At 37.5% G+C, this 72,089-nt stretch overlaps 3 protein-coding genes and 1 long non-coding RNA gene across 6 annotated transcripts; 3 read left to right on the top strand and 1 right to left on the bottom strand.

Moving 5' to 3' along the window:
• Positions 1–2,501: 2,501 nt before the first annotated feature.
• On the top strand, positions 2,502–4,371 carry LOC137939508 (high affinity nitrate transporter 2.4-like). The gene is made up of 3 exons (XM_068784791.1): positions 2,502–3,311; positions 3,393–3,508; positions 3,705–4,371. The coding sequence occupies exons 1-3, from the start codon at positions 2,502–2,504 to the stop codon at positions 4,369–4,371; spliced, it is 1,593 nt and encodes a 530-aa protein (XP_068640892.1).
• Positions 4,372–27,448: 23,077 nt separating this feature from the next.
• Positions 27,449–34,982, top strand: LOC137938672 (rop guanine nucleotide exchange factor 1-like). Its single transcript, XM_068783659.1, has 5 exons — positions 27,449–28,166; positions 28,520–28,636; positions 28,724–29,262; positions 33,631–33,984; positions 34,449–34,982. Exons 1-5 carry the CDS (start codon positions 27,893–27,895, stop codon positions 34,878–34,880), a joined length of 1,716 nt encoding a protein of 571 aa, XP_068639760.1. The 5' UTR covers positions 27,449–27,892; the 3' UTR covers positions 34,881–34,982.
• An 11,739-nt stretch (positions 34,983–46,721) lies between these two features.
• On the top strand, positions 46,722–48,450 carry LOC137939525 (uncharacterized). Its single transcript, XR_011109951.1, has 3 exons — positions 46,722–47,105; positions 47,313–47,667; positions 47,825–48,450. It is a non-coding gene; the product is annotated as an uncharacterized lncRNA (long non-coding RNA).
• Positions 48,451–59,174: 10,724 nt separating this feature from the next.
• On the bottom strand, positions 59,175–62,852 carry LOC137938943 (protein STABILIZED1). Of its 3 annotated transcripts, none has more exons than XM_068784064.1 (2): positions 59,848–62,852; positions 59,175–59,642 (listed from the first exon to the last, which is right to left on the bottom strand). In XM_068784064.1, exon 1 carries the CDS (start codon positions 62,701–62,703, stop codon positions 59,854–59,856), a length of 2,850 nt encoding a protein of 949 aa, XP_068640165.1. In that variant the 5' UTR covers positions 62,704–62,852; the 3' UTR covers positions 59,175–59,642; positions 59,848–59,853. The 3 variants fall into 3 exon arrangements, with proteins under 3 accessions (XP_068640165.1, XP_068640166.1, XP_068640167.1); XM_068784065.1 differs by having other exon boundaries at positions 59,175–59,624; XM_068784066.1 differs by having other exon boundaries at positions 59,175–59,586.
• Between the last annotated feature and the right edge of the window lie 9,237 nt (positions 62,853–72,089).

Below are 72,089 nucleotides of genomic sequence, written 5' to 3'. Positions count from 1 at the left end.
GACAGGCGACGAAGTCCTTAGTAGGTAGACGAAGGCAAAACGTTTCATGTTATCCATTCGATTGGTCATCATTCAGCTGGAGTGTTTGACCATTCGCAAGGTGGGAAATGAACAGGATTGTGAATAGACAATTGTATTCTCGTAATGGAAGGTCAGAATAAAACCTTTTCTTTAAGTTCTTCACAACTTGTTTGAAATAAATTCAAAAAGTCAATGTAAACAACTCGTCGATTATTATATCTTAATCTGATTAGCCATTTTCCCTCTCAATTATGAGTGCCTTGTATGTAATGACAGCCCAGTTTTGAGCATTCCAAACGTCTTCTTCACTTCTGAACGATTCAAATCCTGTACACGAAGAAGAATCTCGTGTGTAAGTAAGCTGTGTGAGACTAAGCAATTCGACAGACGCAGTGACGCAGTCATACTCAGAAATAAAAAAAGAGGGACGTTCCTTTGAATCATGTAAAGGTTATTAACATTACCAAAGGTCGAGCAAAAGGTCGGAAAGTGACATGCTGTTGAAATGTTAATGCCGGTTAATCAATGGGGACGACGGGAGGGAGTGGGTTGCTTCTTGGACACGATACAGATCGGCTTATTCACTCGTAGAGTCACAGAAAGTGATTCTACGATCCAGATGTTCCAAAAGCGGCACACTCAACCGTGTTATTGAAAACTATGAAGGAGCATTATGGGTGCTGAGCATTCGATATAATTATCATGGAGAAGAAAACATTTTAGAGAGAAACACAGAGAGAAGGAGATGATTAGGTGAGAGGGTGTGGAGTGGCCCATTCCTTCTCCATATGCAGCAAGGGAGACAAGTAGTCTCTCTACATTAACACTTGAGCCGCATTGGAATGTGAAACAAACACCAACACAATAAAGAAGAAGATTAAATGAATAATTTCCCGATGCTTTTCATTGAATGTGCAATATTTATAAGATTACAACAGGTATCGTGATGCTTTTCATTGAATATGCAATATTTATAAGATTACAACAGGTATCGTTCAACAAAGCTTACAATGCTTCATAGTTACAATTTGAGACGATCTCAAATTCTATCAGCTCTTATCTTTATCTCTATTAAATACAATGGTTACAGCACATTGACCTGGGTGTAGCATTATAGGAACTCCGTGATCTATTGAGTTTCTAAAACCTGATCTTTGATACATATAATACATTAAGCATTGTGTAACGCTCGTAACACCTTGTAACAATGCTCATGATGCTCCCAAAATGAATTGTTTCCTGTACATGACTCCTTATGTGAGCATAACTAATTTCAGATGTATCTAATATTATACAATGTAACATAAAACATTTCTATGATAAATGTGTTAGACCAAAGGTTCAAATCAAATTACTCTATATGATTTTGATGATAACAAAATTGGTTACTTAAAAGTGTGTTACTAATGGAAATAATGTGTATTTAGACATATGCCTTCTATCACATATTTTAAGTGTAGAGGAGATGGCTAGAGGAGCAGGGAGCGAGTGACAAGAGAAACTACAATAAAGGGTATTTTTGTGACAAATACCTAATAACAAACTGAGCTAGGTAAAGCTCGAGCATGGCTCGTTATAAATGACAACCTTACTCCAAGTTTGACCCCAGCTTGAGCTCGAGGAAAAATTGAGCTAACCTGAGCTTATTCAAGGCGAGCTATAATTATTTGTGAATCGGTAATCATCCTCCTAATTATCCTACTATCCATCGCCTCTCTTTCTTTTACCTTCTCTCCCACAGTGTTTCCTTTCTATGTATCATTTCTAACATTTCATAAACCCTCAATGACGGTAACTCCAAGTTCTCTAGCCGATTGTAATGATAAGATACCAATGTCCACTATCCCCTAAACGTAATGTAAAAAATTTACAATGGGTCTTAATACACGGATGAACCAATACGAAAAGTCATTTAGTGTTAAACATGTGAAATGACCATCTCAACCATCTGATCATGATCAGACGGTTGAGATAGTCGTTGATCAGACGGTTGAGATAGTCGTTGATCGAACAGCTGAGATAGTCGTTGATCATGATCGGACGGCTGAGATAGTGTTTCACATATTTCGTACCAAATGATTTTTTTATTGGATCAATCGTCGATCATAATAAGTTCAGATAGATAGAGCATTCGTAAGAAGGTAAGTTATCCATGGTGATCCTTATTGGTGTTTGTGCCATTTTCATTCGGGAGGTATGATAATGAAACTGAAACGGTATAATAATATAGTTATATAGTCAACGTGATCGGAAGGGTAATGTTGTTACCACGCTCCCAAGAGGTAGAGATGCGGCGATGGGGGAATTATGATGCTATATTTTAATGTGCTGTACCTTATTTTTGTCCAAAAATCATTCAAATGTCAAAGGAATCCGCTTATAAATACGAGTACCAAGCTCAGTTTTCAGAATCAATTGACCACCTCATCTTCTCGTTTTCTTTTTGTCGATTGGAAGTGAAAAAGAAAAAGAGTTCAGAGATGGAGGAGACGATAGGTGCGCCAGGAAGCTCAATGCATGGAGTGACAGGGAAAGAGCAGAGTTACGCTTTCTCAGTGGCATCACCGATTGTGCCGACTGATAAAACGGCAAACTTCGCATTACCCGTGGATTCAGAACACAAGGCGAAGGTGTTCAGGCTATTTTCCATGGCCAGTCCACACATGAGGACTTTCCACCTCTCCTGGATTTCCTTCTTCACCTGCTTCATCTCCACTTTCGCAGCTGCGCCTCTGGTTCCCATCATCCGGGACAACCTCAATCTGAAGAAGGGGGACATCGGGAACGCCGGAATTGCGTCCGTGTCCGGAAGCATTTTCTCGAGGCTGGCCATGGGAGCAATCTGTGATATGCTTGGCCCCAGATACGGCTGTGCTTTCCTGATGATGCTGTCGGCCCCTACTGTGTTTTGTATGTCCCTCGTGTCGAACGCCGGAGGGTACATAGCCGTGCGTTTCATGATCGGCTTCTCTCTCGCAACATTCGTGTCTTGCCAGTACTGGATGAGTACCATGTTCAATAGCCAGATCATCGGACTGGTAAACGGAACAGCGGCCGGATGGGGAAATATGGGTGGCGGAGCAACGCAGCTTCTCATGCCTGTTCTATACGAAATTATAAGGAAGCTGGGATCCACCCCGTTCACCGCCTGGCGCATTGCCTTCTTTTTTCCTGGATTGTGTCACATCGTCATGGGAATTTTGGTCCTAACTCTTGGTCAGGATTTGCCCGACGGCAATCTCAACAGCCTCCGGAAGAAAGGGGATGTCGCCAAAGACAAATTCTCTAATGTAATCTTCTTCCTCTCACCTTCTTTCTTTCTTTCCTTCTTAATCCATTACCTAATTCGTTTTTATGTTCTTATAATGCAGGTTCTCTGGTATGCCATCTCAAACTATAGGACATGGATCTTTACCCTTCTCTATGGCTACTCCATGGGAGTGGAGTTATCAACAGATAATGTCATCGCCGAGTACTTCTATGACAGGTTAAAACCCCTATCTTTTGTAAGATTTGATTAAAATCTCTGTAATCACCACGAATTAAAAGTGAGAGTTTACATTGAATTTATACAGAAAATCGGGCTTTTCTGCTTCTCTGCAAACGGGTCTTCTGCCTCCTCTGATTCCAGTAATGGAAGCCTGAGTCTCATATTTAATTTGATAGTTGATAACTTGATGCAGGTTTCATCTTAAACTCCACACGGCTGGAATCATTGCTGCCTGCTTTGGAATGGCCAACTTAGTAGCTCGGCCAACGGGAGGCTACTTGTCGGACCTGGGTGCACGACGGTATGGGATGAGGGCCAGGCTCTGGAACCTCTGGATCCTACAGAGCTTGGGAGGTGCCTTCTGCATCTGGCTCGGCCGTGCAAATACTCTGCCAATCTCCATCCTCGCCATGATGTTGTTCTCCGTTTGTGCTCAGGCTGCTTGTGGCGCAACCTTCGGCATCACACCCTTCATCTCACGGAGATCACTAGGTGTTATCTCGGGACTCGCCGGTGCCGGCGGCAACTTCGGATCTGGACTCACACAGTTGCTGTTCTTCACCAGTTCCAGGTTCTCCACTGCAACTGGGTTTTCTCTCATGGGAGTGATGATAATTGCTTGCACCATGCCCGTCACTTTGGTGCACTTCCCTCAGTGGGGAAGCATGTTTCTACCGCCATCCACTGACGTTGTCAAATCACGCGAGGAGTACTACTACGGATCTGAATGGACGGAGGAAGAGAAGCAGAAGGGATTGCACCAGAACAGCATCAAGTTTGCCGAAAACAGCCGGTCGGAAAGAGGTCGGCGAATCGCCTCGGCACCGACCCCGCCTAATGCTACCCCCGTGCATGTCTAAACCCAGAAACTCCTCGTCGTTGCCGGTTAGGCAGAGACAAGTTAAGCTTTTACAGTGATGAACTGGTTGAGTTATATTCTACAGTTTGAACTGGAATCCTACAGGGGATTCCTGAAAATGATCAAATCTTCGGTATTCGACTCGCTCTTATATTAAATTGGTGAGTCGTATAAGAATCTCGGCCTCCATTTATGAGTGTAGCTATTATCTGTTGAGTGACGATTATATTCGATCTGACTTTAAAATATCAGTGCTGATGTTTATTTTACATCTTTGAATCTTCCACCACTGCTCCAGCCACAAACAATATCTGTGGGACAATTTACTGCACGACACTTCATTTTACACTTCATAAAATTCACATAATTTATTTTCCTGAAATTTCTTTATGAACCGATTTTTTTCTCCAGTAATTGTATTTTGGAATTTAATAGAAAAATGTTTGACAGCAGAATTTTCTGTTGATGATTAAATTTTTGAGTTTATTAGAAATATTTTACGATAAAAATTCCATTGTAAAAGATCTAGGTGAAATATATCGTCAAGAAAACTCGTTTTTACTGAGAAAATTTTCTTGAGTTTTGTCGATGAAATATTCCATCAGAAACCTAATTTTAATTGATATTCAAAAATTTTAAAAACATAAAATATTTTTAATTAATAAAAATAGTTGTATATACAAAAAAATAAAATCTATTTAAATACTAAATGTGAATGAAGTCTAGTGAAAAAATATAGTTGAACACAAAAAAAAATATTCAAAAAAGGTATAGTCCAACACAAAAATATACACATAAATAAATAACCTAATGAAAAAAATTTGTGTTCTTTGGGAGGTTCATGAAATAAGTTGGATGAATGTGAAGATAATGTATCACAATCAAACATAGGCAAGAGTGCACCACAAGAAATCATGTACTTCATCATCTAATACATATGAATCATCTGAGTCTGAAATTGACTATTATGGCCCCAGATCTGACACATGGATTAATAGGGAGGAAGAAGAGAAAGATGAAAATCAAGCTAAAGGGAAGCTTGAAAATCCTAGGTTCGTTAAGGAGAACACACACCCCTGATCTCATTGAGGAGAACTCAGAACCCTGTTTAACCTAAATCAATGTTGCCTTTTTCATTACTCTTACCCATTAAATAGGGTTCACCCTTACAAGGTTTACGATAAAATATTCCAAAAATAATCCTTTTAAAAATTACTCCAAAAATGCCCCTATGACCTAAAACTAAAATAAAATAAAGTAAATTAAAGATAAACAATTAAAATAATAATGTTATTGTGTGCATAACATTACACCCCCCCGGGAGAAAGACCTTTTTCTCAAGCTCGAAGGTAGGGTCTATATGCCGACATCTCCACTTGTTCCCAAGTAGCATCCGCGGTAGCTATGTCTGCCCTCTGGATGCTCAAAATTGGAGCATTCCACCCTAGTAGCATTTTTTTAAGGTCGAATGTAGGGATGTGTGCCGAACGTCACCACATCTCCCCAAGTAGTATCTCTGCCCTCCATTAGTCCTGGATTGGTGTGAAACTGCCCCTCACGGCGGCCTCTCAAATTTGATATCTTTGAGTATTACAGCAAGAAAAGATTGATTTTTTGGCAAATGGGGCCATAATACAAGGGAAAGTTCCCTTATTTTGGAAGTGGCTGATTTTATGATAGATCTTCTAGAGATCATGATTTGGTGGATAATTTGACTATCACTTTTAAGACATGTTTTTTACCAGCCAAGAGTTTCCTTCATTAAGTGCATGAATAATTGACTAAATTCAATAATTGAGTTCAAGTTGCAATTGGAAGTTTGGGCTCGAATTCTCCCTTGAGCCGAGTTGGTTCAAGTTGACTCTTAATTGGTTTTTTTCTTTTGGTTTGGTGAGGCTTGAAAATTACTTTCTTCCTTCATCCTTTACAAGTGTTACAATGTGGGACCCACCATGGTGCTCGAGCTGGTGGGACCAACCATGACGACGTGGGACACCAAGAAGAGTCCTCACCCAAGCAAGCACGTGGTAAGGAATTAAGAAGCACAAGTTGAATTAAGTTAGAAGACTTGAAGATCAAGTGGGACCCACAAATATCTCACGAGCAGGCAACCTTATTAAGATGAGCTGGAAGATCATGAGGGACCCACACGGATAAGGCCACGAGCTGGCCTCTCCCTTAATTCAGGTGAATGAACATAGAGTTCTAGTTCAACTCATATTAGTCTTCTAGTATATTAGTTTGAATAGACTTATCTTAGAGAGTTAGAGTTGGAATGTAATTAGGATTGAAAAGCAAATTGTATAAGGACTCTAACTCTTCCTCTACTATAAATAGAGGTGTTGTAATTCGGAATTCATCAAGTTACACATCTCAATCTCGAGTTACACACTCTCTCTCTCTCTCTCTCTTTGCTTGGTGCAACCTCTCCTTTCTCTTTTATTTTTCTTCTCTCTACCCGAAAGTTCTTCTTCCCTTTTCTTCTTTTTTCTTTCTTCTTTCTCTTGCTCAAAATTATGGAAAATGGATCCTAAATTCAACATGGTATCAGAGCATTATATTTAGGATCCCTCGTCAAATGAATGTTCTAAATAAGTGATGATCAACACCACTCAAAGAAGACTCTTTTATGAAGGAAGAACACACACCAAGAGAAAGTGTTCAAAAAAAAAAAAAAAATTCCAAGTTACTAGTTTCTGAATTTAGAAGATGATCATCAAACCAAAAGCACATGCCTCTATATCTAGAAGGAGATCAGAACAGTTTTGTTAGTTTGAAAATTCTGTTTACCGAGACCAATCCATGAAAATATTGTTGGAATTTTTTTCGTGGGATAAGAGTTCCCTGATATATAAGATTTTTATTGAGTCTCTTATGAGTGGTATTAGAAGGAAAAAATCAGAATAATAATTTAGCATTAATGCTAAAATTCTCCATACATTGAGTTGATTGAAGAAGTACTACTTGGTGTTATTATTAGAATTTTTTTTTTAAGAAAGGCCTATCATGGCTGAAGAGAATATGAATATCAAAGGTAATATACTAAGAATCATCACCATACCCTTACATGGGGTATCAAATTTTATGAGTTGGTCCACATCGGTTAGGAGGTTTTTTATAACAAAAGACCTACCTGGTCACCTCACAACTCGAGGACCACCTATTGATGAAGATGATATTTTTTATAACAAATGGTTGAAAAATGATACTTTGGTGATTAGTTGGCTAATCAATAGCATGGAAGAACATGTCTCCAACAATGTTATTCATCTTGACACTACTAAACAAATTTGGGAGACATTTGCTAAATTGTATTCTTGCTCGGATACTCTACATAGACCATATGATATTCTCCAAAGAATATTGAATACTAAACAAGGAGAGAATATTCATGAGTACTTGGCCCGCGTTAGAGGCTTTCTTCAAGAGTGGAAGTTAGCTCCGCCTTCAACCACAGATATTTCTATCCAAGACAAACAGAAGGAAGTGTTAATTACTGCTATTTGTCTTGCAAATATTAAACCCCATCTTGAGATTGCCAAAAGTCAACTTTTGAGTGCTTCTGTTGTCCCCAAGTTTGATAATGTAGGCGCAACACTACTTCGTATTCCAGACACTTCTTCCTCCACTACTGACGTATCATCCTCTATCTATTCAGATCATAGAGGATCATCATCTGACCGTGGCCAAGGCTGAGGTAGAGGTTATAGAGGAGGCAGAGGAAGAGGTGGAAGGACTGGTGCTGGCAGAACAGATGGGAAAGAATGTACTCATTGTATAAAATTTGGCCACACTATAGATAATTACTATTACAAGGCATGCACTTACTGTGGACAATATGGCCATTATAAAGAAATATGCTATCAAGCATTTATAAGTGATACAAAAGAAGAACAACCTACAAAATCAGCAACACAGAAAAGTTTTACTGCTGAAGAGTATGAGCTATTTCAGAAAATGAAGACAATGTTGGGTTCTAGTTCCTCTATAACTACTGCTGCCACTACCGCTTCAGGTATGCTATCTGCCTCATCTTCATCCTGGATAATTGACTCAGGAGCCTCCGAGCATCTTACAGGTAACAAAAAATTATTACATTCTCTATCTCCGAGTCTTTTACACAAATTTGTTACCATACTTGACAGTTCTCAAACTAAAGTCCAAAGGAAAGGTTCCACTTTTGTCACACCATCACTTCCGTTCACTAATATTCTTTTCGTTCCTACTTTCCCTGTGAATCTATTATCTGCTAGTCAACTGACAAAATATTTTAATTGCTCTGTTACCTTCTCACCCACTTCATGTGTCTTTCAGGGTCTTATAACGAAGCAGGTGATTGGTGGAGGCCATGAACAAGGGAGGCTTTACTACTTGGATGTGCCGCAAATAAATATGGTTTCTACTACTAAAAATGAGACAGGATTATGGGACAATCGGTTGGGACATCCATCTGCACAATCTCTTCATTATATGTTTCCTTCTCTTAAAGTAAGGTCAGAATTTCATTGTGAGGTTTGTCAATTGAGTAGACATCAAAGGAGTACATACTCTCCTCATCCAGAAGTCAAAAGTGTTACTCCATTTTTGTTAATTCATACTGATGTTTGGGGACCCTTGAGTGTCTCCAATATTTCTTAAGCAAAATATTTTATTACCTTTATTGATGATTTCACTCGCACAACTTGGTTGTTTATATTTAAGGAGCTTTCTGAGATACCATTCATTTTTAAGTCATTTCATGTTGTGGTACTCACACAATTTGGTCAGAAAATAAATATTCTCCGGTCTAATAATGCCAAAGAATATGTTTCTAAATATATTGACTCTTTTTATCAAGAAAATGGCATTATCCATCAAACATCATGCGCCTACACTCTTCAACAAAATGGTGTAGCCGAACGAAAAAATCATCATATTCTTGAGGTAGCTCGAGGTTTATTATATGCCATACAAGATCCATACTTTTATTGACCTCATGTTGTCATTACAATTTGTTTTCTTATAAATCGTCTACCATCTACCGTTCTTGGTAATAAATCTCCTTACTCTAGATTATTACCAAATGATGATCCATTTTTATTACCTTTGAAAGTCTTCGGATGTCAATGTTATCTTCATAATTCATTACCTCGACATAGTAAACTTGATCCTAAATCTATCAAGTGTATCTTTTTGGGATACTCTCACACACAAAAGGGTTATGTTTGTTATAGTCCTACTCTTCAACATTTATTTGTGTCCAGGGATGTAACATTTTTTGAAGACTCCTCATTTTATTCTGATAGTGCTCCTCTTGGTTTGTCCTCAGTACCAGGTTCTCCTCGATCGGTTGTGCTGCGTGATACAGAGATTATTCAACCCCTAGAGCAAGTGGCCGACACCACACCTACTGAGTTAACAAATCCAACAGAGGTAAGTCCTTCATCACCAGTTATTTTTGGCCCTCATTATGATACTTGTCCAATTGCTATAAGGAAAGAACATCAATCATGCACTAGACATTCTACTTCTCATCCCATTTCAAATTTTGTATCTCATCATCGCCTTTCACCTTTATGTTGTCAGTTTCTTTCTTCTATTTCCTTCATAATTGTTCCACAGTTCTATCAGGAGGTTCTACAACATCCAGGGTGGAAGGCAGTAATGGATGAAGAAATGAAGGCCCTTAATGACAATCATACATGGTCATTGGTTCCTCTTCCCACAAGTAAAAAACCTGTTGGTTGCAAGTTTTATATTGTCAAACATAATCTGGATGGGTCAATTGCATGACTAAAAGCTCAATTGGTTGCCAAAGGTTATACTCAGTGTTATGGAATTGATTATGAAGAAACCTTCTCTTCAGTGTAAAAAATGAACTCGATACGTATATTATTATCTCTGGCAGCCAATTTATCATGGCCGATATATCAACTTGATGTGAAAAATACATTTTTTAATGGTGATATTAAAGAAGAAATTTACATGCAACAACCACCTAGGTATGTGGTTGAGGGGGAGTCAGTATGCCGCCTAAAAAAATCTATATGTAGTTTAAAGCAATCCCCTCAAGCATGATTTGAGAAATTTAGTCAAGCAATCATACGGGCCGGTTTTCACAAATGCTCTGGAGGTCACTCAGTATTTATTGAAAATACACCGAGAGGTAAGGTGATTTTGGCTGTATATGTTGATGATATTATTTTAACTGGGAGTGATTCCGAAAGCATCTAGAAAACAAAGGAGAAAATATGTGCTGAATTCAAGACAAAAGATCTTGGACTACTCAAATATTTTTTGGGTATTGAAGTATTACAATCTAGACATGGGATTGTGCTATCCCAAAGGAAGTATGTGCTTGATCTACTAGAGGAGACAGGAATGATGGGATGCAAACCAGCAGACAGTCCTATGGACTCAAATACAAAACAATGTGGAGGCACTGAAGAAGATGTAGATATTTGGAAATATCAAAGACTAGTGGGGCGGCTTATTTACCTATGTGTAACAAGGCCGAATATTTCATAAGCAGTAAGTGTGGTAAGTCAATACATGCACAAGCCACAACTTAGTCATTGGCAAGCACTTGAAAGGATACTACGATATCTAAAAGGAGCTCCAGGAAGGGGGTTTCTCTATAAAAACCAAGGTCACTTCAAATTCGTAGGATTCTCATATGCAGACTGGGCCGGATCCCAGGATGATAGAAAATCTACTTTGGGATTTTGTACGAAGGTTGGAGGAAGTTGGTTACATGAAAAAGCAAGAAGAAAAATGTAGTAGCATGGTCTAGTGCAAAAGCATAATACAGGGCCATGGCACACACTAGTAGTGACTCATATGGATAAGATCTCTTCTCACTGAATTAGGATTATACAAAGAAGCTCCAATAGATCTATAATGTGACAATCAAGCAGCAATAAACATTACATCGAATCCGATCTTCCATGAAAGAACAAAGCATATTGAAGTGGATTGCCATTTTTTACGAGTCAAGTTCCTAGTTGGTTTCTTATCTCTGAAGCATATATCATCACAAAGTCAAGTTGCAGATATTTTGACCAAGCCTGTCACTCACAAAATTATGTCTACCATATGCAGCAAGTTGGACATTTATGATGTCTTCTCACCCCAGCTTGAGGGGGAGTGTTACAATGTGGGACCCACCATGGTGCTTGAGCTGGTGGGATGCACCATGAGGACGTAGGACACCAAGAAGAGTCCTCACCCAAGCAAGCACGAGGTAAGGAATTAAGAAGCACAAGCTGAATTGAGTTCGAAGACTCGAAGATCAAGGGGGACCCAAAAATATCTCACGAGCTGGCAACCTGTTGTGGTCTTGGGTTAAGTACTTGGCTTTCCGCTACCTACCAAACCGGTCTTTTGGGTAGTATTGGCTAGGTACTCAACATTTAGTATCAGAGTCGGCGCTTACGTTGAGAGTTCGAATCCCGGCGTGAGCAAACCTATGCGGAGGGGATGACCTAGAGGCTAGATTAAAATTACTAGTAGGGTCACAAAAGGTGGGGGTCGGGCCAGTGTCGCTAGAGTGGGCCGTCGCTAGAGTGGGCCGTCGCTAGGTGGGCCATCGGACCCGTCCTGGATGGTATGGGCGGTCCATGTACGGTCGGCTCACAGGAAGGGAGCTTGGGCTTGGGCTCGTAAGAGCTTGAGGACAAGCTCATTCCCCAAGGGGTTTGTGTTGTTGTGGTCCTGGGTTAAGTACTTGGCTTCCTGCTACCTACCAGTCCAGTCTTTTGGGTAGTATTGGCTAGGTACTCAACACAACCTTATCAAGATGAGCTAGAAGATCATGAGGGACCCACAAGGACAAGTCCATGAGCTGGCCTCCTCCCTTAATTCACGTGAATGAAGAAAGAGTTCTAGTTCAACTCATTTTAATCTTCTAGTAGATTAGTTTGAATAGACTTATCTTAGAGAGTTAGAGTTGGAATGTAATTAGGATTGAAAGGCAAATTGTATAAGGACTCTACCTCTTCCTCTACTATAAATAGAGGTGTTGTAATTCGGAATTCATCAAGTTACACATCTCAATCTCGAGTTACTCTCTCTCTCTCTCTCTCTCTCTCTCTCTCTCTCTCTCTCTTTCTCTCTTTGCTTGGCACAACCTCTCCTTTCTCTTTTATTTTTTCTGCTCTCTACCTGAGAGCTCTTCTTCCCTTTTCTTCTTTTTTCTTTCTTCTTTCTCCTGCTCAGAATTATGGCAAAGGGATCCTAAATTCAACAACAAGTATTACTCCCATGGCTGAAGAACATATTGGAAGTAAGACAGATATTCTCAAGATTACCACCATACCCTTGTGAGGGATATCCAATTACTTGAGCTGGTCCAAATCGGTTCAATAGTTTCTTATCACTAAGGACCTACTAGGTCACCTCACCAAACTTGGGCCACCCATTGATGACGAAAATATCGCCTACACCAAGTGGTTAAAGAATACCACTTTTGTAATTAGTTGTCTCATTGACATCATGAAAGAACTTGCCTCCAACAATATTGTCCATCTAGACACAGCTAAGCAAATTTGGAAAACATGTGTTAAGTTGTACTCTATTTCTAACAACTTACAAAGGCCATATGACATTCTCCTAAGTATGTTTAATACTAAACAAGGAGAAAATGTCCATGATTACTTAGCAAGATTCAGAGGCCTTCTTAAAAAATGGATGCTAGCTCAGCCTAACTCCACTGATGTCTCTGTCCAAGGCTAGCAGAAGGAAGCCTTAGCCACAATCATTTGTCTAGAAAATATTAAGCCATAATTCGAGGCTGTTAAAACTCAACTTCTTAGCGCCTCTGCTATTCCCACTTTTGATGATGTATGTGCCACATTACTCGGCATTCTAGACTCATATTCCCCTTCTTCCACCGAAATATCATCCGCTATGTACTCCGATAATAGTAGAACATCAACCGACCGTGGCCGAGGTCATGGAAGAAATTATAGAGGAGGACGAGAAAGAGGTGGAAGGAATGGTTCCTTCAAAATATAAGGAAAGGAATGCACCCACTTTTAGAAATATGGCCAAACTATCAATCAATGTTGGAAAATCCATGGCACGCCGAAATGGCTAATCAAACCTCAGTAACTTGTACAAAGGAGGACAAGTTTCCCCACTAATAGAAAAGAAGACCCTCACCGATGATGAGAATGACTTATTCCTAAAAATAAAAAATTTGATGGTCTCTCCTCCAAGTTCCTCCTCCACTGTTGCTGCCACCACCTCTTTAGGTATGCTCTCTACCACTTCCTACTCTTCATCCTGGATAATTGACTCAAGGGCCTCCGAGCATCTCATAGGTAAAAAAACTCTACTCCACTTTGTCTCTCCTTGTCTCTCGAATAAATTTGTTACCATAGCTAATGGATCCCAAACTAAGGTTTTCAGAAAGGATTCACTTTTGTTACACCATAACTTCCACTCATAGATATCCTTCTTGTTCCTACTTTTCCCTTTAACCTTTTATCTGTTAGTCAACTTACTCGCCATTTTAATTGCTCCATCACCTTCTCACCCACTTCTTGTGTGTTTCAAGATCTTACAATGAAGCGGGCAATTGGTGGAGATCGTTAACAAGGGGGGCTCTACTACCTGGACATGCCTCAAATCAATGTCGTCTCAACCATGCACACCAAGGCAAGTCTATGGCACAATTGATTTGGACATCTATTCACCCAATCACTTCATCTTTTGTTTCCTACTTTAAAAATATGTCGAGTTTAAATTGTGAACTGTGTCAAATGAGTAAACACCAGAGGACCACATACTCTCCTCTGCCTCAACTTAAAGATGATGTTCTCTTTTCGTTGATTCACACAGATGTATGGGGACCCTTGAGCGTCTCAAACATTTCTCGAGTTGAGTACTTTATTACCTTCATTGATGATTTTACTCATACCACATGGCTATTTCTTTTTAAAGAGCGGTCTGAAATATCATCAATATTTAAATCTTTTCATGCTATGGTAGTCACTCAATTCGGCTAGAAAATAAAAGTACTTCAATCTGATAATGCCAAAGAATATATCTCTAGTGATATTGACTCCTTTTGTCAAGCAAATGGCATCATCCATCAGACATATTGTGTCAACACCCCCCAATAGAATGATGTAGTAAAATGGAAGAACAATCATCTTCATTAAGTAGCTCGTGGCTTATTATATACCATAAAAGTACCATACTTTCACTGGCCACATACCATCCTTACTGCATGCTTTCTTATAAATAGGCTACCCTCTATAGTTCTCGGTCATCAATCCCCATATTCATTATTATTTCCACATGGTGATCTTTTTTCACTTCTCCTAAAAATCTTTGGGTGTACATGTTTTGTTCATGTTACCTCACCACATGGTAGTAAACTTGATATGAAATATGTCAAGTGCCCCTCTTAGGATACTCTCGCACGCATAAGGGTTATGTTTTCTACAATCCTACTCTCCATAGGTTACTTTTGTCTAGGGATGTAACCTTTTTTTAAGACTCTTCATACTACTCAGAAAGTGCCCCTCCAGGTCTCTCCTCTATACCAACCTCTCCTTGATCGGTTGTGCCCCATGCTGCGGAAACTATTTAACCCCCTGATGCATTGACCGACAACACACCTATAGAGTTTGCAGATCTTATCGAGGTAATTCCATCTTCTCTTGTTCCTTTTGAACCACATTATGATACTCGACTTATTGCCTTAAGGAAAGAACCCATAACTTGCACTAGGCCCTCTATGTCTCATCTCATATCTGATTTTGTGTGTCACCAACATTTATCTTCTTCATGTTGTCAATTTCTTGCGTCTATCTCCTCTATCTCAGTCCCACAATCTTATCTGGAGGCTCTGAGACATCCAAGGTCAAAGGCGGTAAAGGAAGAAGAAATGCAGGTACTCTATGAAAATCAAACATGGGCTCTAGTTCCACTTCCTTCAGGCAAGAAACTCATTGGTTGTAAGTGGGTCTATACAATTAAACATAATTCGGATGGGTCAGTTGCATGCCTTAAGGCCCACCTCATTGCCAAAAGCTATACTCAATGTTGTGGGACCAATTATGAGGAAACGTTTTCTTTAGTGGCCAAATTGAACTCGGTACATATCTTATTATCCCTTGCTGCTAATTCTTCTTGGCTGGTTTATCAACTTGATGTGAAAATTGCTTTCTTCAATGGGGATATAAAAGAAGAAATTTATATGTAACAACCACATGGATTTTTTGTTGATGGGGAGTCAGTTTGTTGACTGAAAAAATCCTTCTATGGTCTGAAACAGTCTCCCCATGCATGGTTTGATAAATTTAGTCAAGCACTAATACTTGCCAGATTTCACAAATGCTTCATAGATCACTCCGTGTTTCTTAAAAACACACTTAATGGAAAAGGAATTTTGGCTATCTATGTTGATGATATTGTCCTAACCAACACTGATCTAGAGGGCATCCAGAAAACCAACGAAAAGATATGCGAAGAGTTAATGACAAAAAATCTTGGACTACTTAAATACTTTATGGGTATTGAAGTACTACAGTCCAAACATGGGATTGTACTATCTCAAAGGAATTATGTCCTTGATTTACTGTAGGAAACAAGAATGATGGTGTGTAGACCTGCAGAAATTCCTATGGATTCAAATACAAAATTATTTACAAGTACTAGAAAAGATGTGGATATAAAAAACTATCATAAATTTGCAAGAAAACTTATTTATCTCTGTGTAAAAAGGCTAATATCATATACAGTAAGTGTGGCGAGCCAATACATGCACAAACCACAACTGACTCATTGGCAAGCACTAGAATTAATATTATAATACTTGAATGGAGTTTCAAGAAGAGGGCTTCTCTATAAGAACCATGGGCACTTCAACATAGAAGGGTTCTCAGATGCAAACTGGGCCGGATCCCCAGATGATAGAAGATCTACTTCAAGATATTGTACAATGGTTTGAAGGAACTTGGTTACATAGAGAAGCAAGAAGCATAACGTAGTTGCAACGTCCAATGCTGAGGCAGAATACAAGGCCATGGCACACACAATTAGTGAGCTTTTATGGATCAAGTCCCTTCTCACCAAACTGGGATTCTATAAAGAAGCTCCTATGGATCTACATTGCGATAATCAAGTGGTGATTCATATTACCTCAAATCCGGTCTTCCATGAAAGAACAAAACACATTGAGGTAGAGTGCCACTTTATATGAGCAAAATTCCAAGCCGACATATTATCTCTCAAACAAATCTTGCAAACATTCTCACCAAACCAGTCACTTGCAAAGTCTCGTCCACCGTTTGCAGCAAGTTGGGCATCTCCAATATTTTTTCACCCCCAACTTGAGGGGAAATGCTAGAAAGTGGGACCAAACCCACCATGCCTACACGAGGTGGCATGATGAATCATCAGACGAGGTGGCATGATGAGTCATCACACTAGGTGGAATCTTCATAAGGTGTCATCACATGAGATGGAAGATTTGGTAATCTTCCCTTGATTAATGTAACTGATCAGTGTAATTGATCTTCCTTGATTGATGTAATTAGGGATTCTAATTGATTGAGGAGTTTTCCTAAATATGTAAAAAAAAATTATAAATAATCTTCCTTGATTGATATAATTAGGGAACCTAATTGATTGAGGAGTTTCCCTGTAAATATAAAGGAAAAAATATAAATAGGGGTCTTGGTTGAAGGGTTTCAATCAAGTCTCTCTTCCCTTCTCCAAATTCGTCCAAGCTCACTTAGCCTAAAGGCTCTCTCCCTTTTCTCCTTTCTTTACTCTGGTTCCTTCTCTTCTCCTCTTCTTCTCTCCCTCTCTTACTTTGCTCAAAGGTTCTAATCATGGGGTCCTGAATTCAAAAAATTTCTCCATCACTTTCTCACCACTTCCTATGCGTTTTAAGATCTAACAACGAAGCAGGTGATATGTAGAGATTATGAACAAGGGGGGTTCTACTACCTGGACGTGCCTCAAATCAATATCGTCTGAACCAAGCACACGGAGGCGAGTCTATGGCACAATCGTTTGCGACATCCATCCACCTAATCTCTTCATCTTTTGTTTCCTACTTTTAAAAATATGTCAAGTTTAAATTGTGATGTGTATCAACTGAGCAAACACTAGAGGACCACATACTCTCCTTGGCCTAAACTTAAAGGTGTTGTACCCTTTCTTTTAATTCATGCAGATGTATGGGGACCCTTGAGTGTCTCAAATATTTTTTGAGTTAAATACTTTATTACCTTCATTGATGATTTTACTCAGACCACATGGTTATTTCTTTTTAAAGAGTGCTTTGGAATATCATCAATATTTAAATCTTTTCATGCTATGGTGGTCACTCAATTCGGCCAGAAAATAAAAGTACTTCGGTCTGATAATGCCAAAGAATATATCTATAGTGATATTGACACTTTCCATCAAGTAAATGGCATCATCCATCAGACATCTTATGTCTACACTCCTTAACAGAATGGTGTAGCAGAATGGAAGAATAGTCATCTTCTTTAAGTAGCCCGTGGTTTATTATATACAATGAAAGTATCATACTTTTACTGGCCACATACCATCCTTACTGCGTGCTTTCTTATAAATAGGCTACCCTCTGCCGTTCTCGGTCATCAATTGTTATGGTCCCTATCCATGGATCTAGTAACTCGGCGTTATGAGAATCCAGCACGTTATGAAGGTTTTGGATCAAAGTAATACAACAAAGACTCCCTTTTCTCCTCCTATTATCGTGATCCTTGAAAAGGAGTTTCATTTTTGTATTCTTCTACGTCAATAGAAGGTTAATTGTGCTAATCTGGATCACGATGGATGAAACACACTTTTAGACTCACATCAATGAGGTAGGGTTTCTCTTGGAGATTGCTACTGCCCACGTAAGAGAGGTTATATATTTTGTAACCCTCCTACACTTGAAAAAGAGGTAAAGTTTTCTCTTTCAATATGTTGCTCGAGTATCCAATCCAAACCCCTTCTCTCCCTGCTCGGATTGATGCACAAACCCTTCCTTCTCTCAGCTATATCGTGGAAGAGGCTAAAGCTCTTCCTTAACTCGGAAAAGAGAATTCAATTCCCTTACCTTGATTTCACATAGTCTCAATACAAACAGAATTCAAATATGAAATTAATGAAGGATCAAATCAAGAACATACCTTGGAGCTCGTCAAGGAGACCTCCCAACCCTAGAGCTCGTCAAGGAGAACTCCCAATCCTATTTAACCTAATTCTAGACTTGTCTTTCTTCTATTTACTTTCCCTTTAAATAGGGTATTTGACGTCATAAGTGTTTTAGGCTAACAATGCCAATTTTACCCCTACATCCTTGCTCATTACATAATTAATGAAAAATTAAATTAAAAGTAATATAAATAATGAAAGTTAAACTAGTGAACTCTGTGAGTCATTGTCTCCTCCTCTGGGTGACTCGGTGTGCTATTGAGACCATAACATCCATCCCCATATTCATTATTGTTTCCACATGGTGATCTTTTTTGGCTCCCCTTAAAAGTCTTCAGGTGTACATGTTTTGTTCATGTTACCTCACCACAGCAAAGTAAACTTGATATGAAATCTGTCAAGTGTATCTTCTTAGGATATTCTCGCATGCTGAAGGGTTATGTTTGCTACAATCCTACTCTCCACAAGTTACTTGTGTCTAGGGATGTAACATTTTTTGAAGACTCTTCATACTACTCAGAAAGTGCCCCTCCATGTTTCTCCTCTATACCAGCCTCTCCTTGATCTATTGTGCCCCGTGCTGCGGAAAATGTTCAACCCTCTGACGCATTGGCCAACAACACACCTACGGAGTTTACAGATCCTATCTGATAATGCCAAAGAATATATCTCTAGTGATATTTACTCCTTTTGTCAAGCAAATGGCATCATCCATTAGAAGTCTTGTGTCTACACCCCTCAACAGAATGGAGTAGCAAAATGGAAGAACAATCATCTTCTTTAAGTAGCTCGTGGCTTATTATATACCATGAAAGTACCATACTTTTACTGGCCACATGCCATCCTTACTGAGTGTTTTCATATAAATAGGCTACCCTCTTCCGTTCTTGGTCATAAATCCCCATATTCATTATTGCTTCCACATGGTGATCCTTTTTTTTTTCCATGAAAGTCTTCAAGTGTACATGTTTCGTTCATGTTACCTCACCACACTTAGTAAACTTAATCCAAAATTTGTCGAGTGTATCTTTTTAGGATACTTTCGCACGTAGAAGGGTTCCGTTTACTACAATCGTACTCTCTAAAGGATACTTGTGTCTAGGGATGTAACCGTTTTCAAAGACTTTTCAAATTACTCAAAAAAATACCCCTCCAGGTCTCTCCTTTGTACACGCATCTCCTCACCTGATTGTGCTCTTTGTTGTAGACACTATTCAACCCCCTAAAGTATTGGCCGACAGCTCACCTGCAGAGTTTGAGGATCCCATCGAGGTAAGTCCATCTTCTTCTGTTCATTTTAGACCACAATATGATACTTGGCCTATCGCCTTATGGAAAAAACCCATAACTTGCACTAAACCCTCTACTTCTCACCTTATATCCAATTTTGTGTCTCACCATCATTTATCTTCTTCATGTTGTTAATTTCTTACACCTATATCCTCCTTCTCTGTCCCATAGTCCTATCAAGAGGCTCTAAGACATCCAGGTGGAAGGCGGCAATGGAAGAAGAAATACAAGCACTATATGAGAATAAAACATGGGCTCTACTTCCTCTTCCTTTTGGCAAGAAACCCATCAACTATAAGTGGGTATATATGGTTAAACATAATTTGGGTGGGTAAGTTGCTCACCTTAAGGCATGCCTCATTGCCAAAGGATATACTCAATGCTATGGGATCGACTATGAATAAACTTTTTCTCTGGTGGAAAAATTGAACTTGTTACGTATCTTATTATTCCTTGTTGTTAATTCTTCCTAGTTGGTCTATTAGCTTGATGTGAAGAATGTTTCCTTAATGGGGGTATCAAAGAAGAAATTTATATGCAAAAAACACCTAGATTTGTGGTTGAGGGGGAGTCGGTATGTCGATGGAAGAAATTCCTCTATGGTTTAAAATAGTCTCCTTGTGCATCGTTTGAAAATTTTAGCCAAGCATTGATATGGGCCGGATTTCACCGATTTTCCATAGATCACTCTATGTTTCTTAAAGACACCTTTAAAGGGAAATACTTTTGGGCGTCTATGTTGATGATATTTTCTTAACTGGTAGTAACTCCGAGGGCATTTAGAAAACTAAAGAAAATATATGTAAAGAGTTCAAGACAAAAGATATTGGACTGCTTAAATACTTTTTGGGTATTGAGGTACTACAGTCCAAGCATGGGATTATACTATCTTAGAGGAAGTATGTTTTTGATCTACTGTAGGAGACATGAAAGATGAGGTGTAGACCAGAAGAAACTATTATGGATTCCAATGCAAAATTATTTGTAGGCACTGGTGGAGATGTGAATATAAAAAAATATCAAAGATTTGTGGGGAAACTCATTTATCTTTGTGTAACTAGGCCGAATATCGCATATGTAGTAAGTGTGGTAAGTTAATACCTGCACAAACCACAATTTACTCATTGGCAAGCACTGGAAAGAATATTGTGACACTGGAAAGGAGCTCCAGGAAGAGGGTTTCTCTATAGGAACCATGGTCACTTCAACATAGTAGGGTTCTCTGATGTATACTGTGCCAAATCTCCAGATGACAAAAAATCTACTTCGGGATACTATACAATGGTTGGAAAAAATTGGTTACATGGAGAAGCAAGAAGCATAATTTAGTTGCAAGGTCCAACATAGAAGCATAATACAGGGCCATGACACACACAGTCAGTTAGCTTCTATGGATTAGGTCCCTTCTCACTGAACTAGGATTCTATAAAGAAAGTTTTATGGATCTATACTACGATAATCAAGTGGTGATTCATATCACCTCAAATCCGATCTTCCATAAAATAACAAAACACATTGAGGTGGATTGCCACTTTATATGAGAGAAATTCTGAGCCGACATATTATCTCTCAAACATATATCTCCTCACAAGGACAATTTGTAGACATCATCACAAAACCAGTCACTCATAAAATCTTGTCTACCATTTCCAGCAACCTAAGCATACGATATTTTCTGACCCCCAGCTTGTGGGTGAGTGTTAGAAGGTGGGACCAAGGCCACCAAGCTCACACGTGTGTGGAGAAGGGCCACACGTCCTTGAGGTGTCATCCCATAAAGGATGCTTGATTCTCTTCTTTGATCTTGTAATCTTCCCTTGATTGATGTAATTAGGGAGCTAATTGATTGAGGGATTTTTCTAAACATGTAATGGAAAAAGTATAAATAGGGGTCTTTGTTGAAGAGATTTCAATCAAGCTCTCCTCTTCTCTGAATTCCTGGAAGAATCTCTCCTAGCATAAAGTCTTTCTTCTCCCTTTTCCTTTTTTTTCCTCTCTACTTGAGCTCTCTCGCTTTGCTCTTTTCTTCTCTTATCTTTCCCCTCTCTTCTCCCTCTCTCATCTTGCTCTAGGTTCCAAGCATGGGGTCTTAAATTCAACACTAAGAAACCTCAAAGAGGTGTCTATTTTTCCTTTCAGCCATACCATTTTATTGAGGTGTGTAGACATAGGAAGTTTGATATATTATTCCATTATCCTTGCAAAATTATTGGAATTCTCCCGACATATATTCCTTTGAATTATCTAACTGGAGAACCTTGAAGCTTGTGTGAAACTGAGTATAGATCATAGCACAAAAGGATTTGAAGGTAGGTAGAAGCTCTATTCGGTCTTTAAGTAAAAATAACCATGTAACCCATGAAAAATAATCAACAAATGTAATAAAATACTTAGAATGAAAAATATTAGAAGTATTCAAAGGTCCTTTCACATCTTTGTGAGCTAAAGAGAATGGAGTAACACCTTTAGTTTCACTTTGAGGACAATAAGAACTACATTGGTGTTTACTCAGTTGACAACTTTCACAATTTAAATTAGAAATGGACTATAATGATAGAATCATATGTTTAAGAGACTGTAAAGATGGGTGACCCAATCTATTATGTCATTGAAGGGCCTTGTGCCGAGAATTGGATGTGGTTGTGACTATTGATAGGTTGAGATAGTATAGCCCCCTTGTTCATAGTCTCCACCAATCACATATTTCGGCTACAAGTTCTGAAAGACACAAAAAGTAGAGAAAAAGTTAGGTACCTTCATCTAGGCTCACTTTTTTTACATTAATAGTTCTAGAGGGATATGACTATGGTGGAGTTGAGTCATTATCTATGGCTACACTAGAACTAGTGTTAACTATTGATGTCAATTGAGCAAGAAATGTTAACATTCTTACTTCTACAAAAAAAAAAAAAAATGTGAAGAAAAAAAAGCAATCAAAACAACAAAGATAAATCCAAAAAAAGAAAGATTAACAAATAAATGTAGACACATAGATGAGAGAGTAGATAGAAGCAATTTCTAATTTCTATTATGTAAATTATGTAGAGAGAGTGAGACATTGATTCATTAGTCCAATGTTTATTTTTCTTCATGCAAATTATTGATTTCCAAAACTCCATGAATTTAGCTCATGGAGAAAAAGGGAAAGAAACCTATTGGGAGAAAACTAGAGGAAAAAGGGTTATGGAATTGATTATTCCTTACCCTCCCCTGAAACTCTATTTATAGATTTATGAAACTATAATATTATAATAATACCCCTAAACTTAGAGTTTAGGGTTTTAACCCTGGAACTTTAGTTTAATTACATCAATATCATCTCTATGAGATGACCCTTTATTTACCATCCTACCATAATATTTATAGTTTAATATATGTGGGCCTATGGGCCTTATCCTTGATATGTGGGCCTTAAACCCGTCTTCAATCTCTCTTGGATGCATGGGTCTTCATTGGTCTTATGGGATTGAGTCCATCTTCTAATACACTTAGATATGTGAGCCTTCCTTGGTCGTGTAGGCATGGGCCCTGTCTTCCAATACTCCTTGTAAAATTACCCATGAAATAATCCAATGCACAAATTTAGACCAAATAATATACTAACCAAGGAATAATTTGTCAATTCTTCAAAAATAATAATCCAGCCAAAGAAAAAATTTTACCAAGTCGTTCCGAAATCTTGGACACATATACCGAGGCAGAAAATAAGTGGCCCAAGTCAGGATAACCCGGACCCGAGGTGACTTGGTCCGAATTGGTCTGGGTTGACTCAGTCTGGCTGGTGCACTCGGTCGGCTGGGATGACTCGGGTGCGCTGAATTGACTCGGGCGAGTCTAGGTCTCACAGAACAGAAGCGGGCCCGGATTTAATCAGCTCTTCCAAACGTAGGAAGAATTATATTTGGCAACAGTGCTTCTTCCTCTTCACGGCGCTGGCTGAAAAAAAAAAATTCGGATTCTGGAAACGAAAAACAGAAAGAAGTATCACCGAACACAGCTTCTTGGAAATTTTCCGAGAGCAGCAACGTTCGGGCCGAGGATCCTGGAGAAGCAGTCAGGAAGGGAAACTTTTCCCAGTTAATGAAGCAGCAGAAACGTCACCGTGGCCGCCGACTCAGGCAAATAAGATCCTTTCTCGGTTGGTTTCTTTCCGTAACAGCAATGCCAGCTTCCGAATCAGAGTAGGCCAATGTCTTCGTCCATAAAAGACAACAGGGGTGATCAATCAGCCAGCGTCTTCGGCAAGATTCCGCTGTCTTCGGTCTCCAAAAATGGAAACAACTCGCCTCGCCGCTGGAACGTGAATTCTGGCAATGGAACTGGCTGGCTGGCTGTTGTCTGCACAGAGTTTCCGTATGAATCAGCAGGGACTCTTCGGGAGACCGACACCACCTCAACGCCTATTCAGTTGCAGGCGATCCTCCATTAAGCCACCTCCAAGGTTGTCCCGCAGCAGAGTCTGGCCGAGTTTCGAGTTTCGTTCAATGTTCTCCAGCGCGTCGCACCTTGCAACTTCTTGGTGGTCGGGCTCGGCCATGACTCGCTCATGTAGACGCCTTTCAACCCCGGCGGGACGACCCTCTTCTTGGAGAAGGATCCCAAGTGGGTGCAATCGGTGATGAAGACGGCGCCGATGCTGAACGCGCTGACGGTGCCGTATCGGACTCAGTTGTCGGAGGCGGACGAGCTGCTCAAATCATACAAGCAAGAGGCTGCCTACCTACCACCTTGGATACGGCTGCAGGGGGACGACGCTTGCCGGCTGGCGCTGAACAATCTGCCGGAGAAGGTGTACGAGCGGGAGTGGGATCTGATCATGATCGGCACGCCGAGCTCATGCTGTTAAGCCGTATCAACTCGGCTCAACTCAGATACGAAAAAACAGTGTGCATAAAGAAAAAAAATAACAAAATCAATAGATTTAGCTAGGAAGAACGAGGCATCAAAAATTAAATCTGAATTTCAGCAAATATAAAAAAAAAAACCTTCGAAAAGAAAATAATGGATTTCTGAAATACCAAAAACTATAATAGAGTCCTGAAAATCAAAGCTCCTATACCATGTTGATTTTCAGGACTTTGTGAATTTAGAGAGAAAAAGGGAAAGAAACCCATTGAGAGAAAACTGGAGGAAGAAGGGTTATAGAATTGATTATTCCTTACCCTCCCCCTGAAGCTCTATTTATAGATTTATGAAACTATAATATTACAATAATACCCCTAAACTTACAGTTTAGGGTTTTGACCCTGGAATTTCAGATTAATTACATTAATGTCATCTCTATGAGATGACCCTTTATTTTCCATCCTGCCATCAATTTATGTGGGCCTATGGGCCTTATCCTTGATTTGTGGGCCTTGAGCCCGTCTTCACTCTCTCTTGGATGCATGGGTTTTCCTTGGTCTTATGGGTTTGGGCTCATCTTCTAATACACTTGGATATGTGAACTTCTTTGGTCGTGTGGGCATGGGCCCTGTTTTCCAATACAATTATAAAAAACTTATCCACTAATTGGTTGTTTATTTTTCTCGAAATTATTAAGAACTTATCCACCAATGATTTAGTGTCACATACTACGATGGTGGTTCCATGCAATCTGGGTTTAAGCCCCTATTGAATCAGATACAAACAAAAAAATTAATTTGTACTGAAAACTACTAGTTATTCTTCCTAGTGTAAATTCCTAAGTGCACTCTATCCTAAATCTTGATTCTTGATCACTAAAATAAAGATCTTTTTAAAAAGTTAGTCAGTACCTTCGAGAGAGTGGTAATTCAGGTAATTCAGATCAAAGCTTCAACCAACAAATTAAAGCAAACTAAAATTTCCACCTTCCGTCACCTTTGTCCCGATATCTCCAAGGCTAAAACACCACCACCAAAAAATCCATCACGTTTCCTGGATATTAAGAAGCAAGTCAATAAACAATTATACCACTGACAGAATTTTGCTATCATCAGCTTGGAGAAAAAAAAATCATATTTTCAAAAATGGGGTTGAAATTGAAAGAACGTGCTTTTCACTTCTCTCTAAAATTGCAGTCATGGTAAAATCTTGGTTTATTCAATTGCTTTTCACTTCTCTCTAAAATTGCAGTCATGGTAAAATCTTGGTTTATTCAATTATCAAGGACTCTGAAGCACACATATTACCTATAAATGGATATATAGATAATCTAATGGAGCCAGATAGAGATAGATATTCAACAGTATAACATGACTTCTATATTTGTGTCAATTGGCCAAATATGTAGCCAGATAGATATAGATATAGATCTATTTCTGAATATATGATATATCCACCAAAAAACTTTGTGAATTTTGTGAATGAAGTTAGAAAAAGAAGATAGCATACAAATACAGATTTACGAAATGACAATGGATCTACCCCCAATTTCTATGAAATACAAGATGCTCGTTGAATGACAACAAACTAGTCTTCACTTATACGACTCCAAATATTCAAGGAATTTCTTTATGTTCTGTTCTAGATGAAACAGAGTAACTGGCCTTTCATTCATACTATGGATGGGCTGCTAAAGAAGCTTCAAGTATTAGAGCTGAAAAAAGAAAAAACAACATAATGGTAAGAGATAAGCCATTACCTTCGAGAAATGAGTAGGAAGAAGCCCTTGACATAGCATGAGGCGTTTGTCCATAGCAGTTTTAATGCGAGATCGAAGAAAAAAAATGGAATACAACATATCCAGAACCCATTAAATAAAAATGTAAAACATCACTATTCCGTTGCGCGACGAAAACAAAATATAACATGAATACTAGAAGATAAAGAACTTACCTTTCTTCCATCACTTTCATTGGTGTCGCTCGGTTACAAAGATCAATTGAGGGGAGAAGATCGGAGAGGAAGAAGATGAAAGAGGAACATTGAAGAAAAAGAAGCTGAAATCAAATAAAAAATCAAAACTTACCTAAAGGAACAAATTGGAGTCCGATTTTTCTCGCCAGCAAACGATTGTCTTTCGATCTTCCCAAGCTCCAAATCTCCATTTCTGATTCCCCGAACATGTTGTTGCCAGTGCTGAATCCCAACTAATCCGAAGCCTCGGGCCCTTGTTAAATAACGAGCCGACTCGTGAGTTTCTAAACTGAACAATGGTTTGCTCGAGCTTGGTTTGTTAACTTAAATAAGCCCAATCTCTATCTCGAATTCAATTTAAGATCAAGATAAACAGAGCAAAACCGATCCTAACTCGAGCTACTTACGAACTGGCTCAGTTCGATGCCACTCCTAATGACCATAATACCCTAATGCATCAAAATGACAAAAAAAAATAGTCTTATACGTTTACTCTTATTCTATTAGACATATTTCTAAGATAACTGGATTGGAGGGGTGATTTGAAAATGTTGAAGGATGTCAAATTTAGGTTTTAGAAATAGTTAGGGTTTCAAGAGTATATCTTAGCATGGAACAACAATTAGAGATATCCATTCATATGGAGCCAACGAAAGCAGGTTTAGATGGACAATTAGACGGTGTAAAAAAAACACTAAAAAGCGAGGGCTGTACATATTACGAATTACGTGTCACAAGCGAGAACATGATCGACTGTAAAATCGTCAATTGGTTGTCCCAACCGCCGTTTTCGTCCTTCTCCGACGCTACCCGCGGCCCGATGACAACCGGAAGATTCACGCGACTCAGCGCCAATTTGCGGGTCCTGTTCTGCTCAACGTACAGAAATAGTTCCTCGTGGCAAATTACGTGGTAAAATAGCTCCTTGTCGGGGTCTCAGTCCGGTTGAAGAAAACCCTTGCAGACGGCTTCTCCTTTTCTTCCCTCTCGGTTTTTCTCGGGCCAGCAGCATGTTAGGGTGTTGGAATGAGAATGCTTGCTTTTCTTCCTGCATTTGCTTTATCTCCTGCGAAGTCTGAGGAAGGAGGCCATGAAACCGACGGGTTGGAGAATGGGAGTGGAAGGGGGAATGTGCGGGTGAGATTCGTGAGAAATCGCCGCTGTGTTTTATCTGTTGTCGTCTTCGTTCATCCGGAGGGACGGAACGGGATCAGGGTTTTTAATTTGTGTGGTCGTTGTCAATGGGAAGCGTTTCGTCGGAGAATGGGTACGATCAGAGCGACAGGTTCGAGAGCTACAGTTTGAGCGCCGACGTCAGCGAGTCGGAGACTTATAGCAGCTTCTCCGGCCGTCGTTACGATGCAGGGGATGATGGTTTCAGTTCCCCGGCGTCGTCGTCGTCTCTCTTGGTCGGGAGTTTGGGATTCGTGGCACAGCTGGACCTTCCGTTGGTCGGGGGAAAGGATGTCGTCGTCTGGGAGGAGAAGCCGGAAAAGCGGGAGACTGATTTATCAGGTTCTTCTTTATCTCTTTCATGTCTTAATTCAATGTATTTTCTCTCAATGGCAATTTCCAATTTGGGCTTTTGTCCCGAACGAATTCGTCTTAGAATTTGCAACCTCTTGTTACACGGTGGTGCTAATTTCTGCCGTATTTTCGGTGGATCTAACTCCGGCAAATGTGCTTATGCTTGTTTCTGCGTGCCGGGAGTTGTAGAGCTGAACCTTTAAATTTTAGATCTATTCTACAGAACGTTCCAAATGTGCTTATGCTTATTTCTGCGATCCGGGAGGCGAATTTTGACACAAATTATGTGTTGCTTCTCTTTTTCGTTCCCAAATAATATGTTTGGTTTTTCATTTCTACAGAATTGGAGATGATGAAGGAGCGTTTTGCTAAGCTCCTGCTGGGAGAAGACATGTCTGGCGGAGGGAAGGGGGTATGCACCGCCCTTGCTATCTCAAATGCCATTACCAATCTCTCTGGTAAAGAGCTTTACCAATTTTATGGACATTGTTGGGAAAAATAGCTGCTCTTCTGTTTCTTGTTTTGATTGGATGTTACTTCGGCAGCTACTGTGTTCGGCGAGTTATGGCGGCTGGAGCCATTGGCCTCACAGAAGAGATGTATGTGGCACCGTGAGATGGAATGGCTGCTCTGCGTGAGTGACTCCATTGTTGAGTTTATCCCTTCCCTACAAGATTTCCCTGGGGGTGGGACCTTCGAGGTGATGGTAAACCGGCCACGCTCTGATCTCTATATGAACCTTCCAGCCCTCAAAAAGCTTGATGCCATGCTTCTTGGAATGCTTGATGGATTCCGAGAAACAGAATTCTGGTATGTTGATAGGGGGATCCTGGTGGCTGATGCTGAAGAAATCGATGGCTATCCCTCTTCTTCCTCAGTAGGTAGGCCCTCACTCAGGCAGGAGGAGAAGTGGTGGCTTCCATGTCCAAGGGTACCTCCGAACGGGTTGTCTAATGAGGCAAGAAAGAGACTGCTGCAATGTAGGGTTTGTGCGAATCAGATTCTCAAAGCAGCCATGGCAATTAATAGCAGTATCCTTGGAGAAATGGAGATCCCTGATGTCTACTTTGAGAGCTTGCCAAAGGTGGTGATTATAAAAACTATGCTGCCAATTAGTTTAGCAGCTGACTTTGGTTGGATCATGATAGCTTAGTATAGGCATTGCTGAATATTTGTGATAAATTTCTTGGTTGATACTAATGTTTCCAACTCTTTATAAGGGGGAGACGATTCCAATCACTAGGTTGCAAGAGTTGAATCAGAGTACTTAGATGTTTTATTGGCACTTGTTTTGGATGAAATGCATTCTCAGGTGTCATATTACGTAACCAACATTTTAGAAAAAAAAGCATGAGTATTGCATGGAAAGATAGAATTTTCCATGATTATGAAAACTAGATTTGGCATGTCATTAAAGATTTTACTCACTTTATGGGAATGTAAAAGAAAGAACTGAGTAACAGGATAATATAAAACCTTTTTAAAAAAAAAGGATAATATAAAACCTGTAATTGAGTTCTTTCTTTTGCCAACTGAATAAAGATTGTGTATTTGTATCTAGCTTGTGGTTGTTGTGTGACTTTTTCTTTTCTTCTTCTTATTTTTTTTTTTTTTTTTTGGAGAAAGATTCTTGTGTTTAACTAGTGAAAAAATTATAATTTCCTCTATTGAGGCCATTAAGTGCAAGGAAAATGCATGTCTGTGCATCTGTCCAGATACAAGAGCCTCACAAGGTTCCTTGTTAGAGGAACGTTTGAGTTCAAACCTTTCATGTGACTTTAAATGTCTAGGTTGTGTTTTGATAACAGTTCTTTCTATATCTTCCACCTTGCAACATCTATACACTATCTGTTTGCTAGACATTCAAGTTTTTAAGAGTTTGAGGTCAGTTGTTAGCGATAAATGGAATCAGCTAATTAGGTTGTTGCTATGGTACCTAGACACTTTGTTCCTTGGGAGAGGAAGACTCCTTTAAGTTTAAGCCTTTCAAGCTACTTTACTCTTGGTTCTCAGTTGTGGTGTAATAAAAGTTGTTGCTATACCTACCACTTCTCAACATCTATACAGCTATTTGTTAGCTTGACATTCAAGTTTTTAACAGATGGAGGTCTTCTTTCTGTTAGCTAGACATTCAAATTTTTGACAGTTCGACGTCTTAAGAAGTTAGCTATATATGAAAGCCAGTCTCTATCCTTGCATTTCAGAGTGAGAGAAAATGATAGTTCAGTATAAGTGATTCATGGTTATGTGGATATTATATCCCTGTTATGGCATTTGAGTCCTCTTACTGTGTTGAGCATGCTTATGGTTCACTTTATTGAACAGAAGCACATCTTCTGTTAGGATGATTTCAGCGTATTCAGTGGTTCCTCTCTGAGAACCAATTGGAGGTGCATCTGGAAATCGTCGCCCTCCAGCTTGCATTCCCTGGTCTCCCCACCCCCCTGGGGTGTTTACAAACTAAATTTTGATGGCAGTGCCTGTGGTAACCTTGGTCCTGCTGGGTTTGGTGGGGTTATCAGGGATGCCTCTGGTAATATTCTATCCTCCTATGCTGGCCCAATGGGCAATTCTGATTCTATTGGTGCGCAGCTCTGGGCCTTATACCACAGTCTAGCCACCTTCAGAGATCATCTTCACGGCCCCCTCATTAATGAAGGACACTCTAGTGTGATCATACAATGGTACTTTGCTGTCACTAAACCTAGTCTCCATACAGTTAACTAACCAAGTCATGAGTTGTTTGTCCTCAACTTCCCAAACTTCAGTAATGGGTGTAGGAGGATCATCCCTTTTATATTTAGCCTTCTTTTTGGCCTTCAGGTACATTAGTACAAACCTAGACCAATTCGCATTATTGGATGCATTCAATTTAGTCGATGTGATATGATTAGAACTAGAGTCCTTAGAAATCTCTGAATGTCTAAATGCATCAACTTGAGTGCTTGATTCTGCCATTTGGGGTCTCAAATTTACCCCAACAAGTATACTAAATTAGTTAGAAGAAGTACTAAACTCAATTGAAGTCCACTTCAAGTTTCCAAAATTAGGGCACATGGGTCCTGCACTCCAATTAGGGACACCCTTCTCAGATCTTGCACAAATCTTCAATTAAACCAAATTTCCATCAATAATACTATCAACACAGCATAAAGTCAAATTTTAGCAGGATGACATCAGCAATAGAAAGATGATGTCAGTAAGGGTAAGGTGACGCAGGCAAGTATGAGGCTAAAAAAATTCAGTCACTGTCTTCTAGAGAAAATTGGGCATTATAATTGATCAAATAGTAGTAGTGGTCATCAACCAAAGAATATTATGGCTGTAGAAAAAAAATGGTTTTTTCCTACCAGAGAGATCCTACCAGAGAGAAGAACGATCTGATTTCTGCCTTTGGGATTGAGAAATCTGAGAGAGAGAGAAAGAGATGTTCTGCTGTAGAAACACCCAAGGACCACTATTACTGCTCTGATACCATGATAAGAAACAAGAAATTGAAGAAATTTGAGTTAGAAGAGGAGAAGTGAAGGGGGAAGAAGACCAGAGAGAAGCAGCGAAGGTGGCTGCTGGGATAAGTCTCTGGAAATTGAGACTTATCTCCTTTATAATGTCTTTAAGTGACAAAAGTTTGAAAGGACTAAAATACCCCTCATGTACAACCCTACATAACTCTTTCTATACAACTTAGATTTTCAAGCAAATTGAAACATAGGCACATGACATAAAAGACTACCTATCTGATAGATTATGCACTTATAAGATAAGAATGTTAAGGGAAAGCATCTAGCTTCTGTATTTCTGCATCAAAACTTGAATTGTTTAAATCTTAGGAAGAGGCATGTTGTACTTTCAGCGCCCTATTCTTTGAAGAACTATAGCTGCATTGTTGATGCACCAACTTTTGGAAACAAACCAATTAGCCTCATTGAATGTGTTCCCTTCACAACTGCCATGCATAAATGTGACAGGTTCCTTACATTGAAAAATTGGCATGCCGGCATTCTTTAAAAACACATTGAATTGGCTTGCAATTTCAAGGGCTAAGTATGATTCAAGACTGTAAGTCATAATTCCTGATTATATATGATATGCCCTAGTGTAATTGGTTCTTTTTGCACATTTTGAATGTTAGTTGAGAGACTGACAAGAATTAGAGGCTTATCATATCTAAGTATTGGTGAGGAAAGCTGTGAAGGAGGCCAAATTAGTGATGAACTACCAATTGATAGAAAAATACATGTATCTTAAAATGGAAGAACATCAGTTTGTTTTCTAAAATAAAAAAAGAAGAAGAAATAGTAAGGAGTAAAGCTTATTATTGAAAGAAAAGCTTCTTTTCAATTGCTAAAGGATGAACTTGGTTTGATCTTCTTGATGATGGACAGATATTTCATATCACTTTCCTTTCTAGTTAACTGCTAAGGCTCTCTATGTGTAGACAAAATGATATAAGAAGTTCATTAAATTGGAAGTCTTTCTTCTAGATGATTCACTAGATCATTTTTACGTAATTTAAGCTACTGTCTTAACCAAACCCTGTGTTAGTGATAATTGTTTTTTCTGTAATAGAGCGATGAATATCTTTGTCAAGAGGAATCTGATGGATGGATAGTCTCTTTCTCTTGGTCCTTAGATTATGGAATGAAGGCTAAGTCTGTTGTTCATGCATGCAGATCCGGTGTCCTCTGTCTTTTGTAGTGTCTTAGATGTACCACAGATGGATTAGATTGAGAAAGCTTCATATATTCCTAAAAACTCCGAGTATAGACAATCAGTTTTGCAAGTTGTATGCTATATTTTATTTATTGCCTTTGTATGAAGAACTTTGAGATATTTGGTCTGCAATATTCAGATATTTTGTGAGTGATCCTAGTGCAAAAAAGTCATCAATGCTCTGCTGGGACCACTAATTGAGATGAGGAAGTAAGTGCTTCATGCCAAGATTGCCAATTTGTGTCAGCAAAATTCACATTAAGAGGTTGTGTGAAATTTATTTTTTAAAGAAGTTGTGGCATCTTGTCTTGAGGTTTAAAGGTTGTGTGAGATGTTTGTAACTGGAAGTTCTTCCAACTGTAACATTTGTGTCCGTAGCTCCTTACTGTTCTGTCTTGAGGTTTGTTGGTTAAAATTCTTGTTCTTGAGAGTTCATAGTGTTAAGGAATAGTCCCACATGGACTAATCCATGTGGGACTATTCCTTAACACATAGTTTAAGCACTGTGTTGGTTATTATGGTTTTATTCTAACTTAAGATTTTTCTTCCAAGATGCATAAGTATCTTGTTTGATAAGAGTCTGATTGGAGTACATGGATAGAATTGATGCTTTGAGTTACTTTAATTACTTAATTTTATGTTTAATGTGTATTGCACTTGTTACAGACTTGTCATTGAATTAAATGGCATGTTACTCTTTAAGTCTTCATCTTTGGGCTTATTATCGTTACTCTTGCAGACTGGAAAAACCTGTTTGGGAGATATTATCAACCGCTACATAACAGCTAACCAGTTCTCTCCAGAATGTCTCCTAGATTGCCTAGATCTCTCATCTGAGCACCAAACATTGGAAATAGCAAACAGGGTTGAGGCTGCCATACATGTTTGGAACCAGAAACATCTGAAAAGGCGATTTCACCACCATTATAAGATGCGGAAGCCATCATGGGGCAAGGTCAGGGGTCTTGTTTGTGATGCAGAGAAGAGCCAGCTTCTGGCCCATCGAGCCGAGAGCCTCTTGCAGAGTCTAAAGCTTCGATTCCCAGGCCTTCCACAAACCATTTTAGACATGAACAAGATCCAGTACAATAAGGTCTAATTCTTGTCCTTCCCTAATGTTAATACTGGTCTGGCTTCAATATTCAAAGAGAAAGGATGCTAGCTTGGCTTCTAGCAGAAATTTTTCTTCTGGGTAAACAACTGTTTTTCTTTGTTATCATAGTTAACTTTATTTATGTCCATCACAGTTATGCTTGAACAGTTATACGCCTGGCTGTGTAGTTCATCCATCAGAAAAGAGGTTTTGCTGGTTATATCCGTGAAGAAGTCACAGTCCTTATATACCCTTTATTGAGAACGGTGGAACTTGGTTACATCTTAGAAAATGATGTCTACCATCATTGCTCATAGTGTCACATGATGAATTTTATGGCTTGATGAATTCTATGCATAAATAACTGATCCCTTCGATTGAGATGACTATTTTTATCTGTACATGTTTTAGTTCACATTAATGACAAAAGAAATTGGGAATATCCTGATATTATTCTTTTGCAGGACATGGGTCAGTCAATCCTTGAGAGCTACTCCAGAGTCATGGAGAGTTTGGCATTTAACATAATAGCAAGGATAGATGATTTAATTTATGTGGATGATGCTACAAAGCAGTGTGCTGCAGCAGAGTCGGTTTCTCTTTTTGGTAGGGGTGGATTTGGTGGCTTACCTGTTCAAAAGAAGATTTCACCGAGCCCTTTCTCGATTCATAACAGCTCTTATACATCCCCATTCGCAACACCTACTTTTTGTTCTTCTCCTCAAGTAATTCGGAGTCCTGGAAGGCTACCGCCATCTCTAAACAAAGCCAATCTTCAGGGCAAGAGGAATGGCAAGATGGAGAAGGTGGTTTCATCTGATGCTGAGAAGGTGTGGTCATATGCCGGTAACCTAGGTGCCAGAAAAAACTCTGGAGATGCCCCTGAGCGTGACTAATCTAGGTTTACATAAATTTGTTCCAATTACAGTTTCAGCAGCAGCAACCATGAATTTGATCTTGTATAGAAATGAAATTACAGCAGTTTTAAGTTTTGTTCACATCAGGTAGCAATTTTTTACTCTTAGCCTAGTTCTATGTCCATAACATTCCCCTCCAAGAGTTGTATGTACCTCATTTTGGAAAGAGAAGGCTTCATCAGAAACAAGGATTAGTCTGTAGGCTTGTACAATTATTCAGTGGGTGTTCCTGAATTCTCTTGAGACTTGATGCTGACCAGCAATTTATTACATTCTACTTGTCTGTGATCTCCTTGGGAACAACTTAGTTGGTCAAGTTAGGTCTAAACAGTCTAGATTAAGATTGATAAAATGAATCGAGTTTTCTTGTTGATATTTCTAGGTGAGGCCTTAATTGTTATATATTAAATATATCAAATAATTATTGATATATTTCATGTAAGCGTATAGACTATGTGCCTTTAATGAATAATGTTATATAAGGTTATCTTGTGTTATAGATCATGTTCTATGTAATATGTATTCCTTGTATATAAAATTTTAACAATTTTTTACTTTAGATTATTTATAAATCTAATTATGTTGACTATCTTAAAGAAAATAAAATAAGGCCGTTAGTGTTCTTGGTTGGAAAATTTCAAGAAACTTTCAGATAAAATCCTATTGGTGCCTTATTAGAAAATTACATGAAAATTTTCAAAAAATTCAAAGAAAAATTAAATGGACCTATTAGTGTATTTTTTTCAAGGGAAATAAATAAAAAATAATAATAAATCTCGTACATTACCGTACTTATTTGATAAATTTCTAGTAAAATTAAATATCAAATATAAAATTGCCACAAAAATTTGCCTTGCAATGAAAGTATCACAAAATCAATTATTAAATACTTATTCAAAAATATTTCATATAGTTTTCCAACTCATCTTGGCTGAAAAATCTTACTTGGAAAATTATATGATTTTCCTAGTAAGAATTTCTAGCTAGAAAGTTGTTTCCAAAAAACATAAGGCATTAATGATCCCTAGAAATGTGTATCTACTTGAATTACCTTTCCAGTGTTTCCTCGAAAAGGCACTAACATGACCTAAGAGTTCAGACTCTCAAAATGTTTGTAAACCGAATTTGTTAAAGAAGTTTATATTTAATCTTCACGAACAACAATTACATTTGTATTATTATGAAGGTTTTAGTTAATTGATGACATGAGTACCAACTTTGGATTTACACTCTAAGGGGGGGTAGTCAACATGACTCAGGACATGATCTTCATGCGCATTACTCAGTTCATGTCCTGATGTCGTTAGGGAGTGCCAAACTTCATGTCATGTACATAATCATCCATGACTCAGGAGTTCATGTCCTAAGAGTAAACGACGAAAAGTGTTTTCTGCCCGATTTTGAGAATCATGTACATGACTCACGTGCAGGGCTCTCTCTGGCACACCCCTCTCTCGTTCCTGCAGCTCTGTCGTCTCCCTAAACCCCGAGTTCTCTGCTCCCTCTCTTGTCTCCACCGTCCCTCTACGGTCTCCCTCTCTACGGCCTCTCCCTCTCGATCTCCATTTTAGAGTACGGGAAACCGAGAGGCTTTGCGACAAAGGTCGAGAGGGAGGGAGGCCTTCCTCCCTCGGCGACGGCTTCTCTTCTCTCTCGGCGTTCCTCTCTTCTCCTCCCCCCTCGGCCATCCTCCCTCTCGACCTCCGTGGCAGAGCACGGGAGGTTGAGCTTCTCGGCCTCCCTCTCTTCTCCCTCTCGGCGTACCGTTGGAGCGACGCCTCTATTGGCGTTGCCCATTGGCCTGTCGCCATCACCGTGGCCCGCTAGCTCGCCGCTGAGGAAGAGGACGATGGTTTAATTTTTCCTAAGTTAGGAAAAATTAAACTATCGTCATAAAACTCATTAATTTATAAATTTTATTTATAAAAAATAATTATTTTATAATTACTATATTAAAATAGTGATTTAATAGTCATAATTAAAATATTGTTAAAATAAATATTTGATAAATTATTTTGGCATAATTACCCAATTGCTATAGTTAATTAAATCAATGGTTTTAAATTTTGTGATAATAAATTATTAATTAATAATACATAAAATATATTATGTACAAATATATAGTGTGTTAAAGTTATGATTAGATCAATTTTTTCTCTTAAATTATTTATTTTTAGGTTAAAGTATATCATATGTTATTAATAAATTAATAACTCAACGTATTACTTTCGTTTTTGTTATTTATAAAGTTATTTATTTATTATTTTTAATTAATCATGTGCATATTTCATTGGCTCATGTAATTACCATATTAATGCACAATAAAATATCTAATTCAATTAATACGTATATTAATATATTTAATTATACATTAAATAACTTATTCATGTAGTAATAATGGTTGTTTTACCTAATTTGGGGTTTAAGGATTATGTTGTAATTAAGTGTACTGTAAGGGTTTAGGGATTCTCTTATTTTTTATGTTTTTCTCATGTTGGGGCACTAACACTGGAAATTGTTTTCCAGTGCACATGAGGTCGTCAATACTAACACCAAGTGCGAAGATGATCTTCATGTACATGACTGACATGATCTTCATGTTGGACATGAACTTGATCTTCAAATATTCATTTGGGGGACTAATCCCCCCTAATTATGAGTTTCAAACAACCATTTATCAAGCATTTCCTTGGAAACTAAAAATAATAATCATTAAGAAAAAAATAATAAAATTTCTTTGTAATTCCCTACCATGACACTAATTGAACTTTAAGTTAAAGATCTATTCCATTTCTTGGGAAACATCATCCTAGAAGGGATATTATGGGGGAACCACTTCCTTTACTTGAGGGCATAAGGGTGTGTTTGGCAGCATAAAAACAAAAAAATAAAAGAAAAGAAAATTGGAGAGAGAAAACTCATTTATTGGGGTTGTCCAATGGCAATCCCAAAGGCCTCAAACATGGATTTGAAGGCTTGATTGGCTACCTCACTTATGAAAGATAGAATCTCTAAATTCCTTGAAGTTAGAGTAGAGCTGAGAGAGAACTTTCAAAGTTCCACTCTGAGTTTTCTTCTCTTTCGTCACTATCTTCTTTTAGCTTCTGAGTTGCCTGAGAACTTGAAGATGAGCGGTGTGCCATGATTCCTCTTTATGTCATCTTACTCAGAAACTCCCTCTATTCCTCATTGGATAGCCTTGAATAAAATTGGATTTCTTTAAAAGAGTAGTGAGAATCCATCCATGGACTAAATTAATATATTTTCTTTGTTTCTACCCATAAATGGTATCTAAAACATATGATCACTTTTACCACTCATATTCACATAATCTTTACCCATCACTGGTAAATATTCAAGACACTTGTTTTATCAACTTGAACCAAACCATCCACTCAAACAATTGACCCAACCGAGAAGAGAAAGAGGAAGCAAGCCAAACGGAGCCAATCACTTAATCAAACAAGCCTTGATTATGAACATAATATCTAAGATCATGCTAATCCAAATCATGTAAAATTGATTCTAATATTTCTCAATTAAGAAAGAATTATACCAGTAAGTGAAATCTCAAGAGATATTGGACAACTTAGATGATCTTCTTAAAGGAGGAAACTTTCTTTTTATGTCACTTATGCCAACTTGTAAAATATCACAATCTTTGACTTGATTTTTTCATAAATGATTTTGGAACGAAATTTTAGAGAATAATCCAATATAAGAAGTCTTAAAATAGACCAATCATAACAATATATGATTACAATCTTCAAAGGTTCTCCTTGATTTTTTTAGGTAAGGTAATCCAAAGAATAACACGTCCAATAAGATAAAAAAAATTGTGCAAAAGACCACCACCTTTTCAAAAAAAAAAATCCTCTTGGTAATAAAAAAAATGGCCTCCACTGAGCTCTCAAAATCATACAAACATCAACATAAAATAGTTTTGAAAAAATTTAATCATGCTTTGATCATGATAATCCTACTATATAGCAAGAGGACAAGAAAGCTTCAACCACCATATGTTTTTCTAGGAGAAAAAAATTGAAACATATGATTAAATCCAACATATACTTAAACCGAGCACTTTAACATTCTCTTGAAAGTAAATCGAGCATAAAAGATCTTGGATGAGATTGACTGCTTATCTTTTATCCATAGAAGGATCAACCAGAAAGGCTCTTCCCAAGATCAAAACACTATCAAAATCATCTCATGAAAGGTAAAGAAAAAAAGCTTTTCTTTCTTGCTTGTCGAGCCTTTGCTTCGCCAACAAGAACACACGAAGCTTGATAAAACTCACTTAATTACCACCTTAATGTTAGAATCCTAAACTCATTGCTCTGATACTATGTTGGATTTAGGATCCCATGATAAGGTCCTTGACCAAAGTAGTAGAGAGGAGAGGAAGAAAAAGAAGGAAGAAGAAAGGAGAGGAAGAAAGAAGAGAAAGGGAAAAAGAGAGAAGGCTAGAGACAGATGGAGCTCGTGAGAGCTTGGGAGAAGGGAGAAAGGTTAGGGATGAATTTGAGAGAAGAGGGGAAGGCTTGAATGATCTACCCCTCACTTTCAGTCTATATTTATAGTTTATGAGAGAGTGTTACATTGACAACAATGCCCATAGGGCTACAAGTTTTTGAAAGAAAAAGACATACGTAGACGTACATCATCTTACATAATTATACCCTTGTGCCATCATTATGAGATGAACACTTATTTACCCTTTGTACCACCTCCTTGATGTGGACATGCATATTACCTTAATGTCACTTGAGGTGTCTTCTTTCAATAATTAAGCGAGTGAGTGGCATGAAATATAATTATGTTAGATTTTATGTTCCTTTTCTTTTTAGTCATGTACTAGGGTTTCTACCCTAAAACTACAAGTGTCATGGGCACTCTATTCATGCTCTAATTCTTCTCTTTCTCCATCTCCTTTCTTTCTTCACGTGTCTAATCTTCTCTTCTTTCCTCCTTTCTTCGTCCTCTTTCCTTAAACCCTAGTTGTTCTAAGCATGAAACCCTAGAATCTAACAATTTTTTTTTTTTTTGACAAATAATGCTATTTCATCATTCAAGTCAGTTTCACAATCGGGTTCATTAACAATAAAAATAATTGAAATTTTATTTCCCTTTTCTTCTTCCTTTTCAAATTCTTTTAGGCCCATTTCACAGGTGAGGAGTTTACCAATGAGCTCATTTAGAGTAATTTACTTTATGACTTCACCACAACCATGCTCCAATACCATATTATGATTTGTGTGTGAAAATAAATAGAATAGACTGTTATGGAATCAATAACACTGAGTCATTTACTTTACTTTTATTATTTATGTTGCTTTTAATTTTGTATTTTATTGATTTGTAATTAGACTTAAAGGTAGGGGTAGAATTGGGTTTTATAACCCTAGCCTATGTTGATGTTAATTACCCTACTTAAGGGGTAAGGATGGAGAAATAAAGCAAGTTCAGAATTAGCATAAACTAGGGTAATTTAGGTTCTTTCTAGGCTCCCTGTTCTAGGGTTCTTGGCTTGAACTCTCTTGGGGGTTTGCTGCATCCATTGGGGAGTCTTTGAGGAGATCTTGGAAGGAAAAGGAAGAGGAATTACCTTTCTCTTCTGAGCTGTAAGAGAAGATCCTCTCTTTCACAAAAATTCCAGAAAAGGAGAGGTCTTGACGTGAGTCTACCCAGGAAGGAGGACGGGTTCTTGTTGCTGGTTGGGTGTTGACATCCAGAGATCCATGGCTAGGGACCGTAACAACTTGGTATCAGAGCAGGGTAACCCGGCAGAGAGAAGCACCAATGAATACTTTGAATTGCTTGAAAGAAAATTTGATACTGTCTTAGAGAGGTTCTCAAAAATTGATATCGATATGGAGACCTTGAAGGGAAGGATGGATAACATGGAGAATGGTCTAATTACTGGCAAGAAATTTGCTGCATTGGAGGAGAAGTTCACTCTTAGTTTGGAAACTTTGAAAGGAAGGATGGATAACATGGAGACTGGTTTGAGCACTGTCAAGAACCCAATTCCGGGAGACCATTCGCAGATCAAAGGGGGAGAAGAGTTTACTAGACACACGAGTTTCTCGGGTTAGCAAGGACCCTTCATCCCAGGGGGACACCTCAACCAGGGGGGAGGCACTGTACCTCTCATTCCAGATCAGAGAGGAGGGGACCATTCGTATAACAGAGGGGGAGATGAATTTTTGAGGCGCACAAGTTTCTCGGGACAACAAGGACCCCTCATTCCGGGGGGACACTTCTACCAGGGGGGAGGCACTGTTCCGAGGTATACTAAAATAGAATTCCCTACTTATAATGGGTCAGAAGACCCTTTGATATGGTTGTATCGATGCAAAAAAATATTTTAGCCATCAGCGAGTCCTAACCTATGACCGAGTCAACGTAGCTGTTTTCCACTTACTAGGGGAAGCACAACTTTGGTACCAGCTAGTTGAGGTTGATAGCGAGGTGGTAGATTGGGATGAATTTAAGCGAATGTGCTCTCTCCGTTTTGGTCCTCCGGCTTACAGTAACCCTTTGGGAGATTTGGTTTTACTACGCCCAACTGGGGCCGTGGAGCAATATAAAAAATTGTTCCAAGAAAAATTAGCACGAGCCAGCAGTATGGTACAAGTGGATCAACAAGTTGCGTTGTTTACAGTAGGACTGACTGATGCGTTAAAGCTTGAGGTGGAGCTCTATGCACCTGTTGACTTATCCAGCGCTATGAATATAACTCGTGCTTTAGAATTGCGACAACAGGCACAACACAGACGACCTCCATGGTCAGGGGAGCGCATTCCTCTGAGAAACAACCCAGGTATTACTTTGACTGGGGATCCGAGATCTAGTCATCCTACACCTCCTTATATAAAAAAATTGACAAGTGCTGAGATGGTAGAACGGCGGGCTAAGAATCTGTGTTACAACTGTGATGAACCATATCGGGTTGGGCATCAATGCAAAAGATTGTTTTTGATCGATAAGGTTGAAGATGAGGATATCGAGGTGACAAAGAATATGATTGAGGAAGAACCACCGGACATCTCCCTGCATGCCATTACTAGGCAGCAATCGGCCACAACTACCCAGAATGGGAGTGGCTTGACAACTTCCACCAGGTCTACCCAGCTTCCGAGCTTGAGGTCAAGCTCGATCTCCAAGGGGGGGCAGATGTTATGGAATCAATAACACTAAGTCATCTACTTTACTTTTATTATTTATGTTGCTTTTAATTTCGAATTTTATTGATTTGTAATTAGACTTAAAGGTAGGGGTAGAATTGGGTTTTATAACCCTAACCTATGTTGATGTTAATTACCCTACTTAAGGGGTAAGGATGGAGAAATAAAGCAAGTTCGGAATTAGCATAAACTAGGGTAATTTAGGTTCTTTCTAGGCTCCCTCTTCTAGGGTTCTTGGCTTGAACTCTCTTGGGGGTTTGCTGCATCCATTGGGGAGTCTTTGAGGAGATCTTGGAAGGAAAAGGAAGAGGAATTACCTTTCTCTTCTGAGCTGCAAGAGAAGATCATCTCTTTCACAAAAATTCCAGAAAAGGAGAGGTCTTGACGTGAGTCTACCTAGGAAGGAGGACGGGTTCTTGTTGCTGGTTGGGTGTTGACATCCAGAGATCCATGGCTAGGGACCGTAACATAGACATAGAGGTTATGTGGTTTAGATGTTGTAATCCTACTTAATGAGAATGAATTTCCTTTAGAATTAGTGTTTTTTGTGTTCTAGTTACTATTTGTATAATAGAGATATTACAAACTCATGGTAAGTTTACACTAAAACCACTTCATTAGTGGTTGATAAAATTAATTTAAGGGTAGAACCATCATTATCTCTAACCAAGGGTGGATACATAAAGTTTTTTGTGACAGGGCCATATGAAACATAAATAAAGTAATCGGTAATTGTTTAAACATGAAAATGTAAACAAAAAATATCAAGGAAATTTTATCCCAAAGGTTCTTTATGTTCTTTGGTATAAACAAAATAAAGAAGAAATTAGTTCATACTTGTGTTTTTTATATTCTTAATATGAAGGGAGAAACACAGAGAGTTTTTTGGAAAAAAAAAATTAGAAGAAATGATAAAGCTACTCAAATCAAAGAACTCCTATCTTCTTCTCTCAACGTTTAAAGCAAACCTCTGGAACGTGGTGATGTGCATCATGGGATGTTAAAGTTTCGTGAGGACGACTTGTCCCTTTTGAAAATGTAACCGTTACACTCTTCTATGGTAAGGAAAATGTGACCATGTGCAAATCAAATATCATATTGGAAGGTAAATTAATTTTGACATACTTTCATTAATTAGGTATGCATTATTTATAGAGTTACAATACAATCCTTAGATTTTACAACTCCTTACAATTTATAATTTGAGTCTGTCTCAATCACTCACAATTTGAGTTTGACTCTGTTTCAATCTTGGTTTTCAAGAAGAAGTGGTTTGTGAAAGCATCTGTTAACTGATCAGTAGAGGAGACATGAGTAACCCAAAGAGCACTACTCTGAATTTGTTCTCGAATGTAGTGGTAAGAAAAAACAACATGTTTCATGCGCGAGTGAAAGAATAAATTGGAGCATAGATGAGATATTGTCATAATAAAGCACCGATGAAGAACCCCAAGTTCAATAAGAAAATAGCAGATCCAACGGATCTCAGATCTCAGCTGCCCACAATTTATTGTTTCTTATCATCAAATGCCAAATGTAACATAAAAGTCCGCTTTTTCTCGATGCCGAGTTTTGCACTTTCTTTTAGATCTTTTATCCGAAACGTCAGGTGAAGAACGGTAAATAGTGAAGTCAGAACCAGGGGTCAGCGTATCGAAGTTACATAATCTACTTGAATGCAAAGACGAACATTACGTTACTCTTCAAAGTTCAATCGAATGACCACCAACCCAACAGATTACGTTACAGGAAAGTGGAAGACACAGAAGTTTAATTTTAAAAACTGTCATGTCTTACTTTGAAACTTGAAAAATTATTATTTTATTCTCTCTCTGAACTCCCTGTCTTTGGTTGAGAATTTTGACAAGTCTCTACACAGAAGAGTCGATCAAGCCGCCATTCCCAATACTCGGACATGCTCCATGATCACTTAAATTTCCAAGAAAGAAAAAAGAGAAACCAGATGATATTAGTGCAGACAGCAGAGGCAGAGGCAGAAACAGAACGAAAGAGGTGGGGCAAGTAAACTGGGCTCACAACCAGGCCCTGCCATCATCGTTTTCACCATCTTTATCATCATTATATACCTTGAAACTGCAAAGATCCTTCCAAAATGAGTTCCCCAGTTGGTATAGCCTCTAGGTTTAAATAAAGCCAGAATCGAATAGACCCTCCTCTCCGTTCATCATATCTCAACTGATCCCACCTGCAGCACTCCATCATGCATTGTCCACCACGACTTCTCCTTCCGTTCTTGGCTTCTTACATGTTCTTTCTGCATTAGAATGGCTCCAAAAGTGGCCACCCTTTTTCTTTTTTCAGAAAAGCAGGTTCCCCAGCTTTCATCTCAGAGCTGACAATCAAGGAATTCAAGGCCTTTTACTGCATGGGTTTTTGTCCAATGTTTGTAAAGTCTAAAAGCAATCAGAATAAGAAACAGATTTAATAAAAGTTTCAAAATATTTTTCTGTCTTTTCTCAATCAAACCAGGAAAAGTTTCTTTCTTTTCTGTCTTTCTCAAGGAATTGTGGAGCCCCTGATTTGTGTAAATTTCAAACATCAAATAATAGCATGTTAGTGAGCATATTCTAATGTCTTCCAAGGAAGTCCAACTACTAATTGAGGTAGAAACTCTAACTGGGTCAATCCTGAAAAACCATGGACGCTGTTCGGATCTGAATGATTCCCATGAAGACCAAATGAGCTGCATGCTTTGATTAATGTTTTCTAGAAGGGAATGAGCAGAAGAGCCTCCCTTCTTGAATTTTTTGTCTAAAGCATCAAGGAGCTTGGAACTGAACTTCTCCTGCAATCTACTCTGCACTGCAAACTGGATTCTTCTTGGAGGGGATGGTGGTTAAAATCAATCTTAAGAATCAAAGCGAAACGTTCAGGAGAAACAAAAGTTTGGGCTGTTCGGCAATGATTACAGATGGGGTAATGGTGTTGGGTTTTTGTCAACGCCAGCGAGCACCCGCGTGCCGTCGTTTATCTGCTCCCATCCTCCTTCCTCCGTCCTTTTCTCTCTTCACTCTGATAGAAATCCTAAAATAATCCACTCGAGGTTTAAATACTATTACTTTCTCTACGTTTCCGAGATTGGAATCTGTATCCAAACACGAAGACCCACAATCATGAAAGTTTTTTCTTCCATGCATCGATCAATGGTAAAAAGCAGCGCTCAGGTCCACCTGATAATTTTAGACAGTTATTCTCTGTGCTCCAGTCCAGCCAACTCAGAGAGAGCAGGAAGAAGAACCAAAGAAGAAAAGTAAAAGCGTGTAAATAACAAAAGGAGGTAAAACTTAAAAAGGCTGGAGACTTTTACAGGTGTTTGTGATTGGCTTATGGGAGAGAAGAGATTGACTGATTGGATGTAGAATGCCAATAATCATGGGAACGGATGGCAAATTATTGGATTTTCTGAAAGGATGGCTCATATAGGTCCAGGGCACTTTACCTTTTTATTTTTTCTTTCACACCCAGGGCAGCTTTTCTTTTTATCTTCTTTGTTTATGTGGCCAGATAGATTGAATCTGCTTAATGATCCGAGCCATTTTAACAACTTTCAGATGTATTACCAAAATCTTTCCGTGCAGCAGTGAAACTTGACTCGTTTACCATTTCTGTAGGAACAAAAAGATGATAAAAAAGGAGTTTTTAGGTGGGTTTCTTCAGTTTGCTCGTCTGGCATAAGAACCAGGTTGATCATCATCATCATTCCTCTCCAAGGTACTGGTCTGGTTGCAAGAACCATTCATAAATAAATATTCAACCAGAAAGACCCAGAGTGAGGACAGCGTGGGAGAAGAGAAGGTGAATTGATTATAAACTGTTGGTGGTAGGTTTGAAAGACATAAATAAGGAGAGTATGGAATGGAGAGTAGAGGGTGTTAAATGCAGAACAGATTGGCACTGGTGACGATTTATTATAAGCTTCTTTTATATTTTTCTTTTCAATCAAAGCCACTTCTTTGTTCTTTCTTGTTCAAACTAATCAATATAAGGATGAAGAAAGGCTGACTTTTCTTAAATTAATCAGAGAATATGTTCTTGTCGCGTTTAGCATGCAAACCAGGTAATGAAGAAGCTTTTATCAGCTTTCCTTGAGTTAATTTTCACTCTCTTTTCACCAAAAGCCCTTGTTAGAGTCTCCACAGCTTTGGACGTTCAAAAGAGGAGCCACTTGTCATTGCTGCAGCGATTAGTTTCCTCGAAAGCCTGGAAATGGGGAATTGAATGTAGACTTCAAAGCTTATACACTGAAGATTTGGTGTAGGATTTTTATCCACAAACAGACAGGAATGGGGACCTGGGACCCGCTCAAGAATTTCTTGTTTCCGGTGCACATATCTGCCATTTACAGAAATAAATTCTAGTCTGAGACAACCCCTGCTTGAAAAATTATCTGTAATTGTTACAAGCAAGGAGAAACAGAGTTAGGTTTTGTAGGGGGTACCATGAATTTTTTATTGTCTACCTATTCTTCCAGCTTTCAGCAGAGAGAGAGAGAGAGAGGAGGGAAAGCTGTCTCGTATTACAGAGTTTGCAACAGTAACGAGGAATTTTTGGGTTGTGGAAAGCAAGATGGATTGATTTGCATCATTAACGAGGTTTTGAGGATGATTCTTCCGTTTGTTAAATGCCAGAACGAAACAGTCTCTCTCTCCTCCCCTTGCCCTTACTATAGTTTCTTCTCCCTCCCTTACCTATCTCTCACTCCCCGTCTTGCGTCTTGCGTCTTGCGTCTTGCTCTTGTTCTATAAATAAACAACTCTTTCGAAGAAGACAAGCAAATAGGTTTAATTTTCATGTGTGTTTATCAAAGGGCTTCTTACAGAACTTATTGGCATTCTGTCCACCTCCTGTAAAGAGGGCTGTCTTGTTGTTTTCATCAATGGAGGTGGGCATACTGCCAACTGAGATCTGTTGGCTTCTCTTTGTAAAACCCATGTGATCTTTCTGATGAAGCCTTCCTCTAATCCTATTTACCAACTTTCTCTTTCATCTGCAGGTAAACTCAAGCCGACCCATCTGAGCTTTTCATCTTCTCTGCCTGCTTCTGTCTTTGTTTCTTCCATTTCCGCCCCCCGTTTCTTCTGTCTTGCTCTTCTCATCATCTCCCATTTGTTTTCTGAATTATTCTCTTGCCGATATTACGCATTTTAACCTTTTTTTCTATTTATAAATCTATTCTCTGAAGTTTGACCGAATATTTCAGGAATTTCAGTGGCTCTCCAGTCCCACCAACTGATACGGGTCTTCTGGAGATTGTTCTTGGCGAACCTGTACTTCGAGTGGGTACCAGACAACCACGGTCCTTCCAAAACCGAAAAATTTCCCTTCTCTTTTGTTCATGTTGTCAAGAGAAACATAGTTTCTTTAAAATTTCATCATCCTTTAATACTCTTGAGCAACAAGAGACGACGAAGTTTTCTAAATTTTTTCTTTTTTCCTTTCGATTGAAAGAGACGACTGAGAAAGGCAAAACACTTGTCCTCCTTGTATCGTAATGCGGAAGGGGAAAAACCTTGGTAAGACCATTGAAGAGAGCCTGGGAACGCGCGTCTGAAGAGGTGATACATTCATCAAGATTTTTAGTTATTACAGATGTGTCTCTGGTTTAATCGTCTACAGGCTTTAGAATCTGAGGGGTCGTGCATGGCATCTACTTCGAAGTGCTATTTTATTGAGTTCGTATATGCTTAGTTGTTTTGGCCTTCGTATCTGCAGCGTCTGGATGTATGAAACGCCATGATCAGACGGAGTCAAGAGGATGCGTTGCAGGTTCGTGCAACCCACTGAGTCTCTGTCCAAGAGACAGACTGAGTTGCGCTGGATGATAGCAATCCCATGTACGTGAGGCACATTAATGGGAATTCAAACTTCGAAACATTTGCAGATCGGTGTAGGTGGCATCACCACCTTGGCCGTAGGACTTCACAGACGGAGCAATGTGGATCGTAACTTTCGAAGATTTCAAGCAATTAATACTCTCTCTCTCTCTCTTTCTCTCGCTCCGGTGACAGCAAAAGTAATTTGGCACTGTCCAAATGCCAAGTTAATTCATGCTGTGTAAAAATCTGAATTCAGTATAAGCACGTTGAAAGCAATTAAGACCTTGATGTGAAGACGGCAGCAGACAAGAAAGGAACTCAATTTATAGAATGAAAAACGTATAAACTATATAAATGTCACGATCAGTCCTTGATTGGTGGGAGTTAGATCCTAGTTTTGCAGGTTTCTCTTCTAGCTTTTGTGTTTCCGAAGATTTTCAATCTTCCAAATGATCTATACCCAAGCATGATTTAAATCTATCAAGGAAAAGATTGATTTGCTTTCACTAAGTTCGCTTTATAGCATTCATTGTCATCTGATATAACCGCTGGAAAGAATATTCAAACGTGGTTTTTGAAGCCTCATTACCTTCCAGGTTTTGCTAAAGCCTCGTCTTATCTTTCCCATCCCTGATCTTGAGCTCTTCCTCGCTAAGCATTTTGTGTATTTGCCGCCAATGTATCTTGAGCCTTCTGGTCTGAACAGTTGTAACAGAATGTGCAACTATATCTATAATCACTAATACTTTTATGCTTAAACCAAAAAACTAATTGCATGAATCGTGACGGTACATCTTTTAATTAAGCAAGTATTATTATCTATGCATTACCATGCAATAGTCCTTTGTAAAAGCTTTTAATGTGGTTTAATTAACTTTATAAATAAATTTTATTTGACATTCTCAAAATGCACACACACACATACATATATATATATATATATGAATTTATTTTAAAGTATTATGAAGTAAGACTCTTAGATCATACATAATTTGGCTAATATGAAAAAAAATCTCATCTTCTTTACATGATCTTGAAACAAATATATGAATATGCCTTTCATCAATGGATCTCTAACCATTTGTTCATCTTCTCCTTGATGGTAAATATTTAAGGTTGAGGTTGTTAAACTAATAGTACAATTATGTTGGTCTCTTTTATTTTGATGATAAAAAATAGGTAACTTAAAAATGTGCTACTAATGGTGTTAGCAGTGTCTTTTAGACACAAGCTTTTAAACACAATATTATGAGGTCTATGGCAAAAGCTTATGCAATGAATGTTCAATCAAGTTGTCACGTCAATACCTAAAGCAAAAACACATTGAAGATTATTACCGAGAAGAAATTGCACAAAGTAAATGACTGGAGAGGTCTCAAATAAAAATCTTATGAATTCTAGTCATGTAAATAAATAGCCAACCAAACTTTGATTTTTTAAACACATTTATGTTATAGAGTCTTAAGGCATAAAATATTTTAAAATCATATTTAATCAAATACATACAAATGTTTTACAATGGTAAATCCTTTATAATAACCTTTATCATGCTTAAATATCAAATATAATATATTGGTATATGGCATGATCAACCATACCTGTAACTTGAACAATCAACCAAAATGTAGTTTCACATAATTTATAATACACGCCTGATCAGTAGCTCAAGGATGATAGGTTATACAGAATGTTGCCAGAAAGTTGCTTTGAAACATGAGCAATCATCTCATGTTACATCATTGATCATACAAACATCTCTTGTTGCATGATTGATCATACAAACTTTTGCATGGTCAGTTCTATAAAGGATGATCAATCAATTGAATTCGGTTGATCAATCAACAAATTTTCTAAAAGGTTAAAACTCATTGATTCATAATATGGAACCTAAAATTACAGCAACTATACACAGTTGATTGATCAATATTTTTTGTATTTTTTACTAACAGACAAAAAAGGCTAGTTTGGTTGGGAAACTTAACCAAAGTTCGGGTTGTTTGAAGTGGATTCACCCACACTCCTCCCCCTCCCCCTACAATATGATTTCCCACTTTTTCCTCTTCATCTTTCATAGTTGTTACTCCCCCTTCCTTGGAAGAAATTGCTGAATTTTTTACTTGTTCTTGTTGAGTTGAGGACTCAATTGGATGCCTAAGCATGGTAGCACGTACGTCATGAAAAGAAAGTTTGGTTGAAGAGCTAAGTACATATGACTTTGCAATATTCAAATATTTGCAAGGCATATGGTAGAGACCAAATCATCTTTTTTTTTCTTGAGTTGCTATATCAATTGAATATGGTTGGGCAACCGTCCGTTCCTAGAGCAAACCTCTAAATATTGCAAAATATTCATGAAGGTTGTCTCCATGCTTTGTCATGCACATCTCTTGAATTATGTCATAAATATTTTGAAGATCGTCACGAGTAGAATATAATTTTAGACACGTGTCCCAAATTTCTTTAACTATTTCCAGGTGAACAACATTGTTTGCAATTGGTTCTTCCATGCGATTTAGAAGCCAATTCATAATAAGATATCTTCCTTTAATCACTTGTGATTGGAAAAATCACCAACCTGCATAGGTGGTTGGTTTATATGTCCGACAAGGTTCTTAGTAATCATAAAACGTTTAACAGACCGATACCAAGACAAGTAGTTACTCAAACCCTTGAGAGGAAGTCTCATGATTCTCAAGGGATCATATCTGCTGAAATCACCATATGATGAGAGGAATTAATTGAAATTTCTATCGTGCTAGATAAATTACAAAAAACTTTATGGTAATTAACTCAAGAGATTAGCAAGGTAAGCACATGATTTCAGAACTAGAATCAACACCAATTTACAAAGTATGGCTGAATAGATGATGAACAACTACATGAAAACTGAATTTATGTATGAGGCAAAACACACATAATTTGAATTTGAACTTAGATGAATCAAAACCATCAATTAAACATTAATTTGATATTGGAAAAAATGATAATTAGCCCATGAAAAATGCAGCTTTAAAGTGGGATTAAAAGGGTTATTTTAACAAACAAATTTCTTCAACAATTAACTTCAAACCCTACTTTAGGGTTTCATTGATTTGCAAAACAAACTTCACATTCATCAAGAGGAGATTGAAGCCTGAAACAAAGAGTCTTAAAAATTGGAATGAATTTTTTGCATCAGTTTAATGGTTAAACAATAGAACAGTTATAGTCTACAAAAAAAAAAATAGAATTCAGCCATATGTGTAGAGAAGAGCACGATTTTCAAAAGATCATGCAATCTGAAATTAAAATACACTTTGGATGTTTAAGACTTGGCTTGGCTGAATTAAAACGAAATTGAAAGACTAGAAGACACTTATTTGATTTAGAACCTTGCTGGAATTTAAAAATTCCAGCACTTTGCTTCCTTTAATGGTTGGAAAAAACCCCTCATTTGCACACTTTTAACACTTTTGGAGCAGCTTTGCTTGAAATCATAGAATCCTTGCTCTTATACCATGTTAGATTCTATGGTTTCATGCTTAGAAGAACTAGGATTTAGAAGACGAAGAAGAAGAGAAGAAGAGACTAGATGAGAGAGACTAGGAGCACGTGAGGCAAGAAGAATGGAAAAAGGGCTTGGAGAGCTCGAGCCTCCCCTTGAACATCTTATTTATCAATTTAGGGTAGAAATCCTAGTCATGAGAAAAGGAAAATAACTTTTAAAACTCTTATAATTATAAGATATGTCACTCATAGTACTTAACCACCCCAAATCTTTTGTTTGAAAATTTTGTTTTAGAGACGATTTTGTCTCCTCAATTCAGCAACATCACTTCCATAGGTGATAATGCCATCCACATAAACTATCAAATTGGTGATGCTTCAATTCGTTCTTTGCACAAAGGTTGAATAATCCAAATGGATCTATTAAAGTCCAACCCATCACATTTTGATTGAACTTCTCAAAACATGCTATTGGGCTTTGCTTTAGTCCATATATCAGTTTTCTCATTTTACACACTTTATGCTCGTCCCCCCCTAGGAAAGAAACGTTAGGGATTACTCCATATACACTTCCTCATTGAAATATCCATACAAAAGTTATTTCTAATGTCTAGTTGATGCAAAATTCAACTTGTACAACAATGGAGAGTACGATTCGCACTAAGCTAAGCTTGACCATTGGAGAAAACATATCAAAATAATCCATGCTCAAGAATATGTTACCCCCAAAGTGGGCCCAAAAATTGGATCTACTCTAGAGTTAAGGAGGTTTAGCCTCAATAGGAGATTGAGTCCGAGAACATAGGGAAATTGGAGACTTGCACGTGAAGGGAAAGGGTTGAGAAAGGGGCAGGTGAAAGGTCAAGTAATCCCAATTGAAGTGGCAGTCAACATCCAATAGGTGAAGTATAGCACTAATCCCACTTAGGTTAGAAAATAGATACAAATCAAGAAAGAAGTCTTTAAAGTGTGGGTTCTCCATATTCCTTGGAGATCAAGTGGCTATAAGCCATTTTTAATGGTTCAAATGATAGATTCTTGGTGACTTGCCATATCTCCAATCCATGGGTTGAAGTAAGAATTTTATTTTTACATTCACTAGGCATAGTTTACCCCATTGAACATTGGGGGATGATTTGATGACTATCCTTTAGGAAGGAGCATTTTATCTTGAAATACCATAAAATCTTTTAAGGAAATCAAATGAGATTTTGATTTCAAAGTTTTGGTTTTCTCTAATACCAAATGTTGATTTAGATTACTTCTCGAGAGGGGGTTGAATTAAGATTCTAATCTAAAATTTAATGCTTTATATGCACAAAATAAACTGAAACAAGAAATAAAAAAAACACACCATAAAGGAGACATGTTTTTTACTTTCAATGTTCCTCTATTTGTAGTCACCATCCAAGAACCCTTGTGTGGAAATTTTCACTAATAAGCTCAATTAGATGAAATTTTACACTTAAAAGAGATTTTGCCTCTCTTTAAGCCTACTGTGATGCCCAATCACACAAGATGAATTTCTCCCAAAGATTGTACCACTAGTTTATAGCTCTAGTAAGTCTTTCCCTTCTAGATTCGAGGTTCTAGAACAGCTCTCAAAATATAATTCAAAAATACAAAAATTAAAAGGAAAATTTACACCCTTTTGAATTGGAGAGACAACCTTCTTCTAGAGAGTTCGAAGTCTCCAATCCTTTGAGCACAAGAGTTGATGTAAAGGAGTTTGAGAATGCTAGGAATGCTAGTAATTTGAGAGAATGGTCTGATTTTTTGAAGTGTACAACTCTTTTTCTCTCAAAATAGGTTTGCATGAAGATTTCAAATGAATAAGCTTTCGGAGTGCTTTAAATTATCAATATATGCTCACTTAATGCTCCTCAACGCGTTTGGGGGCCTACTATAACGTTTCTAGCCAAACTAGTCATTTTTTGCTCATTTACAAACACATTGCAAAACATGTTGATCGATTACTGGAAAGGTATGATCGATCAACCATGTATAATAGCTATTTTTTTGTGTCCCTTCAACTTGTTAATATATCAAAGCATCAATCAATGAGTTTTTAACCTTTTAGAACATGATTAATTATCAGGTTTGGCATGATCCATCATCCAGAATATTGCCACATAAAGTTATAAAGCACGATCTTCTTACATGATTGATCATCGAGAACATGGCACAACCAGTTCTATAAAGCATAGTCAATCAATCAAAATTGGTTGATCAATCAATGAGTTTTTAACCTTTTAGAAAACTCATTGATTGATCAACCAATTTTGATTGATTGACTATGCTTTATAGAACTGGTTGTGCCATGTTCTCGATGATCAATCATGTAAGAAGATCGTGCTTTATAACTTTATGTGGCAATATTCTGGATGATGGATCATGCCAAACCTGATAATTAATCATGCTTTATAAGTTTTGTCATACTGCATTCGGATGATCGATCAAGCCCATGTAGGTTGATCAATATGCTTTATGCAAGAGTATAATTTTTGAGTTTTAAGTATGATGAAAACAAGACTAAAGGTTTTAGCAAATGTAAATTGATTTTATGCATCATTTAAACTTGGTTTTTTCAAAACTTTATGCCCCAAAGCTCCAATGCTTTTGTGTATCTTAGAATTGAAGATTGGTGATTGACCTTATACATGGCTAGAGTTCTTGAGATATTTGTAAATGACTTGGCTCGAGTCTTCAAGTCTTTCTCATAGGCGCTTCTTCAATAAGACTTGACACATCATACAACTCGATGTCTTGTATTAAATTTGCAGATTCTTTTAAAAAAACCTTGATCTTGAATGCCTTGAAGGAAATAAATCTAAAATACTTGAATTGCAAATCTTAGCAAAAATATGCCCAAGTTTTGTTATAATCAAAATAGGGATGAGGGTCAATCTAGGTCAACAAGATCCACGACTTTATTGCATGTTCTTCTTAATAGAGGGAAAGAGTTTAAAAGATTTTGTATATGAGGTTATGAATCATTATTTCAATTGTGGTAATTTTATTACCTAGCCATCCTGCCCTTGGTGATAGGACCTTGTCAAATCACTAAATATCACTATGGGTAATATTGTTAGGATATTGCCAATTCATTGTCTAGGTGTAGGGGCCTAGGAGGTATTTAGTATAATGTCATTCATGCGCTAGGGAAGAACAACAACTTTTACTGTTAAATATATCTTGGGTTTTCTATTTGTAAATTCTAAAGCTAGTCTTCGTGTCAATGGTAACTTCACTATGATTGTGGGTAAGGCAGCTCATGGTGTTGGATATTAGAAAGGGGGGATTCAACACGATATTGGAAAAGTTGTGGTGGGTAAGGTAGCTTGTGGTGTTGGATATTGGGAAGGGGGGATTCAACACAATATTGGAAAAGTTGTGGTGTTTAATGTTAGTAATAACATGTTACCAACTTAGTTAATTACATTATGATTGTAAACCAGAATTGGTTAGCATTTAAACCAGAATTTGCAGTCATAAGTACTATTTGTTGAAACAAAAAATGTATAATGCAACAATTAGGAATAATTGTATCGTAGTATTAGACATTTTTGAACTAAAATGTACATGTAGCATAGTACTAGGTAAGATCACAACATAGTATTTTACTACACTTTAACTTCTTACATCTTATATAGTAACATAGTACCATATCTATTTTATAGGAGTCAATAGAATTATTGATTTTTCCATCTTTATGTCTCTTTTTGTATGCCTATTTCAATAGTTGCCTCTTTGCCTCTTGTAGTGATGTTTTCTTACACGTAACGAAACCACTAACCTCCAATATGTTATTGTACTTTGTTATGCTCCTTATTGTTTTAGTTGTTTCTTGCATATTACATGAAAAACAAAGGGGGAGGAACACTCTTGGTACACCCCATGCTACCACTAGGGGTGGCATCGAGTCGAGCCCGAACCTGCATATATTCGAGTTGAGCTTCAAACCGAGCCCAGTTTCGAGCCCAAGCTTCGAGCCTGAGCTCAAGCTTCAACATACATTTAAAACTTTTCAAAAAATATATATCAAATAAATTGTATATAAAATTAGGCATAACTTATATATATAATACATGTATAAGATTGGGTACGACCTCTACTTAAAATTAGGCATAATATGTATATAATACCTGCATAAAATTTGACATAACCTCTACTTAAAATTGGGCATAATCTACATACATTATACCTGCATAAAGACTTCATAAACACTCCCTAAAATTGTCTATACATTCCATAAACACTCCATGAAATCGTTTATACACTCTATAAAATAGACTAAACACTCCATACATTGCATAACATTATGAATAAACTTCATACAATAATCAAACACAACAAAATTAAATGAAATATCACTATCAATTCATAATCACACAAATAAAAACTATAAATCCATTATAAATTTGTAAGCAACAAAGCAACAGAGACACAAAGGGGAGGAGAATGAAATAGAGTGGGAAGCGATCTTTAATGTAGGAGAAGAGTCGAAATCCGAAGAGGAAGAGGACTACTAAAAAGATTCCTAATAGGAAACGTATAATGTTTACTCTCTAATGAATAAGTTTTAACGAAGCTTCAATTGGGGTTTTGATTTTTTATTTTTATTTTTCATTAAAAGGGAACTAAAAAAAACTTTTTCTTTGGAAATAATTCTTCATGCATCTCAAAAAAAGAAAAAGAAAAAACAACAATGAATAGTAATGACTTTAAGGTTGTGTTTGGAACACAAAAAGGAGGAGAGAAAACAAAAGAATAGGAAAAGTTTATTTTCTCTTGTTTGGATGCCCATAAAAAATGAGAGAAAAATGAAAGAAAAATATGCAAAAAACAATAACAATTTTTGTCTAGATCTCTAAAGTAAATGGAGGAGTTCAGATGAACAACCATGTCATCAAATGGATGTCAATTTAGTGATTATTTGGAAACACAAACATTTGAAGCAATAAATAAAAATCCCCATTGTCAAAGAAAATACCCATACCATAATAATACTAATTGAATTACTAAAGAAAACATAACAATAACAGAAGGATTTAAATAACGACCTGATGAATTGGGCATACATTTGACATTGCATTATTAACGACAACATAATAGTAACACAAGAATTTAAAGGTCATCTGGTGAATTTGGCCGATGTTTGTCTTACAAAGAAAGCGGATGGGCTCAGAGTGAGGTGGGGAGTCAGACAATGAATGTTGCCTTCTTCATGAAATAGATTATGAAATTTGGTACCTATAGTGATGCTGTTTTGAGGCTTATCATGGTGGCCAAACTTAACAATCCAAATCCTACTCGCGTTGATAGTATCCATGCAAGGAGATTCCCCAATTTGGTGAAAGATCATCAAATTCCCTCCCAGCTTCAACAGTCACTCTCAGTTCCAGGTGGGAGATGGCTCTTTTGCCCACTTACGGACAGACCATTTGGTTGGAGAAGACCTATCTAATTTGCTAGTTTCTGATGTGCGCCAAACTGAAGTTCATGTTTGTTTTTTTCTGAATGTTGATTACACAAGCACACACCCTCCTCATTCCCTAGTGAAACTTTAAAGTCAAAACCTCACACTAGAAACTCCTCATGTAACTATTGAGCCATTGGGCCAAGACAAACTGAAGGTCATGTTGCTGGCAATTTAGGAGAAATCTCAATCAAAGAGAGATGGACAGTAGTTAGTTGTCTCTTGTCTTTGCTTAAGAATCATTACTTTCAACTTAAAGACAAAGATAAGCAGATTTAGGTTCCCTCTCCTTCAGGTTCATATGCTGCTAATGGTTGGATCTGACATCAGCCAAACACAGCTGCTAGTGCCTGAAAACTTGAAGAGGCACTAAAGATTCTTTTCTTTATATGGAATGCAGCTAGGAGGAGGATGTTAACATTTCCAGCAGTCCATGCACCTTTTGTGGTGTCCTTAATGAGACAAAAGTGATAATATCCTTATTAGTAGCAGCTTCTCTCATCAAGTTTAGTCTATATCCCATCAAGATTTGATCTGCGATGCTGTTTTCCTCTATCCTTCAATGAGATCATCTGCACCCAGCCTACCCCAACTTTGTTTTGTTAATATGGAAAGCTTGTCTCGCTTTATGTTTCATAGAGATTTGGGTTAGAAAGAAAGAAATGGAAGACATCTTAACAGAAGATCCTTCTCCTCAGAGAAGATTGTTGATGACATCTGCTTCAATGCTACCACATGGCTTTGTAATCTCAAGGAATTCAGCAATACATAAGGGGGAAATGATAAGAAGAAATTGGAAATTAGTTGCAAACCTCCTGACCTACAAGCACCCTGCTGTTTAAACATGGTCCCCACCAATTCAGAGTGCCATAAAAATTAAATTTTGATGCCTGCTCATGTGGCAACCTTGGCAAAGCCAGCTTTGGAGAAGTATTTAACGTTTGGTTTCTGTTGAGCTATATGCTGTTCTTCTTGGTTTTCCAGTACATCATACTTGTACCAATATTCCTCTTGAAGTTCAAGGAGATTCTAAAGCAATTATTAATTGGTGCAGCAGAGACATGGGTTTTACATGAAAATTGAGATTTCTCTTGTAATGTTGTGATCAAATGGTCTAATGTCAGCAATAGGACCTAGTAAAAGCAAGAAAAAGCAGTGTCTGATATGCTTAACTAGAAGCTGACAAATATAAAATCAAAACACTATTAGGTGAGAAGGGGAGCAACAATAAAGTATCAACCTAATAAGCATATCGTTAAAGACCAAAAGTGATCAAGTTATTTAAAATCTTAAGTGTAATGACTGCGTTTGAAAATAAACCAAACAAAAAATTAGATTGAAACACAAGCAAGTACCTATACAAGTACTCCAGTCAACAAACAAACAAACAGTTGAAAGCAAGTTAATCATATACATACAGTTAGAAAGAGAAGCTACGGGGCAGGGATGCAACATAAACTAAACGAGTTGCACGTAAAATCCCATACAACAGCTTATAGACCAACCATGTCATATGGAGCTCTATGTCTGCCATAATCATTACTATCTTGCAGCCCATCGTTCTTCGGGCAATCTGTTTTCTGCTATAGAGGTATATTATGTATGCTCGTGCTTCTACCATGATCATCTTCACCATCATCTGCTGATGAATTTTCTCTCTCACAAAATGATAAAATTTGAGGAAAAAAATTAAGAAATAGAAACTTGAGAGAAAATTTTAAAATGTTACTAATATTCTTCTTTTTCATTTTCCACATAAACCAAACAAGAAAAACTATATTTTTCTTCTATTTTTTCTTCTATTTTTTCTCTCATTTTTCATGGGCATCCAAACAAGGTACACAACTTTTTTCTTTCCAATAACTAATGCCATATAAGTCACAAATTTTGGCTCCCACATTCAACCTACTTCCATTTTGGAGGAGAACTAAGGAATGAACTCGGAACACGTAATATCGCAGTCGCATTATAATGGAAGTGTCAAAAGCTGAAATGCAAGTACCAAGTTGGCTTTTGTAAAAAGCTTTATTAAAAACAGAATGATGTTTGGCAGCACCAAGTTCAGGCCCTATTACAAGCAAATAACAAAAACCTGTATCGAGTTCTCGTTTTAATTCATTTCACTTGAAAAATAAACCAATTATTCGGCCACCCATGGGTTTCAGTTTAGCGTCACCATTCATAGATGACTTAGGTTTCTCTTTTTTCTCTCCCCATTCATGAATGAGTTATTTTGGGTTTTCATTCTTCGAAAAAAAAAATTCTCCTTAGTTGTATAAACTTAAGCTACAAAGGATTTCAGCTGGCAATTCTTTACTACATGGGGCATCAGGAGATACAATTCTTTGTTCCAAAGAGCACAAATCTTTTCACTCTGCCTTCTATTTGCCAGAGAACTTTACCAGTGAAATAAATTATCACAACTAAAGGTAGACAAGTCATATCAACTTTAAAATGAACATAACACATCTCTCTCCTTGTACAGGGGGCCAATCATGTTGTTCGAGTCCCCTCCCTATAACTAGAGAAACTTAACATAGCCACTGTAGAAAAACTAACCGGGAACATAAGTGGTTCAGGAAAGCACTTACAGAACCTCAATCCTAGAATTTGATTAGTCCCCACATCTGAGAGGCCTGGCTCATCTCTTGATCAGTTATCAGCAACTACTCTCGGCTCCATAATTAATCATTCTAGGATAAGAAACCATGTGTTACGGACCTCTGTATGACTGTGGAAAACAGTTTATCTACAATGAGCAGTAGTTACGACTCCAGAAAGAAGAAAAACAAGGAGCATGCTTTAACAGAGCACAAAACATCTGAATAGTAAAAAAATTAATGCCAAGGATAGCACTCATTCCATTGCCCCTCAACTGAAACAGGAAAAGAGTGAAAAAGCAATTAAATATGCTTGTCAACTAGGGAGATGACCACCAATGAAAGAGAACATACTTGCTGTCAAGTTCCATTCTCAGCAACAGCAGCAGCAGCATTCTCTTCTTTCCCCAAGGCAACAACAGCTTTCTTTAGCATGGCTTCCACTGGTTGGTGAGAATTCTCAACAGCCTTTGCTATAAGAGTCCATTTCTCCCCATGCTTGGGCTCAGCAGCAATGCATCTCTGCAAGACATCCTTCTGTTGTTCCTCTTTCCCGTGCTGGAGCTCAAATTTGTAGTACAAAGCCCAAAAGTCACCAACATCTGGGGCAAGAGTCACTGCTCTGTTAAACCAATTCCTAGCCTTCTCAACCTTTCTATCATTCCAGAAAAGCTTTGCCACAGCAGCAATGACATGGGGATCATGTTCACATCGCTTGTAAGCATCCATGGTCTTGGTTTTACGCTGTGGACGTGGAGCCATCTCAATTGATGCAGCCCAAAGAATTCCACTTGTCGGACACTCCTGCAATGCCTTTGCCATCAAGATATCAGCTTCCTTCTTATTCCCATGCCTCAACTCTGCTCTAGAAGCAGCCAGCCACAGTTCCGGGTTTTGAGGATTTTTTTTCCTAGCCATGGTAAGAATTGCACGAGCTTTACTGAGTCCACTTGCTTTCTCTTCCAGTTTTGCTAGTGACAACCAAAGAGGAATGCTACTGGGACAATGCTTTAGACCAGACTCGTAAGCCTCCTTAGCTTGCTCAAGATGACCAAGCCTGTCCTCTAGCTGTCCAAGCATCAGCCAGAGTTTAAAGAATGAAGGGAAAAGTTTCAATCCTTCCTCAAGCAATCTCCTCTCTTCAGAAACATTTCCAAGTTCTCGCTCAACAATAGCAGACTTCATCCAAACCCTTTCCGTGCCACCTCTTTCTCGAGCTTTAGCAAGGAGCATCCTAGCTCTCTCTGGCTCATGATTCTCAAATTCAAGTTTAAATGCTGCAAGCCATATCTCCTCTGAGTTGGGGATTGCAGCATATGCTTCTTGGAGAATTGCTCGTGCAGCAGGTACATCTCCAGCAAGCCACTTCTCTTTAGCACCCATCAACCACAATACCTCAGCTTGAGGCCTATATGTGACAGCCTTGCGGAGCAACGCATCAAGAGACTCTCTAGTGCCATGGCTCTTCTCGAGCTGTGCTGCCTTCAGCCATATACTCTTCTTTGTTACAAAAACTTTTAGAGCATGAGCATATATAGCTCGAGCTGTCTCTATAGAACCTCTCTTTTTGCACTCCTCAGCATCTGCTACCCATGTCCTCTTCTGGTCTTCTTCTTCCACTCCAATTCCAATTGTACTTTCAATAATTGCCTGACAAGTTACAACTGATCCTGCTCTCTCAGCAGCCTCTGCCTCTTTCATCCAAACTTCTCTATCTATCTCTACACCCTCTCTCTGCAAAGACTGAATTCCCCTCTTGATAATCTTACCAACCATTGCTGTATTTCCATTAGCCTCTTCCAGTTTAGCTGCAGTGATCCAGATAGTAGGTTCCTTTGAGAGCTTTTCCCTTGCCTTGTTAAGAACCTTCTTGGCCTGCTCATAAGTTTCCAATCTTGCCAGTGCAAGCCACAATTCAACATGTAAGGGACAACATTCAACAGCTCTTTGAAGCAAAAGCCTTGCATCCTCCTCATTGGCCAATTCAACAACAGCCTTCCATAATCTAACTGAATCAGGGATATGTTCTAGCCCTTTCCTCAAAACTCGACTCTTGTTCACATTATCATGCTCCAACTTTGAAGCTTGCATCCAGAGCTTTACTGAGTTAGGTATTGCCTTAACCCCTTTGGCTATCACGCTTTTTGCTTCATCTGGGCTGGCCAACCGACATGCTTCCAACCAAACATCTTCACTCTTTGGGCACTCTTCACACCCTCTCCATATCAGCTGCCTCGCTGCTGGAATTTTCCCAGCAATTTCTTCCAACCTTGCAGCCGCGATCCATCCAGGTGCGTGCTTGGGATTTGTCTGAGTAACTGACTTAAGCAGCAATCTGGCCTTTTTAATATCCGAAACCTCTGCATCACTAGTGATCTTCATGCTCTTCAGATCAGTCAAATAACCCTTTGGGTCAACCACTGTCTGCCCTGAAACAGAATCTGAGAGCCTATCCAATTTCAAAGACAAAACAGTCCCTCTACCTTCTCCTACAGCAGTTAAATCAGTGACAGGTGTCTGTGCCCAAGGGGTCTCTGTCCCTCCTGCAGCTCTGCTCTTAGGGTCCAACGCAGTAACATGTTCCTGCTCCTGACGCGCCTTCTCCAATAAAGTGTCTGGGACAGGTACAAAGCTTTCAAATCTCTTCTTCTTATTCCTCAAAGAATAATCCCCAATTTCAGGAATGCTGTCCCACTCTTGTGCGGACAAAGTACACAACTTACGCTTCAAGTCCGCAAACTGCTCAGTAATCTTTGGATTTGAAGCACGGTACTTCTCAATCTCCTGCTTAAGCCGAGCTTCCCTCCTATCTTTTCTTCTTGAATCCATCCTCTTATCAATACTCTCCCAAACAGCATCTGCCTCTTTGTCATCTTCGTCATACTCCGCAGATGCAAATAGCCCCATATCATTTCCCTCAAACTCATCAAACTTCTGATTTTCATCATACCCCTTCTCATCTGCTTCATCTTCATCCTCATCATCCCCACCAGCTCCTTTTCCACGCCCCCTACCAACGCCAGAAGAACCAACTGCACCGCCTATTGTGGTTGCCGACCTATCTGGGAGATCAGGTGCGGCTCTCGCAGGACCGATATCAGACCGGGTTGTGAAACCGGTAGCTCCACGCCCTAGACCAGCAACATAGTTGGGAGGAGGTTTGCTGTTCAGGAATTCCAATCGGGGCTTCGGAACCACCGGGGCCTGCATGCCTCTAAACTGGGAGGAGGTTTTCTGCTCAGGAATTCCAAGCTGGGGACGGCGAGAGGAAGGGAGTCAGGTCGCACAGAGGGCGATTGAAATCGCCGAAGGTCGCGATTGAGCGAGAGAGAATTTGTTTCTCCGAAACCCTCCTTCGACAAAGCCTTCCTTCCCGGAAGAGAATGAGTAACTTTTATAATATATTTAAATAAAACATATAACTAACTAAAATAAACAGTTACGTGATCTAAGGTGTAGTATTAAAATATATTAATATTCTAATTAATAAAAAAACTATATTATATTACTTAATAATTATAGTTTATTATAAATTAAAACAATAATTATATGTGACTAGAATAAATTATTATAAATAAATAAATAAATATAAAAAATAACATAAGTGAATATAATAAATAAATTATTTTTTAATAACATAAGATAATACAATAATAAAAAATTAATATAATAAATATTTTTATCAATATCATAAATATATATATATATATATATATTAAAAACATTGGTTTAATTAATTATAGCAATGGGATAATTAAACCAAAATAATTTATCAAATATTATAACTATTAAATCACTAATTTAATATAGAAATTATAATATAAATATATTAAATAAATATAAATTATTGGAAGATAAGATCAAGTCCAAACGACCAAGGAAGGCCCACATGTGTAAGATTATTATAAGATGGGTCACATGACCAAGGAAGGCCCACAAGATGGGCCCAAACCCATAAGAAGTCGGACTACAATGATTACCAAGAGTTGGCATCCTTATCACATCAGTTGGAAGATCAAGGACTCACAAAAGTATCTTTATCTTAGGGTCACGACCAAGAAGAGTTTTAGTTTAAGTTATATTTGTCTTTTATCAATATTGAGTTACCTAATTATGTTAAGACTTATCTTAAAGTGTTATAGTTTGGGTGTAATTGGGACAAAGATAGTTTTATTGTAATTGGACTCTACTAACTTCCTCTATTATAAATAGAGGTTCATGTACTCTGATTACAACAAGTTATTGATGTCAATGAAGTATTTCACTTTTCCATAAATTCAATATGGTATTAGAGCAGGTTCTGTAAGTTGACTTGGTTAACTCACGGAGGTAATGTGATCATTTTCTCTAAACCCTAAACCTTAGGTCTAGGTTCGTAGTTATTTTGTTTTCAGTCCCTACACATGTAGTTTTCGTTGTGATTTTCACCTCTATACGTAGTTTTTTATATTACAAGTTATATATTGACGAAAAAAATATTTAAGTCTACTTTCCAAAGAAGAATGATTTGTTCCAATCGGAGTTATCGACAGAGAGATCGATATTTCAATAAGCAAAAGTCAGTTTGCAAAAAGGTTCGAGTAGCAGCAGCAATCTTCAAATTCCAAGGTATTTTTTACTATCAAGAACTAGACTTTATATGAGGAAATATATATCAAAATAAAAATCTGTAAGTCTATTCTTTTACCTTTTCAACCAATTTTTTATCTGAGTTATCTACAAAGAGAAATCGATATTTGAAGCCAGAAAGTCAGATTGAACAAGTTATTAATGTCAATGAAATATTTCACTTTTTCATAAATTCAACATATATTATTATTTTAATGATGATGGTACGGCGTCTTCATCGAAGGCGGGCCTGTCAAAGTCCTAGGCAAAAATACTTCCAAAAAGTCACCCATCCTAGAATTACTCTTGCCCAAGCTCGCTTAACTTCGGAGTTCTGAGTCTAAATACTTAGCCAATACAACCCGAAAAGACTAACCATTTAAGGTACGGAAAGCCAAGTACCTAACAAGAGTGGACGAAACCACTCTGACACCCACCCCACCCATTCTGGAGCCGCTTATCACGAGATACGAATGCGGGCCATGGCGTGCCTAGCTCTGATACCATGTCAAAGTCCTAGGCAAGAGTATTTTCCAAGAGGTCACCCATCCTAGAATTACTCTTGCCCAAAATCGCTTAACTTCGGAGTTCTGAGTCACATACTTAGCCAATACAACCCGAAAAAACTAGCCGTTTAAGATGCGGAAAGCCAAGTACCTAACTCATACCACAAACTCTAACAAGAGTGGACGGAACCACTTTGATAGGGCCAACAGGCAATGACGACGAAGGCGGCGCTCCGACAATACGCCAAGAGGGAGAAAAGAAGTCGTGAGGCCGAGAGGCTATGCGACAGAGGCTTGGTCTCCGGGGGGGGTATGAGCAATGCGTGTCGTGTGCTTCAATTGCTTGATTCGCAAAATAGGTGTGAATCCAAATTCCCCGATTTTTGCTGAAGAAAATGAAGTGACGTGATTCACTTTCCAAGTAATTCATTCTACACTAACCCATTTATTTAATGAACTAGGTAATGCAGGGGGAATTCATTCCACTTCATTGTGGACTAACCCCCCCAGTGTAAGTGAAATGCATTTGACTTATGCGAGGCACTAACATGGCCTTTATTTTTAAAACCAAACTCTAATACCTAATTAACATTTTTAATTTTAGAAATTTTATTATAATTATTTTAAAATTTTTATACACAATTTAAGTGAATAATGTTATTGGTTATTCGCCAAAGTGAAATATGAACTATATATATAGAGACATAGAGACGAGGCGGAGATGGGTTAGGGAAGACAAACAAAAAACCGACAAGGTTGGACTTCTAAACTCATCATGGTTTTTTTTGGATTCAGATTTTGGGGTTTTGATTTGGGTTTGAGTTTTCAAAAATCCAACCCAAACTTAGCGTACCGTGTCTTGTAAATTTTTATTTAATACAAAATTTTTATTTATTTTAAATATAAGATTTTATAGTTAGAGTAAGAAAATTTAAATGGACATAGATTTAAGTTCATAGTCAACCTCCTCCGTCCATGTCAACTTAACATGGATTTTATTAATTACTCCTGCTATATTAATGTTTTATATGTGACAATTTTGTAATTAAATTTGAAGATGGTAACAGGTAAACAATTTTTTTAATTCACTCTGACTTGGCACTTCAGCTTCAAAGTTCAACCTCGAGGAGAAGAAGATTCTATGTTCCCATGTGTTTTTCATAAAAGAAAATGAGAATAATGAATATAAAACATACCACTCTTCAAGTCTTCTTCACTGTGAAAGATCACAAAGAAGTAGGGGTGGCATCGAGTCGAGTCGAGCCCGAACCTGCTTATGTTCGAGCCGAGCCCGAACTTGCCTATGTTCGAGTCGAGCTTGATTTAAATATTTCGAGCCGAGCTTCAAGCCGAACCTCATCTCGAGCCTAAAATTGTTATCGAGAGAGCCCAAAAATTTTAACCGAGTTCGAGCTGAGCTTCGAGCCGAGTTCGAGCTTTAACATATATTTAAAACTTTTCAAAAAATATATATAAAATAAATTGTATATAAAATTATGGATATATTTTACATAAAATTGGGTATGACCTCTACATAAAATTGGGCATAACCTATATATATATAATACATGTATAAGATTGGGTATGACCTCTGCTTAAAATTGAGCATAATCTATTTATATAATACTTATATAAAATTCAGCATGACCTCTACTTAAAATTGGGTATAATCTATATACATAATACCTGCATAAACACTCCACAAACACTCCATAAAATTGTCTATACATTCTATAAACACTCCATGAAATTGTTTATACACTCCATACATTCCATAAAATAGTCTAAACACTCCATACAATGCATAACATTATGAATAAACTCCCTACAATAATCAAACACAACAAAATTAAATGAAATATCACTATCAATTTACAATCACCAAAATAAAAATTATAAATCCTTTAAATAAAATCCTATAACTATTAGAGACTTACTAGAGAATTACAAGAAATATTTTAAATTTTTCTTAGGAAAGTTAAATGGACCTCTTATTACCTTTTCTACGGAAATAAATAAAAAATAATAATTAATCTAATATATTATTATACTTATCAATAAAATTTTAATCAAATAAAATGTCAAACACAAAATTGCTATGAAAATTGCCTCATACTAAAAGGATTATATCATCAATTGTCAAATACTTATTCAATTTTTTTCTATACGGTTTTCTAGCCCATCTTGGCAAGAAAATCATACTTAGAAAATTATATGATTTTTAACAAGAATTTATAATTAGAAAAATAATTTCAAAAAACATGAGGCACTAATTGTCCCTATATTTCTACTAAAAATGTCTTTTCAATATTTATTGAAAAAACCACTAATAGTGTCTAGAAACATATTTCTACTAAAATATCTTTTCAATTTCTTCAAGAGCCATGAGGAAGGGACAAAGATTTTTTTTTCCTTGTTTATGATCTCGCATGTAGGGGTGGCTTCGAATAAATTATATATAAAATTATACATATATTTTAAAAAAATAATGATAGGGGAGGTTCAAGATTGGATTTCAATAATGGATTAAAATACACCAATATTAATCTTTTTTACTCCAATTGTTGTCGAGCTTGTTTTGTAATTTTTAAATCTGGCCATAAATTTACTATGGCCTCCTTAGTGCCCCTAGATGAAAATTTATATTCTAGGAAAAACTAAAAATATTTTTCCTATGATACATATTCCCAAAAAAACCTTTAAATAAAATCCTATTACTATTAGTGACTTATTAGAAAAATACAAGAAATATGTTAAAATTTTCTTAGGAAAGTTAAATAGACCTTTTATTGCCTCTTCTAGGGAAATAAATAAAAATTAATAATCAATCTAATATATTATTATACTTATTGATAAAATTTTAATCAAATAAAATGTCAAACACAAAATTGCAATAAAAATTGTTTCATGCTAAAAGTATTATAGCATCAACTGTTAAATACTTATTCAAAAATTTTCTATACAGTTTTCTACCCCATCTTGGTAGGAAAATTTTACTTAGAAAATTATATGATTTTTTATAAGAATTTTCAATTAGAAAAATGTTTAAAAAAACATGAGACACTAATAGTTCATAAAAACTTATATCTATAAAATGTATTTTTAATTTTTTAAAGAGCTATGAGGAAGGACAGTTTATGGAAAAGTTTTTTTTTTTTACTTTATGATCTCGCACGTGCGAGAAATCATCTTCACGCCGGGGAGGGGGGAAATTATTTCTCCCCTAAACTCGTTGGTTTAGGTTTTCTGCCGAGACGACATGGAGGAAAGGGGGTTATGACGCCGGGGAGGACTTGTCGTTGGGGATGACGGCTGCGACGGAAGCGGCAGTGACAGAAGCGACGACGACGGAAATAGACACGATGAGGAGGGGGAGAAGAAATCGAACAGACGGTCACAGAGGCGGCTGACAAACAACTGTCGACGATGGTAGAGATGACGACAATAGCCGACGGGAGGGGCTCGATGGTGACGAGGTGTGGAAAAATTTTTCCCCCCCTCGCTCTCGCTCACACTCCTGCTCCCCTGCTCTCGACCCGATACCGATCCCAACTCACCTCGAGCCGGTTCGCGAGCCAACGAACCGAACCTGGCTTCGATCGAGCTCAGCTCATTAAGGTAAACGAGCAGATTTCAGAGCTCGAGCTCGATAGATAAGGAATCGAACCGAACCGAACTTGAGCCAGCTCGGTTCGAAGCCACCCCTACAGAGAAGGAACAAGTATGGAGTGATTCCATAGGCCGTAGGCCAGTACTGTCAATGGCGAAACATGTACGGAACCACACGAGCTGCTTTGTGTTTTTTTCTTTTTTCTTTTTAGAGATTGAGATAGTGAGATAGTGAGAAATGAGCTAACCTGGAGCAGAGGGAAGAAACCATCGAGTTCTGAAAGTTGGATAATTACATGAGAATTATTATACTTCTCTGAGCAAGCTATGGTTTTCACATCGTTCGGTGATTGAGCTGTGTTAACTCTGATTCAAGAGGAAGACATGGTTCAAACCAATCTACTCTTCACGCCCATGAGTGTAAAATCTAATATATGTCATCGTTCCTTTTTACTGTTTCTCTCCGTTAGAAGGAAGAAGGTGGGCGCAAGGGAAGTCACCCAGCTATATCCCCTTTGTGGCTCTTCCCCCTCTTCTACTTCTCAATCATCTCTCTTTCAACTTTAGAAGAGAAGGGTTGGATTCACTCCTTTTACCAAGTTAAAGTTAATAAAGTTATTTGAAAAAAGAAAAAGGTAATGCAATTGATTTGTAGGCATTAACATAACGTTGACTAGTTCCAGTCATTACATTGTTGTCATACTTGGATGGGACTAGATCCAATCCCCTCTCTAATTTTCTAATTAAAGAAATTTTACTATATTACCCTATTTTTTTAAATAATAATACAAATAACCAACTTTTCAACTTAATATCATAAATAGCCACTTTGACCGGTCAAATACATATGTGTACAGGCAAAAGCGTCATTAAGTTTTGATCGCTTACGTGGTGCCACATCAACACCCAAAGATCCTAATGACATGTCACTCACTATGTCATCATCGAAGTAAGATGCAAAGTCATCTAGCACCCTCCACATCTTACCTTTTTTCTCCCATTTTCTTTTCATGATTGATTTAAGTTATTTTATAATTAAAATATTTTAAAAATATTAATTTCTGATTTTAAAAATCTTATGCATTTCATTTCATTAGCTTCACTTTAATATCATAAAAATAAAATTTGATAATTAATTAATTAAAAAATTAAATGTAATTAATACCTTACATTATCGTTTTAAGATATTATTTAATTTAATAAAAATATTTTTTTAAAATAATTAAAATTTAAAAATTCTTATTTATTAGTACATATTTTACAACCTTCTTTTTTATAATAATAAGATATTTAATTCATATATTAATTAATTAAAAAATTATTATTACCTATTTAACACATTTCATTATCGATTTAAAATATTTTTAATTAAAAATATTTTATTTTTTAAAAAATCTAATTTATCGGTACACGTTTTATTACCTTATATTTACAATAATAGAGTATAAAAAGTATATTAATTAATTAAAAAATTCTTCTAATATGTTTAACACATTTTTATCAATTTAAGACATTTTCTATTTAAAAAACAATTAGTATTTTTTTTTAAAGTTTTCAAAACAAAATTCAAACAACTTATGGGGCACGTGATGTCATGTCATGATGATATGGCATACATGGATAATGACAAGGTTGTTCGATGACATGCTATGATAATGTGGCATGTTACATGGATGATGGCGTAGTGGGTGACATGTCGTTAGGTTCGTCAGGTGCTTATGTAATGTGATGATAAGGCACCAAGTAAGCAGTCAAAACTTATGTGTCACCTTTAACTATACACATATGTAGTTGACCGGTCAAAGTTTGGTATTTGTGATATTAAGTTGAAAAATTGGTTATATGTATTATTACTTAAAAAAATTGGGTAATATAGTAAAAAAGTCTGAGGATGCATGTCTCATCTCCCAACCTTACCCTCCCTCTCTCGAATGTCAGTGAACAAAAGCTAGTCGTGTCATGGTACTTAGTCGAGCTACAAAACCCTAGTTAATAGTTTAAGACGTCTCATAGAAATTTTTTTATTCTATTTCATTATTGATTAAGGAACTGTAAATATTATTTAAAACTTAAAATTCTTAAAAGTATCAGGTCACAAAGTTGTCTGTAAGAAACAACAATAAAGAAAGCTTAAAATTTGAACAGGGATATGCAAGCATGGCATCTCCACAGTTCTTTTCGAACACAACAAAACTATTCCTCACCCATCGCACCTTAGTCCCCCTTCGACTTCAACTTCTAGACAAAAGCTTACAACATGAAAGAATCACTGGTGCTCGACGTCGACAGTACTTTCTTCTACAACTCTCTCGTGCACTTCTATATCAACGTCGAGCCTCGAGGACGCTTCAGACATCGCCGAATGGTGCCCAAAAGTGTGAAGATTGTCAAGAACGCGGTAGTGTGCTTTCGAGCTGAAGTTGAAGAGGGAAAACATGAAGATGACGAGCTGGTACAGAACAATCAGAGAAGAAAGAGACAAGGGGTTTAAAAATGGAAGGAATTGTATCCCATGAAAGTGCTTTTGGTGTCAGTCAGACGGTAGGTCCTTTCCAATCGGCGGATGGAGATGACGATGGCAGCATTGTCGATTGATGGGGTGGTGACGAAGGAGAAATCGATGCAGTAGAGCCGCCAGAGGGGAGCAGTTGAAGGACCTTCTATATTGAGGTGCTGATTGATGGAAGCCATGAAAGAATGGTCGTGACTCGTAAGCAGCAAAGCAACGGAGACACAAAGGGGAGGAGAATGAAATAAAGTGGGAAGCAATCTTTAATGTAGGAGAAGAGTCGAAATCCGAAGAGGAAGATGACTACTAAGAAGATTCCTAATAGGAAACATATATTGTTTACTCTCTAATGAATAAGTTTTAACGAAGCTTCAATTGGAGTTTTGGTTTTTTTTTTCATTAAAAGGGAACTAAATTTTTTTTCTTTGGAAATAATTCTTCATGCATCTCAAAAAAAGAAAAAAAAAACAACAACGAATAGTAATGACTTTAAGGTTGTGTTTGGAACACAAAAAGGAGGAGAGAAAAGAAAAGAATGGGAAAAGTTTCTTTTCTCTTGTTTGGATGCCCATAGAAAATAAGAGAAAAATGAAAGAAAAATATAGTTTCTCTTATTTGGATACACACAAAAAATAGAAAAGAAAACAAAATTAATAATATTTTAAAATTTTGATGGTTAAAATTTTCTCCAAATTCCATCATTTAGTAAGAGAAAATTTGTTAGCTATGATAGAAAGTGATTTTTCTTCTTATTTTCTTTTCTTTCAATGATTCTTTGCTACCAAAGAAACGAAAAATAGCTTTTCTTCCTTTTTCATTTTATTTTATTTTCTTTTCTGTGGGTTCAAAACAAGCCCCAACCTTTTCCAAATCAGATAAGTTTTTTTTTTTTTTTTTACCATGACTTTAACCTTTTTGTAGTTATTCTATAACAACACTAACTTTGGAATTTTGTATTCTAAAAATATTTATAGTAGATATATTCCAGTAATAGAATTCTAGAAAGTATTTCATAGAGATATAATTCTAAACAAACTAACCTCCTCTAAAAAAAGAAAGTTGTCTAAAAGATCTTTGTTAAGAGGTTTGATTCATATATAAGAAATCCAAAGGAGTTCTAGTCCCCTGGTTCGACACTTAGGCACACTCGCATAGAATTAGACCAAGTAAAGGATGATAAGGGGGAAAAAAAAATTGGTTAGTGCACTTCAGGTTCAAGTAAAAGTGAAAGTAAATGAATTAGTCTAAGTGAAGGTGAAATTGAATCACTTGTTGGTGCTAATATGGTAGATGTAAAGTGCACTGAATTTTTTTTCAATGTTAGTGCCAAAAATGAAAAATATTGTGTAAACAAGAGAATGAGT

The sequence above is a fragment of the Aristolochia californica genome, unplaced genomic scaffold, assembly GCF_029961685.1.
Source record: "Aristolochia californica isolate CCGP_79_NKW_82.1479 unplaced genomic scaffold, dmAriCali1.0.hap1 SCAF_8, whole genome shotgun sequence".
Lineage (NCBI taxonomy): Eukaryota > Viridiplantae > Streptophyta > Magnoliopsida > Piperales > Aristolochiaceae > Aristolochia > Aristolochia californica.
The sequence above is the reverse complement of the archived record's forward strand: the minus strand, read 5'-3'. Positions and strand labels throughout refer to the sequence as shown.

Coding starts and splice junctions, on each gene's coding strand:
- LOC137939508 (XM_068784791.1), top strand. CDS start 2,502: ATGGAGGAGACGATAGGTGCGCCAGGAAGCTCAATGCATGGAGTGACA. Junction 3,312..3,392: donor CCAAAGACAAATTCTCTAAT/GTAATCTTCTTC, acceptor CTTATAATGCAG/GTTCTCTGGTATGCCATCTC. Junction 3,509..3,704: donor GCCGAGTACTTCTATGACAG/GTTAAAACCCCT, acceptor AACTTGATGCAG/GTTTCATCTTAAACTCCACA.
- LOC137938672 (XM_068783659.1), top strand. CDS start 27,893: ATGGGAAGCGTTTCGTCGGAGAATGGGTACGATCAGAGCGACAGGTTC. Junction 28,637..28,723: donor TGCCATTACCAATCTCTCTG/GTAAAGAGCTTT, acceptor TTACTTCGGCAG/CTACTGTGTTCGGCGAGTTA. Junction 33,985..34,448: donor ACAAGATCCAGTACAATAAG/GTCTAATTCTTG, acceptor ATTCTTTTGCAG/GACATGGGTCAGTCAATCCT.
- LOC137938943 (XM_068784064.1), bottom strand. CDS start 62,703: ATGCAGGCCCCGGTGGTTCCGAAGCCCCGATTGGAATTCCTGAACAGC.